This window comes from Salvelinus fontinalis, chromosome 6 (assembly GCF_029448725.1).
Source record: "Salvelinus fontinalis isolate EN_2023a chromosome 6, ASM2944872v1, whole genome shotgun sequence".
Taxonomy (NCBI): Eukaryota; Metazoa; Chordata; class Actinopteri; order Salmoniformes; family Salmonidae; genus Salvelinus; species Salvelinus fontinalis.
This window is the reverse complement of record NC_074670.1, coordinates 59,824,030-59,896,118: the sequence shown is the minus strand read 5'-3', so window position 1 is coordinate 59,896,118 and position 72,089 is coordinate 59,824,030. Positions and strand designations below refer to the sequence as shown.

General features: G+C 43.5%; 1 protein-coding gene across 2 annotated transcripts; it reads left to right on the top strand.

Annotated features, from left to right (window-relative positions):
- Positions 1 to 20,280: 20,280 nt before the first annotated feature.
- LOC129858225 (palmitoyltransferase ZDHHC9-like) lies at positions 20,281 to 71,254 on the top strand. 2 transcript variants are annotated; one of them, XM_055927275.1, is made up of 9 exons: positions 20,281 to 21,154; positions 40,970 to 41,130; positions 55,130 to 55,288; positions 58,166 to 58,303; positions 58,976 to 59,024; positions 60,576 to 60,678; positions 65,340 to 65,443; positions 67,134 to 67,230; positions 67,724 to 71,254. In XM_055927275.1, the coding sequence occupies exons 1-9, from the start codon at positions 20,991 to 20,993 to the stop codon at positions 67,946 to 67,948; spliced, it is 1,200 nt and encodes a 399-aa protein (XP_055783250.1). In that variant the 5' UTR covers positions 20,281 to 20,990; the 3' UTR covers positions 67,949 to 71,254. The 2 variants fall into 2 exon arrangements, with proteins under 2 accessions (XP_055783250.1, XP_055783252.1); XM_055927277.1 differs by lacking the exon at positions 20,281 to 21,154 and adding an exon at positions 37,242 to 37,309.
- Positions 71,255 to 72,089: the final 835 nt, after the last annotated feature.

Below are 72,089 nucleotides of genomic sequence, written 5' to 3'. Positions count from 1 at the left end.
TCGCGGCGGAAGAGTCTGTTGAAGGCTAACTGGTGCTTGCTTCGGGACAGAGCCGTTAGCCAGGAGTAGCCGCTCGGATAGCAGCTAGCTAACTACGATGATCCGGTGTAAAGGTTCAGAGCTTGCCGTAGGAATCCGAAGATGTGGAGATGTGGTAGAGAAGAAAAAAAATCAGTCCGATATGCTCTAGACTGCTAGCAGGCCGCTGCTAGCAGGCTAGCAGATGGGCCTTCAGGGGACATCGCAACGGAGGAACCTGTTGAAACCCCCTCGGGCAGATTACGTAGTAGACCAGTCGTAATGGAACGGCGGGGCTCCGTGTTGGCAGTAAAAGGGGTCCAGGCCAATTGGCAAAATAGGTATTGTAGCCCAAGAAGTGGCTGATGGACCTCTTCAGCTAGCTGGGAGCTGGGCCTGGCACGAGGCTAGCTCCAGGCTAACTGGTGCTTGCTTCGGGACAGAGATGTTAGCCAGGAGTAGCCACTCGGATAGCAGCTAGCTAGCTGCGATGATCCAGGTGAAAAGGTTCAGAGCTCGCGGGAGGAATCCGGAGACGTGGAGATGTGGTAGAGAAAAAGCAGTCCGATATGCTCTGGGTTGAATCGCGCTGTGCAGACTGGCAGGAGCTGTCCGTGCTGAGGTTAGCTGATGACCGCTAGCAGTGGCTAACTGACTACTAGCTAGGGGGGTTCCGGTTCTAAAGTATAGAAAATAGCAGATCCATACCACATTGGGTGAGGTGGGTTGCAGGAGAGTATGTTGAAATTGAAGTTAAAAATATATACAAAATATATACAAAGAAAAAATATATATATATACACGGGACACGGCAAGACAAAGACGTCTGACTGCTACGCCATCTTGGAAGTATAAGGACAGTGAAAGAAAGTGGAGAATCTCTGGTTGTTTTTTGGCCTTCCCTGCTTTATTTTCCCTTGGGGTTTTAGTCCAGTGCTTGTCTTGTTTGATGTCTTTCCTGAGTGTGTCCCATCCATTACGCTGCTGATGGCCTCCCATTTTATTTTCTTCCACAGGCCATGATTTAGTTTTGTCACCATGTCCTCAGAATGTAATGTGTGAGTTGTTGATGAAGACTTGTAGTTTATTGATTAGGGGTTGTGTGGATTTCCATGTTTCGCAGCTACTGTAAAAATAACTGATTTTACATTTGTGTTGAGGATGTGAAAATAGCTAAATATTATGAGGAAATCTTTTATAACATATTTATGTAAGAAGGGAGACAGGATTTGCCTTAAAAAACATAATTTAGAATTAAACAAGATTACCATCATGTAGAAATATGACCTCGTAGAGAATGTCACTGTATGTTTTGACATTACAAACGTAATTTGTTTTCCGTGTCATACCTCATAAGAATTTTCGGTTCAAAGGTCTTATCAAATCCTCAAATTGGTAGTGATAGTTCTAGACAATGATTAATCTCTGTCTGTCTGTCTCTCTCTGTGTGTGTGTGTGTGTGTGTGTGTGTGTGTGTGTGTGTGTGTGTGTGTGTGTGTGTGTGTGTGTGTGTGTGTGTGTGTGTGTGTGTGTGTGTGGGGGGGTGTGTGTGTGTGGGGGGGTGTGTGTGTGTGTGTGTGTATGTGTGTCATCTCTCAGCATGGCACAGGCCAGGGGCTCTGAACACACGTCCCTTCTCTCTTTCCCTCACAGCCTTGTCAGCGACGTCATGGCTGCCAATCCAAACGCCTCTCTCCTGCCTCAGAGCGGTGGGATATCACTCATCAGCATCGACATGTGTTGGCAGACAGACTGCTGGCAAGAGACCCGGGTCACAGCTGTGAAAAGGGAGGAGGAGTGGAGAGGGGCGATGGATTGGTTGAGCAGAAGAGAGCTAAAATGAAGGGATGGAGTGGTGAAGAGGTGGAGGAGAGGGATGGAGGAGTGGAGGGAGGGATGGATGGAGGAGTGGAGAGGTGGAGGGGTGGTGTGGAGTGGAGAGGTGTAGGGGTGGAGGGGTGGAGTGGAGTGGAGAGGTGGAGGGAAGGGATGGAGTGTAGAGGGATGAGGAGTGGAGAGGTGGAGTAGAGGGATGGAGCAGTGGAGGGGTGAAGGAAAGGGAGGCGGGGTAGAGGGATGGAGGAGTGGAGAGGTGGAGTAGAGAGGTGGAGGAAAGGGATGGAGAGGTGGAGGGGTGGAGTGGTAGAGGGATGAGGAGTAGGGAGGTGGAGGAAAGGGATGGAGGGGTGGAGTGGTAGAGGGATGGAGGAGTGGAGAGATGGAGTAGAATGATGGAGGGGTGGAGAGGTGAGATGGTAGAGGGATGGAGGAGTGGAGAGGTGGAGGAAAGTGTTAGAGGAGTGGAGAGATAGAGGACAGGGTGGGAAGGGTAGAGGGGTCGAGGAGTGGAGAGGTGGAGTAGAGAGGTGGAGGAAAGGGATGGAGGGGTGGAGAGATGGAGGAAAGGGATGAGGGGTAGAGGGATGGAGGAAAGGGAGGAGTGGAGAGGAATGGAGGAGTGGAGAGGAGAGGAGTGATGGAGCAGTAGAGAGGGATGGAGGAGTGGAGAGGTGGAGAGGAGTGATGGAGCAGTAGAGAGGGATGGAGGAGTGGAGAGGAGAGGAGTGATGGAGAGGAGTGATGGAGCAGTAGAGAGGGATGGAGGAGTGGAGAGGTGGAGAGGAGTGATGGAGAGGAGTGATGGAGAGGAGTGATGGAGCAGTAGAGAGGGATGGAGGAGTGGAGAGGAGAGGAGTGATGGAGCAGTAGAGAGGGATGGAGGAGTGGAGAGGTGGAGAGGAGTGATGGAGGGGGTAGAGAGGCTAATGGACTCCTGACAGGGCAGGATTATTGGAAAGCGGAGGTGGGTGACGACCTTCCACTAGGTGGGAGATCTATAGCCACGTGACCTCTTTATCTCTAGTCTTTAATTAAGCATGATTTAATCTACATGTATGCGGTCCATCTTAGCTATATGCATGAATATGCCAACTTTAAAAAAGTATGTAAAGCCTATTCAAAATACATACATTAGGCTACACAATTAGAACGAGCTACTCATAAAAGTAAACTGTTTTGACCACCTGTTTAGTAACAATGTAAATTGTATTTCCTAGAATGTCAACCCTTCTAGAGGATTGTTTATGGTTATCGGTTAGTGAAAGCCATGTCCCATACTACTCATTCATTGAGTATAAATATTTGCGAGTGTGTGTGTATATATATACATATATACAACATGTAAAGTGTTGCAACATGTAAAGTGTTGTAAAGTGTTGGTTCCATGTTTCATGAGCTGAAATAAAAATCCCAGAAATGTTCCATATGCACAAAAAGCTTATTTCTCCCTGTTAGTGAGCATTTCTCCTTTGCCAAGATAATCCATCCACTTGACAGGTATGGCATATCAAGAAGATGAGCAAACAGCATGATCATTACACAGGTTCACCTTATGCTGGGGACAACAAAAGGCCACTCTAAAATGTGCAGTTTTGTCACACAATACAATGCCACAGATGTCTCAAGTTTTGAGGGAGCGCGCAATTGACATGCTGACTGCAAGAATGTCCACCAGAGCTGTTGCCAGATAAGTTATCGTTCATTTATCTACCATAAGCCGTCTCCAATGTCGTTTCAGAGAATTTGGCAGTTTGTCCAACTGGCCTCACAACCGCAGACCACGTGTATGGCGTTGTGTGGGCGAGCGATTTGCAGATGTCAACGTTGTGAACAGAGTGCTCCATGGTGGCGGTGGGGTTATGGTATGGGCAGGCATAAGCTACGGACAACGAACACAACTGCATTTAATCGATGGCAATTTGAATGAACAGATACCGTAACGAGATCCTGAGGCTGATTGTCGTGCCATTCATCCGCCGCTGTCAATTCGTGTTTCAGCATTATAATGCACGGCTCTATGTTGCAAGAATCTGTACACAATTCCTGGAAGCTGAAAATATCCCTGTTCTTCCATGGCCTGCATACTCACCACACATGTCACCAATTGAGCATGTTTGGGATGCTCTGGATCGACATGTACAACAGCATGTTCCAGTTCCATCCAATATCTAGCAATTCCGCACACCCCATCTACAGACCACAATCAACCAGCCCGATGCAAAGGAAATGTGTCACGTTGCATGAAGCAAATGGTGGTCACACTAGATACTGACTGGTTTTCTAATCCACGCCACTACCTTTTTTTTGTTAAGGTATCTGTGACCAACAGATTCATATCTGTATTCCCAGTCAAGTGAAATCCATAGATTAGGGCCTAATGAAAGTATTTAAATTTACTGATTTCCTTATGAGAACTGTAACTCAGTAAAATCTTTGAAATTGTTGCATGTTGCATTTATATTTTTGTTCAGTATACATATACAGTGGGGCAAAAAAGTATTTAGTCAGCCATCAATTGTGCAAGTTCTCCCACTTAAAAGTATGAGAGAGGCCGGTAATTTTCATCATAGGTACACTTCAACTATGACAGACAAAATGACAAAAAAAATCCAGAAAATCACATTGTAGGATTTTTAATGAATTGATTTGCAAATTATGATGGAAAATAAGTATTTGGTCACCTACAAACAAGCAAGATTTCTGGCTCTCACAGACCTATAACTTCTTCTTTAAGAGGCTCCTCTGTCCTCCACTCGTTACCTGTATTAATGGCACCTGTTTAAACTTGTTATCAGTATAAAAGACACCTGTCCACAACCTCAAACAGTCACACTCCAAACTCCACTATGGCCAAGATCAAAGAGCTGTCAAAGGACACCAGAAACAAAATTGTAGACCTGCACCAGGCTGGGAAGACTGAATCTGCAATAGGTAAGCAGCTTGGTTTGAAGAAATCAACTGTGGGAGCAATTATTAGGAAATGGAAGACATACAAGACCACTGATAATCTCCCTCGATCTGGGGCTCCACGCAAGATCTCACCGCGTGGGGTCAAAATGATCACAAGAACGGTGAGCAAAAATCCCAGAACCACACGGGGGGACATAGTGAATGACCTGCAGAGAGCTGGGACCAAAGTAACAAAGCCTACCATCAGTAACACACTACGCCGCCAGGGACTCAAATCCTGCAGTGCCAGACGTGTCCCCCTGCTTAAGCCAGTACATGTCCAGGCCCGTCTGAAGTTTGCTAGAGAGCATTTGGATGATCCAGAAGAAGATTGGGAGAATGTCATATGGTCAGATGAAACCAAAATATAACTTTTTGGTAAAAACTCAACTCGTCGTGTTTGGAGGACAAAGAATGCTGAGTTGCATCCAAAGAACACCATACTTACTGTGAAGCATGGGGGTGGAAACATCATGCTTTGGGGCTGTTTTTCTGCAAAGGGACCAGGACGACTGATCCGTGTAAAGGAAAGAATGAATGGGGCCATGTATCGTGAGATTTTGAGTGAAAACCTCCTTCCATCAGCAAGGGCATTGAAGATGAAACGTGGCTGGGTATTTCAGCATGACAATGATCCCAAACACACCGCCCGGGCAACGAAGGAGTGGCTTCGTAGGAAGCATTTCAAGGTCCTGGAGTGGCCTAGCCAGTCTCCAGATCTCAACCCCATAGAAAATCTTTGGAGGGAGTTGAAAGTCTGTGTTGCCCAGCAACAGCCCCAAAACATCACTGCTCTAGAGGAGATCTGCATGGAGGAATGGGCCAAAATACCAGCAACAGTGTGTGAAAACCTTGTGAAGTCTTACAGAAAACGGTTGACCTCTGTCATTGCCAACAAAGGGTATATAACAAAGTATTGAGAAACGTTTGTTATTGACCAAAGACTTATTTTCCACCATAATTTGCAAATAAATTCATAAAAAATCCTACAATGTGATTTTCTGGATTTTTTTTCCTCATTTTGTCTGTCATAGTTGAAGTGTACCTATGATGAAAATTACAGGCCTCTCTCATCTTTTTAAGTGGGAGAACTTCACTGTATGTCACTGCAGTTTGTGTTCAGCTGTTTCACACCATCTGTTTCTTCCTGCCTTTATTGCAGGTCATTGAGGGATACCATTGAATTTGAACTCAATTTTTATCCACCGTGACCTAACTGCGATTTCGGCCCACTGACTCAGTCATAATAAACATTCTAAAACACGGTTGTCAAACATGGCTGTTTGTTGAACGCGGTTGTTAGTGTGGACAGGACTAGGCTATACAACTTTGCTACACTGATCCAACACTTACACAGGCTGCATCGCAAATGGCACCCTATTCCCTATGGCCCATGGTCAACCAAGGTATCATCATGCTGTATGGTTGTGTGCAAGGACACACTGGGTGATTTAAAATGCTTATAGCTGTGATCTAGAAACAGCTAACCATTCATCAGCTACATCAGCATTTCTCATGCTGTTTTTACATTGGGTAATTACACTATCGATCGCTTGATAACATCAAGCAGTACATTATTTCCATAAAATCTCATCAATTATAGATGGTCTTTAAATTAAATTCATTATGAGGTGATGGGAGAGCATATTTAGTGCTGGTAGTCTTTATGATTTTTAACTCGTTGTGCTCTTTTCTTAATGAAAGTTATTTTTCAAAGCTTGTGTCTGAGGTTGTGAGGCACCTTCTTGTGTGTGGAAGCACAGGCTTGCATTCATCAGGTGAGCAGTATCAGGGATGTTTTCATTTGGCACCAAACGGAAGAAAACTGACTGAAAAAAATGGAGGGACTACCTGGACGTTTTCTGTTGCAAAACGTTTTGCTACAATGTTCCCTAATGAACATGACCCAGATGTGCCTCTGCATAACATAAAGAGAGTGCAGAGGCAGTAGACACAAGCCTGTCATCTAAAATTGACAGGATAATCACACAAGTTGACAAGACAATTGGAAAAATATGACTGAAGAACTAAAGCAATGGACAGAGTATGAGGCTATTAACTGCATAAGCCACGGAGATGATGCTTGTCTGTCACTCTCATCTCTTTGCCATAAGGATACAAAAGGAGTGTCTAGAGACATCTAGTGGCCAACGTGAAGTGTGTTTCCAGAATTCATTGCACTAATACCAAAGGTGTATTAGGATGAGGAAAGGCCCTTTGCATTGTCAATACATACAATCAAATATGACTTTTGTTCTCTTACTACTACTTTGTGATCTTGAGCTGATGACTATCAACAGAGATGTTATAAAAAACTGTCTGAAGATAGTGAGTTCTGCAGACAAGAGACAGACGGGAGAGCAGTACGATCGGGTACAAGTTCACTTTTGCATGAATAGACTGTTCTCTCTGCTTCTGCACGGCAAGCGGTAACGGTATATCAAGTCTGACACAAACAGACTCCTGAACAGCTTCTATTCCCAAGCCATAAGACTGCTAAATTGCTAACAGAATGGCTACACAGACTTGACCCTTGCATTTTATTTTTGCGCTGTCTATATGGACACTCACAGGACTCTACACAAACACGCACACTGACACTCCATCACGCACACACATTTATACTGACTCTACACACAAGTATACACTCACACTATCATCATTTACGCTGCTGCTACTGTGTTTATCGTATATCCTGATGCCTAGTCACCTTACCCCTATACATATCTACCTCCGTCACTCCAGTATCCCTGCCCATTGTAAATATGGTACTGGAACTGACCCTGTATATAGTATGCTTACTCCTATACATATCTACCTCCATCCCTCCAGTGTCCCTGCACATTGTAAATATGATACTCACCATGTATATTGCTTCTGACTTATCTGTGTTTTTTTGAAATAAAGTTTTTTGTTGTTCTAACTTGCATTATTTTTAGTACTACATCGATATAATGGCATTGTTGGGTCTGGAACTGGAAATAAAGGCATTTCACTGTACTTGTGCATGTGACATTAAAACTTGAAATTTGAATTAATGATAGATTACTCATTCATGTATTAATCTTTCCATGGATCAATGATCCAAAGAGCCATGTGCCCATTAATCAACACAATCATTTTTGTCCACTGTCAGTAAACATACATGTACAAAAAAAGCATAGCCATGTTTGTTGCAAGATATGTTTCAGAGTGATCTGTTGTTTTCTTTCATTTTGGTCACCAGTAGACTCCAGGGAGGGCTGTAGCAGTAGACTCCAGGGAGGGCTGTAGCAGTAGACTCCATGGAGGGCTGTAGCAGCAGACTCCAGGGAGGGCTGTAGCAGTAGACTACAGGGAGGGCTGTAGCAGTAGACTCCAGGGAGGGCTGTAGCAGTAGACTCCAGGGAGGGCTGTAGCAGTAGACTGCAGGGAGGGCTGTAGCAGTAGACTCCGGGGAGGGCTGTAGCAGTAGACTCCATGGAGGGCTGTAGCAGTAGACTCCAGGGAGGGCTGTAGCAGTAGACTACAGGGAGGGCTGTAGCAGTAGACTCCAGGGAGGGCTGTAGCAGTAAACTCCAGGGAGGGCTGTAGCAGTAGACTCCAGGGAGGGCTGTAGCAGTAGACTCCGGGGAGGGCTGTAGCAGTAGACTCCATGGAGGGCTGTAGCAGTAGACTCCAGGGAGGGCTGTAGCAGTAAACTCCAGGGAGGGCTGTAGCAGTAGACTCCAGGGAGGGCTGTAGCAGTAGACTCCAGGGAGGGCTGTAGCAGTAGACTCCAGGGAGGGCTGTAGCAGTAGACTCCAGGGAGGGCTGTAGCAGTAGACTCCAGGGAGGGCTGTAGCAGTAGACTCCAGGGAGGGCTGTAGCAGTAGACTCCAGGGAGGGCTGTAGCAGTAAACTCCAGGGAGGGCTGTAGCAGTAGACTCCAGGGAGGGCTGTAGCAGTAGACTCCATGGAGGGCTGTAGCAGTAGACTCCAGGGAGGGCTGTAGCAGTAGACTCCAGGGAGGGCTGTAGCAGTAGACTCCAGGGAGGGCTGTAGCAGTAGTCAAAAGTTTGGACACACCTACTCAGTCAAGGGTTTTTCTTTATTTTAACTATTTTCCACATTGTAGAATAATAGTGAAGACATCAAAACTATGAAATAACACATATATAAATCATGCAGTAACCAAAGAATTGTTAAACAAATATATATATTTACATTTACATTTAAGTCATTTAGCAGACGCTCTTATCCAGAGCGACTTACAAATTGGTGCATTCACCTTATGACATCCATATATATATATTTTATATTATATATTCCTCAAAGTAGCCACCCTTTGCCTTGATGAAAGTTTCGCACACTCTTGCATTCTCTGAACCAGCTTCACCTGGAATGCTTTTCCAACAGTCTTAAAGGAGTTCCCACATGTGCTGAGCACTTGTTGGCTGCTTTTCCTTCACTCTGCGGTCAAACTCAGCACTCCATCACTCTCCTTCTTGGTCAAATAGCTCTTACACAGCTTGAAGGTGTGTTGGATCAGTGTCACTGTTGAAAAACAAATGATAGTCCCACTAAGCACAAACCAGATGGGATGGTGTATCACTGCAGAAAGCTGTGGTAGCCATGCTTGTTAAGTGTGCCTTGAATTCTAAATAAATCACAGACAGTATCACCAGCAAAGCACCCCCACAAATGGAGTGGAACGAAACATGCGGAGATCATCCGTTCACCTACTCTCCGTCTCACAAAGACACCTTTGGAACCAAAAATCTCAAATTTGGACTCATCAAAACAAATGACAGATTTCCACCGGTCTAATGTCCATTGCTCGTGTTTCTTGGCCCAAGGAAGTCTCTTCTTCTTATTGGTGTCCTTTAGAGGTGGTTTATTTGCAGCAATTCGACCATGAAGGCCTGATTCACGCAGTCTCCTCTGAACAGTTAATATTGAGATGTGTCTGTTACTTGAACTCTGTGAAGCATTTATTTGGGCTGCAATTTCTGAGGCTGGTAACTCTAATGAACTTATCCTCTGCAGCAGAGGTAACTCTGGGTCTTCCTTTCCTGTGGCGGTCCTCATGAGAGCTAGTTTCATCATAGCGCTTGATGGTTTTTGTGACAGCACTTGAAGAAACCTTCAAAGTTATTCAAATTTTCCAGATTGACTGACCTTCATGTCTTAAAGTAATGATGGACTTGGTCTTTTACTAAATAGGGCTATCTTCTGTATACCCCCTAGATGCCCCCTACCTTGTCACAACACAGCTGATTGATTCAAACGCATTAAGAAGGAAAGAAATTCCACAAATGAACTTTTAACAAGGCACACCTGTTAATTGAAATTCATTCCAGGTGACTACCTCATGAAGCTAGGTAGAGGATGCCTGGTTGCTGTTCAAAAGTGCTTTCCTCTCCATCTTAAATAAGCATGCACCATTCAAAAAATGTAGAACTAAAAACAGATATAGCCCTTGGTTTACCCCAGACTTGACTGCCCTTGACCAGCACAAAAACATCCTGTGGCGTTCTGCATTAGCATCGAATAGCCCCCGCATTATGCAACTCTTCAGGGAAGTCAGGAACCAATACAGTTAGTCAGTTAGGAAAGCTAAGGCTAGCTTTTTCAAACAGAAATTTGCTTCCTGTAGCACTAATTCCAAAAAGTTTTGGGACACTGTAAGTCCATGGAGAATAAGAGCACCTCCTCCCAGCTGCCCACTGCACTGAGGATAGGAAACACTCTCACCACCGATAAATCTACGATAATCGATCATTTCAATAACCATTTTTCCACGGCTGGCCATGCTTTCCACCTCGCTACCCCTACCCCGGTCAACATCTCAGCACCCCCTGCAGCAACTTGCCCCCCCCCCCCCCCCGCTTCTCCTTTACCCAAATCCAAACAGCTGATGTTCTAAAAGAGCTGCAAAATCTGGATCGCTACAAATCAGCTGGGCTAGACAATCTGGACCTTCTTTTTCTAAAATTATCCCCCGAAATTGTTGCAACCCCTATTACTAGCGTATTCAACCTCTCTTTCATATCGTCTGAGATCCCCAAAGATTGGAAAGCTGCCGCGGTCATCCCCCTCTTCAAAGGGGGAGACACTCTTCGAAAGCCAAGTTAACGAACAGATCACCGACCATTTCAAATCCCACCGTACCTTCTCCACTATGCAATCTGGTTTGCAAGCTGGTCATGGGTGCACCTCAGCCACGCTCAAGGTCCTAAACGATATCATAACCGCCATCGATAAAAGACATTACTGTGCAGCCATCTTCATCGACCTGGCCAAGGCTTTTGACTCTGTCAATCACCGCATTCTTATCGGCAGACTCAATAGCCTTGGCTTCTCAAATGACTGCCTCGCCTGGTTCACCAACTACTTCTCAGATAGAGTTCAGTGTGTCAAATCAGAGGGCCTGTTGTCCGGACCTCTGGCAGTCTCTATGGGGGTGCCACAGGGTTCAATTCTCGGGCTGACTCTTTTCTCTGTATATATCAATGATGTCGCTCTTGCTGCTGGTGATTCTCGGATCCACCTCTACGCAGACAACACAATTCTATATACATCTGGCCCTTCTTTGGACACTGTGTTAACAAACCTCCAAACGAGCTTCAACGCCATACAACACTCCTTCCGTGGCCTCCAACTGCTTTTAAATGCTAGTAAACTAAATGCATGCTCTTCAACCAATCGCTGCCCGCACCCTCCTGCCCGACTAGCATCACTACTCTGGACGGTTCTGACTTAGAATATGTGGACAACTATAAATACCTAGCTGTCTGGTTAGACTCTAAACTCTCCTTCCAGACTCACATTAAGCATCTCCAATCCAAAATTAAATCTAGTATCGGCTTCCTATTTCGCAACAAAGCCTCCTTCACTCATGCTGCTAAACATACCCTCGTAAAACTGACTATCCTACCGATCCTTGACTTCGGCGACAGTCATTTACAAAATAGCCCCCAACACTCTACAAACTGGATGTAGTCTATCACAGTGCCATCCGTTTTGTCACCTAGCCCCATATACTACCCACCACTGCGACCTGTATGCTCTCGTTGGCTGGCCCTCACTACATATCTGTCGCCAAACCCACTGGCTCCAGGTCATCTATACGTTTTTGCTAGGTAAAGCCCCACCTTATCTCAGCTCACTGGTCACCATAGCAACACCCACCAGTAGCACGCTCTCCAGCAGGTATATTTCACTGGTCATCCCCAAAGCCAACACTTCCTTTGGCTGCCTTTCCTTCCAGTTCTCTGCTGCCAATGACTGGAACAAATTGCAAAAATCTCTGAACCTGGAGTCTTGTATCTCCCTCTCTAACTTTAAGCATCAGCTCTCAGAGCAGCTCACAGATCACTGTACCTGTACACAGCCAATCTGTAAATAGCACACCCAACTACCTCATCTCCATATTATTACTTACCCTCTTTCTCTTTTGTACCCCAGTATCTCTACTTACACATCATCATCTGCACATCTATCACTCCAGTATTAATGCTAAATTGTAATTATTTTTGCCTCTGTGGCAAGTTTATTGCCTACCTCCCTACCCCCTTCTACATTTGCACACACTGTACATAGATCTTTCAAAAAAAAATTGTGTGTTATTGACTGTATGTTTGTTTATGTGTAACTCTGTGCTGTTTTTGTCGCACTGCTATGCTTTATCTTGGCCAGGATGCAGATGTAAATGAGAACTTGTTCTCAACTGGTCTACCTAGTTAAATAAAGGTGAAATAAAATAAATAAATAAAAGCTGGTTGAGAGAATACCAAGAGTGAGCAAAGCTGTCATCAAGGCAAGGGGTGGCTACTTTGAAGAATCTACAATATATTTTGATTTGTTTAACACTTTTTGGGTTACTTCATGATTCCATATTTCTTATTTCATAGTTTTGCTGTCTTCAATAGTATTCTACAATGCAGAAAATAGTAAAAATAAACTAAAACCCTGGAATGAGTAGGTCTGTCACACCCTGATCTGTTTCACCTGTCCTTGTGATTGTCTCCACCCACTCCAGGTGTCGCTTGTTTCCCCAATGTATTTATCCCTGTTTCCTGTCTCTCTGTGCTAGTTCTACTTGTATGTCCAAGTCAACCAGTGTGGTTTTCCCCGTGCGACTGCCTTTTCTATTCTCTTTTTGCTAGTCCTCCCGGTTTTGACCCGTGCCTGTTTCTGGACCCGCCTGCCTGACCATTCTGCCTGCCTTGACCTCGAGCCTGCCTGCCACTCTGTACCTCCTAGACTCTGAACTGGTTTTGACCTTTTGCCTGTTCACGACCATTCTCTGTCCTACCCCTTTTTGGATCAAAAGACTAAGACCATCTGCCTTGTGTGTCTGCATCTGGGTCTCGCCTTGTGTCCTGATAGGTGACCAAACTTTTGACTGGTACTATATATAAATGTTACATTTATGTAAAAATATATATATATATATATATATATATATAGATTTGCAAAGAAATTTAGAAAAAAAAGTATGTTCTCCGTTCTCTGTCCTCCATGACCCGGAAACTGGTCGAGGAGCGTGTCAATTCGTTAATAGGCAACTGAAAGACAGTCTTCCCGTCTGCCACACCCCCTTTGAATCAGATGTTGTATTGTCAGTTGAGAAAAGCACGCACACATTTAAAAACAATAGGCTACTTATCCTTTTATCTATAAAATGTCTTGCACAACTAACTTAATTAGTTAAAAAAATAATTGTAGACATTTATTTTGGGATCCACCCCTGTAAAGGTTACCTTATGCATCCCGGTCTAAACAGTTTATACATATATTTATGATGAAATTGTGTGACGGTTTGTCTTGTTTTTGGCAACGTTCTGCAGTTTTTTTCCCCGGCTGTTTGCGCACACAACATAATTTTATTGAGGCTTGTCGAAGTTCAGTAGCTGAAGTCCATGCCCCTTCATTGTGATTGGTCAACAGTAGGGATTCTTCAATTAAGTGTTTGTTGTCATTCAACAACAGACAACTAGTTTTCATGCACAGCTAGAGGTAAATTAAGACCTCTGCAAAAACATCAAAAATATTTACACATTTCTTGAGTTGTCTGAGATTAATGTAGACAATTTTGAGGAAGTGTACTTATCATGGCGCTGTAGAAGATGGCTGACGTATTACGTGCTCCTAACCGAATGTGTTTTTTGTTAGTTTTTTTGCGTTGTTTGTAACTTATTTTTTTACTTATTCTGTACTTAAAGTTGCTGCTACCGTCTCTTATGACCGAAAAATTGCTTCTGGACATCAGAACAGTGATTACTCACCACAAACTGGCAGAAGCTTTTTTTTTCCTTTAACAAGTCCGCCGTGAAGGACATACTGCTTTTGCGTGAAGAGAAGACAGAGAAAAAGAGGACAGAGGTCGCGCTGCCTTCTGAGAATTCGTAGGCGATCCCCACCCACTGCCTTCTGTTCCACTATCTAACATGCAATCATTGGACAATAAAATCGACGACCAACGAGGAAGATTAAACTACCAACTGGACATTAAAAACTGCAATATCTTATGCTTCACGGAGTCGTGGCTGAACGATGACATTATCAACATACAGCATCGGCAGGATAGAACAGCGGCGTCTAGTAAGACAAGGGGGGCGGACTATGTATATTTGTAAACAACAGCTGGTTTACGATATCTAAGGAAGTGTCGAGATTTTTCTCCCCTGAGGTAGAGTATCTCATGATAAGCTGTAGACCACATTTTTCGTAGCTGTCTACATACCACCACAGACCAATGCTGGCACTAAGACCGCACTCAATGAGATGTATTCCACCATAAGCAAACAATAAAACGTTCATCCAGAGGCGGCGCTCCTAGTAGCCGGGGACACTAATGCAAGGAAACTTACATCTGTTTTACTAAATTTCTATCAGCATGTTAAATGTGCAACCAGAGGGAAAGAAACTCTAGACCACCTTTACTCCACACACAGAGACGCCTACAAAGCTCTCCCTCGCCCTTCATTTGGCAAATCTGACCATAATTCTATCCTCCTGATTCCTGCTTACAAGAAAAAAAATTAAGCAGGACGCACCAGTGACTCGGTCAATAAAAAAGTGCATCAATGATGTCGTCCCCACAGTGACCATACGTACATACCTCAACCAGAGGCCATGGATTACAGGCAACATCCTGACTGAGCTAAAGGCTAGAGTTGCCACTTTCAAGGAGCGGGACTCTAACCCGGAAGCTTATAAGAAATCCTGATATGCCCTCCGATGAAGCATCAAACAGGCAAAACGTCAATACAGGACTAAGATCGAATCGTACTACACCGGCTCCGACACTCGTTGGATGTGGCAAGGCTTGCAAACCATTACAGACTACAAAGGGAAGCACAGCCGAGAGCTGCCCAGTGACACAAGCCTACCAGATGAGCTAAAGTACCTCTATGCTCGCTTCGAGGCAAATAACACTGAAACATGCATGAGAGCACCATCTGTTCTGGAAGAATGTGTGATCACGCTCTCCGCAGACTTTGTGAGTAAGACCTTTAAACAGGTCAACATTCACAAGATCGCAGGGCCAGACGGATTACTATGACGTGTACTGCAAGCATGCGATGACCAACTGGCTAGTATCTTCACTGACATTTTCAGCCTCTCCCTGTCCGAGTCTGTAACACCAACACTTTTTAAGCAGACCACCATAGTCCCTGTGCCCAAGATCACTAAGGTAACCTGCCTAAATGACTTCCGACCCATAGCACTCATGTCTGTAGTGCTTTGGAAGGCTGGTCATGGTTCACATCAACACCATTATCCCAGAAAACCTAGACCCACTTCAATTTGCATTCAGCCCTAACAGATCCACAGATGATGCAAACTCTATTGCACTCCACACTGCCCTTTCCCACCTGAACAAAAGGAACACCTACGTGAGAATGCTATTCATTGACTACAGCTCAGCGTTCAACACCATAGTGCCTTCAAAGCTCATCACTACGCTAAGGACCCTGGGACTAAACACCTCCCTCTGCAACCGGATCCTGGACTTCCTGATGCCCCACCCCCAGGGGTATGGGTAAGCAACAACACATCCGCCACACTGATCCTCAACACAGGGGCCCCTCAGGGGTGCGTGCTCAGTCCCCTCCTGTTCTCCCTGTTCACTCATGACTGCACGGCCAGGCACAACTCCAAACCTATCATTAAGTTTGCCACAACAGTTGTAGACCTGATCACCGACAACGACGAGACAGGCTATAGGGAGGAGGTCAGAGACCTGGTCGTGTGGTGCCAGGACAACAACCGCTCCTTCAACGTGATCAAGACAAAGGAGATGATTGTGGACTACAGGAAAAGGAGGATCGAGCACGCCCCCATTCTCATCGACAGGGTTATAGTGGAGCAGGTTGAGAGGTTCAAGTTCCTTGGTGTCCACATCACCAACAAACTAACATGGTCCAATACAGCTAGACAGTCGTGGAAAGGGCATGACAAAACCTATTCCCCCTCAAGATACTGAAAAGATTTGACATGGGTCCTCAGATCCTCAAAAGGTTCTACAGCTGCACCATCGAGAGCATCCTGGCTGGTTGCATAACTGCCTGGTATGGCAACTGCTCGGCCTCTGACCGCAAGGCACTACAGGAGGTTGTACGTACGGCCCAGTACATCAATGGGGCCATGCTTCCTGCCATCCAGGACCTCTATACCAGGCGGTATCAGAGGAAGGGCCTAAAAATTGTCAAAGACTCCAGCCACCTTAGTCATAGACTGTTCTCTCTGCTACCGCACGGAAAGCGATACCGGAGCCCCAAGTCTAGGTCCAACAGCTTCTACCCCAAAGCCAATAGACTCCTGAACATCTAATCAAATGGCTACACAGACTATTTGCATTGCCCCCACCCCCCCTTTGACGCCGCTGCTACTCTCTGTTATTATCTATGCATAGTCACTTTAATAACTACCTACATGTGCATATTACCTCAATTACCTCAACTAACCGGTGCCCCCGCACATTGACTCTGTACTGGTACCCGCTGTATATAGTCTCGCTATTGTTATTTTACTGCTGCTCTTTAATTACATGTTCCTTTTATTTCTTATTCTTATTCAGATTTTTTTAACTACATTGTTGGTTAGGGGCTTGTAAGTTAATATTTCACTGTAAGGTCTACACCTTTTGCATTTGGCGCATGTGACTAATACAATTTGATTTGATTTGTTGCTATGCCGTTTCAACAGTTTCAACAGTTATATTGCTGTTTTTTGGAGAAGAAGCTTCTCATTTCATTTGAGCGCAGTTTCGGCCACAATCACTCTTCTCGCTGCCTCTCTTCGATTACCTTTTACCTTTTTCAAAAGAAGGCAAGAGAGGATGGAGGAGAGGATGCAGTTGAGCAATACTAATTGAGAAAAGACCTGAGTTGTTTGTTTTCTGAATTGTCATGATTATATTTAACCACTAGGGGGAGGCACCTGACACGGCCACACAATACTAGACGCTTTTAGACAAATTACTGCCACTCACAGTTCAAAACGGGAAACCCACACACAGAGTTAGAGACAGTACAATGGTACATTCAAGGGTGAAAGGTTCTACCTGGAACTTAAAAGGGCTCTCCTACAGGGACAGTCGAAGAACCCGTTGGTTCTAGGTATTCTAAAGTGTAGCCTTTGATGACATCATTGTTGTTACAAGGGTCTACCCAATTAAGCATTATTACAGCCTGCTGTATCTGGTCTCAGCTATTAACTGATTAGAAACTCAGAAATTATGTAAGTCTATAAATGGTTATCAACCCCTGTCCCTGGGACTCTTTATTGACACAGAGATAACAGATGATCAAACAATGAGACAATTCTTACATTTCCAGTTAAATAAAAGAACATTGGAACATCAAACATTTGCTGAGGATGTCAGGGACATGAATGCTATCAGTTGTTGACAGTCGTTATGAATTCATGAGACTTTGTTCATGGCTACATCCTGCTCTGCATCTCTTCTGTGTGTGGGCAATAACTTACGTAAGAATCGTTGATGTGGAAAAGTGAGCAAACAAGGGAACTAACATGGGCAATTGAATGTCTATCTTTAGAACATCTGATTTTATGATGGAGGTTCATATAATTTGAAGGATATCTTGGCATTCTATGTGATTCTACATGTTCAAATTACAGGTTAAGGGATTTATCGTGAAAATCATGTGCAACGTTATCAATAATCAACATTTATCATTGATATAGTTTTTTTGGTGTGAATTGTCATTCAGTTATCAGAAATACAATTATTTAACATACAAAGAACATACGTGGCATAACCTATAGTATTCCAGAGTATGTTTTCTATAAATCAAATTGTTTTGTGTTCAATTAATATTAATCCCTGATTTTACCTCACTGTTTAGAGGGTAAAACATTCTAAAAGCCTACATCCTGACATCCCAAGGGACATTATGATTCAGAAAACAACTGTGAATGATGATATCGAATTAAACAATAAACTCAAGTTTTATACTAGTCATCGATGGTAGCCTCTGACAAGTCATAAATTGGCTGATTGAAATAGACAGAATCCCTGGTGGTGATGATGTAGACAGAATGGTTCCTGCTCTGCTTGTTTACTACCTCCGGTCCAGCCCTTCCGGAGGATCTGCCCAACCCCCTCCCTTCTCGTCCTCCTCTAGTTCCTTTACGACCCTCTCATCCTCACTGGAGTTCCTGCTGATGCTCTTTAAGCATTTGTCTAAATTGTGAAAATGGGTACTTTAAACCAATACTGATCAATACTAATTTCCCCCTATTTGATGACATGTAATACGATTTTTCCATAGACTAATTTTATTATGAAGGATATAGATTTTCTACCTATGGTTTTCTGTTCAGGAGTAGGCTAACATCTGTGTGCTTTGTTCTCTATGGAGAATGTATATTACAGACACAATTATGTTCTTTGTTGTTTTTTTATTGACAATGATAATAGAGACTCTAGCCTAGAGTAGAACACAATAGAATAGAGCACATTAGAATAGAATACAATAGAACAGAACACAATATAATAGAACACAGTCAACTAGAACACAATAGAATAGATCACAGTAGAACAGAACACAGTAGAATAGAACACAGCAGAATAGAACACAATAGAAAAATATAGAATGTAGAGTAGAGTATTATACTGAACCAAAATATAAACGCAACATGTAAGTGTTGGTCCCATGTTTCATGAGCTAAAATAAAAGATTTTCCATATGCATAAAAAGTTTATTTCTCTAAAATATTGTGCACAAATTTGTTTACATCCCTGTTAGTGAGCATTTCTCATTTGCTAAGATAATCCATCCACCTGACAAGTGTGGCATTTCAAGAAGCTGATTAAACAGCATGATCATTACACAGGTGCACCTTGTACTGAGAACAATAAAAGGCCACTCTAAAATGTGCAGTTTTGTCACACAACACAATGTTACAGATGTCTCAAGTTTTGAAGGAGTGTGCAATTGGCAGGCTGACTGCAGGAATGTCCACCATAGCTGTTGCCAGGGAATGTAATGTTAATTTCTCTATCATAATCTGCCTCCAACATTGTTTTAGAGAATTTGGCAGTATATCCAACCGGCCTCACAACCGCAAACCACGTGTACGGCATAGCGTCAGCGACGGTTTTGCTGATGTCAACGTTGTGAACAGAGTGCCCCATGGTGGCGGTGGGGTTATGGTATGGGCAGGCATAAGCTACGGACAACGAATCTAATTGCATTTTATCATGGCAATTTGAATGCACAGAGATACTGTGACGAGATCCTGAGGCCCATTGTTGTGCCATTCATCCGCCGCCATCACCTCATGTTTCAGCATTATAATGCATGGCCCCATGTCGCAAGGATCGGTACACATTTCCTGGAAGCTAAAAATGTCCAGTTCTTCCATGGCCTGCATACTCACCAGACATGTCACCCATTGAGCATGTTTGGGATGGTCTGGATCGACGCGTATGACGGCATGTTCCAGTTCCCGCCAATATACAGCAACTTCGCACAGCCATTGAGGTGTGGAACAACATTCCACAGGCCACAATCAACATCCTGATCAACTCAATGCGAAGGAGTGTCATGCTGCATGAGACAAATGGTGGTCACACCAGATACTGACCGTTTTTCTGATCCACGCCCCTACCGTTTTTAAGGTATCTGTGACCAACAGATGCATATCTGTATTCCCAGCCATGTGAAATCCATAGATTACGGCCTAATGTATTTATTTAAATTGACTTATTTCCTTATATGAACTGTAACTCAGTAAAATCTTTGAAATTGTTGCTTTTATATTTTTGTTCAGTACAAAATAGAAAATAAAATAATAGGATAGAATGTATTATTTCCGGAAGACAAACATTGCAATTATTTCGTGTCTGGTAATATTTTTTTACCATTACTTGATTGGTAGCGTAATATCCCAATGTTTCAAATAGAGAACACAACCTCCTTTGTTCCTTGCTTACTGTACTGCCCCTTTAAAATCAAACATTTGAATCTAGGCGTGTTTCCTGCACCCATTGATTAGAAACGATTCAAACTCGCATCCCGTCTTGCGGGAAAGCAAAACCAACACACATTATTTAGGCAACGATTATTTATGATATAGGCCTATTGTTTTTTATTTATTATTGTGTCTTACTGAATAGACTAATATCAACATAAACCAAGCGATGACTGTCATGTGCACACATGTATTATCAGTTTTATGGTTGTCACTCGGTCAAGGTCCACGCTCCTGATGCGAGTAGCAAGACTGGATTTATTTCCTTTGGGCAAAGATCTGACTCAAACAAATTCCGTTATTAAAGGGGATAATTTACGATACTGATTACTGTTCTACTCTAGAATGGAAGCCCTCTGGCACTGGAAGGAGGTGGACGCACTGAAACGAAGAGAACTTTGATTGCCGAAAATATGGATAGACGCATGGATTTGTTCAAATGAATGACACGAAAGACAAGTCCTTCACAATCATGTCATTTCAGACCAACTAACGTGGAGTGTTCATAGGAATACGCATATTTGTGAGCTGAATCGCCCGTTTAAAAGGTGAAGGGGGAAAAAACCATCTCACGGATATTTCCTGTCACAGGGAAATGTACTCTACCGTATAATTTTCGTTTTGAAAGTCAAGTAAATGTTGTAATTTACATGCAGTGGCCTATAAACATTATATGTCACTATAGTTTACTGAGTTGAACGAAAACTGTCAGTATGTCGGCGGTAATGATGACACGGAAAGTACGAAAATGGGAAAAGCTCCCAGGGAAAAACACTTTCTGCTGTGATGGACGCGTAATGATGGCCCGGCAGAAAGGCGTCTTCTATCTAACCTTATTTCTCATCGTTGGCACCTGCTCCCTGTTCTTCGCATTCGAGTAAGTATATCTGTTTATCCATTGTTTATTTGGGCGATGATTAAACAAGCAAGCTGTCAAAATAATTCGGCCGTGTTTTCTCAATAAATTCTGAACAAATCAAAGTCCCATGACGTTTCCTTAGTGTAAAATGTTTTCTAGGATGAGGTACTTTTAGGGCCGCAAGTCCGATTAAACTAATAACCTGTAGTAGGCCTAAATATAGCCTTTATTTACCCTGTACCAAGCTATGAATTAACTGATGACAAAAATCGTTGGCTGAGTGGTATCAGACAGGAACCATTATTGATTAATATCTAGTCTTGCATATTTAAATATTTACTTCCCTTACTGTCCAGTGAAAGGGGCCCTTGCTCAACAGTAAGCATTGCCTTTCAGAACATAATAATAAAACATCAACCTAGCTTTACAGCCTGGTCTCATAGACGACGTAACATAGTAAGTGTAAATCCGTAACACTCAAATTAGTATTATATGTTTAGTAGGGCTACATATGACATAAGTTGATTGTGGTGGATGAAAATCTAGGTAACAAAGGTTGCATGTTTGAATCTCATCATGGACAACTTTAGCATTTTAGCTAATTACCAATTTTCCAACTACTTGCTACTTTGCAACTACTTAGCATGTTAGCTAACCCTTCCCCTAACTGTAACCCTTTAACCTGCACTTGCACCTGTATTGGACTTGGCAGGTGGAGCTAGCTAGCCAGGTGTTTTACAACTGAGGTTTCCGAGTGAAACCGTAGCCCCCCAGAAACAGACTGGCCAAAGAGCAGTTCGGGCAATGCCTTGTCAGTGTGCCTGTCTAAATATTATTTAGTTTGTTGCAGAATTATCATGAATTAATAAACAAATGGGGACCTCAAGGAAAAGTGGTCCAGTGTGTCCAAAATGTTTCTCTCCCTGAAATGTATTGCATTATATTCTAACAGCTGGAATCAAGTTTTACCAAGTAATTCTACTGGACAGGGACCGTCACTGCTAGGCTTCTTGGCCTAATGTAATCGTCCAGTGGACTGCTGAGGAGCTACAGCAGTGGCTGCAGACTGTAGCTCCCTGGGGCCTCTGGCCCTACAGTAAATGTGCAGCCCTTTCCATCTCTGTGTGCGCTCAATGGGAGTCTGGGTCGTGTTCATTAGGCACCAAATGTAAGAAAACGGACCGAAAGAGGGAGGGGCTATATCTGGACTCGTCCAATCAATAACGCTCAATTTTATTTTACGTTATTGAAACGTTTTTGCCTAATGAACAGAACATGTTCTCTGAATCTCCACAGAGGGAACTGTTGTCCACCCCGGGGCCGGAGTGGAGACTGATATTGCTGATCCCACTAGTTTAGCGCCTGAGGTTGGACCAGGCCCAAAAGTAACTAATGGCCAGATCGCCGTTAGCACACTACCTTCGTATTACAGTTGCCCCATAATTATCCCTCATGGGGAGGCCTGAATATTAACATAGAGATTGAGCTGGGGAACAGGGGCTGTAATTCAAAACTCTCCATTACAGAGCAATTTGAGCCGTATCAGATCTAGCCCCTTGACAGGCTAATGACAATTTGCTGAAGGAAGAGGCACAGTGGTTTTCATGCTTTTCATGAGTCATGTTTGAGAGAGTAGCTCACTACCACTAACCAACATCTAGTCACTCCTCTATCGGAAACTGAAGTGATATCTGGGATCTTTCACTTCCACTATACTATATCTCAAAAAAGATTAAATGTCCTAACACAGTGGTTCCCAAACTTTTTATAGTCCCGTACCCCTTCAAACATTTAACCTCCAGCTGCGTAGCCCCTCTAGCACCAGGGTCAGCACACTCTCAAATGTTGTTTTTTGCCATCATTTGCCACACACACACACTATACGATACATTTATTAAACTTAAGAATGAGTCTAAGTTTGTAACAACCCGGGCTCGTGGGAAGTGAGAAGGAGCTCTTATACGTAGGAACAGGGCGCAAATAATAATAATCAATAATTTTGCTCTTTATTTAACCATCTTACATATAAAACGGTATTTGCTCATCGAAAATGGTGAATAACTCACCACAGGTTAATGAGAAGGGTGTGCTTGAAAGGATGCACATAACTCTGCAATGTTGGGTTGTATTGGAGAGAGTCTCAGTCTTAAATCATTTCCCACACACAGCCTGTGCCTCTATTTAGTTTTCATGCTAGTGAGGGCCGAGAGTCCACTCTCACATAGGTACGTGGTTGCAAAGGTCATCAGTGTCTTAACATTGTGATTTACCAAGGCAGGATACTCTGAGCGCAGCCCAATCCAGAAATCTGGCAGTGGCTTCTGATTTAAATTCAATTTTCACAGAACCGCTTGTTGCAATTTCGATGAGGCTCTCTTGTTCAGATATCGGTAAGTGGACTGGCATGAAAGGGATAATGAATCCAGTTGTTTGTGTCATCTGTTATATCACATTTGACATTGTCTGTAAGCTTGAGTTCATTTGCACACAAAAAATCATACAATGATGGAAAGACCTGTGTGTTGTCCTTGTTAATGCAGACAGAGAAGAGCTCCAACTTCTTAATCATAGCCTCAATTTTGTCCCGCACATTGAATATAGTTGCGAAGAGTCCCTGTAATCCTAGATTCAGATCATTCAGGTGAGAAAAAACATCACCCAGATAGGCCAGTTGTGTGAGAAACATCATGCAAGCGGTCAGACAAGTAAAAATTATGGTCAGTAAAGAACTTTAAGCTCGTCTCTCAATTTTAAAAAACGTGTCAATACTTTGCCCCTTGATAACTAGCGCAATTCTGTATGTTGTAAAAGCATTACATGGTCGCTGTCCATATCATTGCATAATGAAGAAAATACACGAGTTCAGGGGCCTTGCTTTAACAAAGAACTATTTTCACTGTCATGTCCAAAACGTCTTTCAAGCTGTCAGGCATTCCCTTGGCAGCAAGAGACTCTTGGTGGATGCTGCAGTGTACCCAAGTGGCGTCGGGAGCAACTGTTTGCACTCGCGTTACCACTCCACTATGTCTCCCTGTCATGGCTTTTGCACCATCAATACAGATACCAACACATCTTGACCACCAAAGTCCATTTGATGTCACAAAATTGTCCTGTACTTTAAAAAATATCCTCTCATGTTGTCCTGGTTTGCAGAAGAGGATGTCTTCCTTAATTGACCCACCATAAAAGTAACAGACATATACCAGGAGCTGTGCCAGGCCCGCCACGTCTGTTGACTCATCTAGCTGTAACGCAAATAATTCACTGGCTTGTATGCGAAGCAGTAATTGTTTCAAAACATCTTCTGCCATGTCACTGATGTGTCATGAAACAGTGTTGTTTGGTGAAGACATTGTCTGTATAGTTTTTTGGGCCTTTTCCCCCAGCATTGTCCCAGCCATATCAGCAGCAGTAGGAAGAATTAAGTCCTCCACAATAGTATGGGGCTTGCCTGGCCTAGCCACTTGGTAGCTCACCATATAAGACGCTTCTAGCCCCTTATTAATGGTATCTGTTGCTTTTATACATGTCTTACTACTCGAAAGTCGTCTTAAGTCTCGCTCAAAAAAACTCCCTTGGCTTATTTTTCAAAATGGCATTTTTGGTTTCTAAATTTCTGCGTAAGAGTGAATGTTTCATCGAGTTGTGAATGTTTCATCGAGTTGTGAATGTTTCATCGAGTTGTGAATGTTTCATCGAGTTGTGAATGTTTCATCGAGTTGTGAATGTTTCATCGAGTTGTGAATGTTTCATCGAGTTGTGAATGTTTCATCGAGTTGTGAATGTTTCATCGAGTTGTGAATGTTTCATCGAGTTGTGAATGTTTCATCGAGTTGTGAATGTTTCATCGAGTTGTGAATGTTTCATCGAGTTGTGAATGTTTCATCGAGTTGTGAATGTTTCATCGAGTTGTGAATGTTTCATCGAGTTGTGAATGTTTCATCGAGTTGTGAATGTTTCATCGAGTTGTGAGCTAGTACTTTTGCACAAACTCAGCAAAAAAAGAAACGTCCCTTTTTCAGGACCCTGTCTTTCAAAGATAATTCGTAAAAATCCAAAAAACTTTACAGATCTTCATTGTAAAGGGTTTAAACACTGTTTCCCATGCTTGTTCAATGAACCATAAACAATCAATGAACATGCACCTGTGGAACGGTTAAGACACTAACCGCGTACAGACGGTAGGCAATTAAGGTCACAGTTATGAAAATTTAGGACACTAAAGAGGCCTTTCTACTGACTCTTAAAAACACCAAAAGAAAGATGGCCAGGGTCCCTGCTCATCTGCGTAAATGTGCCTTAGGCATGCTGCAAGGAGGCATGAGGACTGAAGATGTGGCCAGGGAAATAAATTGCAACGTCTGTACTGTGAGACGCCTAAGACAGCGCTACAGGGAGACAGGATGGACAGCTGATGGTCCTCGCAGTGGCAGACCACGTGTAACAACACCAGCACAGGATCAGTACATCCGAACATCACACCTGCGGGACAGGTACAGGATGGCTTGTAGGCCTGTTGTCTGGTGAGGACCTGCCTTACGTCGCCTATGGGCACAAACCCACCGTCGCTGGACCAGACAGGACTGGCAAAAAGTGCACTTCACTGATGAGTCACGGTTTTGTCTCACCAGGGGTGATGGTCGGATTCGTGTTTATCGTCGAAGGAATGAGCGTTACACCGAGGCCTGTACTCTGGAGCAGGATGGATTTGGAGGTGGAGGGTATGTCATGGTCTGGGGTGGTGTCACAGCATCATCGGACTGAGCTTGTTATCATTGCAGGCAATCTCAACGCTGTGCGTTACAAGGAAGACATCCTCCTCCGTCATGTGGTACCCTTCCTGCAGGCTCATCCTGACATAACCCTCCAGCATGACAATGCCACCAGCCATACTGCTCGTTCTGTGAGTGATTCCCTGCAAGACAGGAATGTCAGTGGTCTGCCATGGCCAGCGAAGAGCCCGGCTCTCAGTCCCATTGTGCTTGTCTGGGACCTGTTGGATCGGAGGGTGAGGGCTAGGGCCATTCCCACCAGAAATGTCCGGGAACTTGCAGGTGCCTTGGTGGAAGAGTGGGGTAACACCCACAGCAAGAACTGGCTAATCTGGTGCAGTCCATGAGGAGGAGATGCACTGCAGTACTTAATGCAGCTGGTGGCCACACCAGATACTGACTGTTACTTTTGTTTTTGCCCCCCCCCCCCCCCCCCCCCTTTTGTTCAGGGACACATTATTCCATTTCTGTTAGTCACATGTCTGTGGAACTTGTTCAGTTTGTATGTTGTAGAATATTGTAATGTTCATACAAATATTTACACATGTAAATTTGCACAGTTGACAGTGAGAGGATGTTTCTTTTTGCTGAGTTTTTAACACACTGTGGCTGAGGAAAGGCTCTACTCCCAATATAAGTGAACCCCAAATCAATGTATTTCTCATCATATTTGCACATCTTCGATGGTCCATGTCCCTGTCTGTTGTTCGGTGCTTTCCCGGGTAAGGGGACAGTAGCTCTTTGGCTGCATCAGATTCACAACTGTCAGTGTCCATGCTAGCTGGGCTAAAAACAAATGTAGAATTACTGATGCTACCATTGGATGTGATCGTTGACGCAGAACAACTTGTTTTGTGAACAGGTGCAGGTGTACTGTTGGTAGTAGCAGTACTACCAGTAGAGATCGTTTGTGTCTCTGTGGACGCAGGCCTTACTTTTTATTTAACCATTTATCATTTTTCGAGCAAACGGAATGAGCAGCAGCTACGGTTTGGCTACATACGGACCGTTAGTGGAATTCCCACTAGAAGGTAACGGTTGATGTAATTGGATGTTAATTATTTGACTAGGCTACTTGTATTTGACATTATTTCGCTGAACACTAGATGGTTTAATTGAATTTTTGTCAGTGAAACGTGGCTACTCAGGCGAGGGGGTATAGCCCTATTGGAAAATAAAAATGGATTGATTGAAAATGTGAAGGTGAGTCACATTTTTACCTGGTGTACCTGCTGAGGGGTACGCGCAATGGGAATACCTGTCCTAACACATTGATGTCTAAATCTTAAAATGCCCATGAATCATGGGCCAAACAAGTCAAAATCTGCACCTAAAAAGAGAGACATCTATATAGACAGGACTTCTCCAATTCCCATGGATCTGGCCTTGTCCCATGAGCTCTTTGGACTCTATGTACAGTACCAGTCAAAAGTTTGGACACCTACTCATTCAAGGGGTTTTCTCTATTTAAAAATATACATTTCTGACATTGTAGAATAGTGAAGACATCAACTATGAAATAACACCTACGGAATCATGTAGTAACCAAAAAAGTGTTCAATTATATTTGAGATTCTTCAAAGTAGCCACCCTTTGCCTTGATTATAGCTTTGCACACTCTTGACATTCTCTCAACCAGCTTCATGAGGTAGTCACCTGGAATGCATTTAAATGAACAGGTGTGCCTTGTTAAAAGTAAATTTGTTGAATTTCTTTCCTTAATGCGTTTGAGCCAATCAGTTGTGCTGTGACAAGGTAGGGTTGGTATAAACAAGATAGCCCTATTGGTAAATGACCAAGTCCATATTATGACAAGAACAGCTCAAATATGCAAACTGAAACGATAGTCCATTACTTTAAGACATGAATGTCAGTCAATCTGGAACATTTCAAGAACTTCAAGAACTTTCTTCAAGTGCAGTCGCAAAAACCATCAAGCACTATGACGAAACTAGCTCTCATGAGGACCGCCACAGGAAAGAAAGACCCTCTGCTGCAGAGGACATGTTCATTAGAGTTAACTGCACCTCAGATTGCAGCCCAAATAAATGCGTCATAGAGTTGAAGTAGCAGATGCATCTCAACCTCAACTGTTCAGAGGAGACTGCATGAATCAGGCCTTCATGGTCGAATTGCTGTAAATAAACCACTACTAAAGGACAGCAACGAGAAGAAGAGACTTGCTTGGGCCAAGAAACACGAGTAATGGACATTAGACCGGTGGAAATCTGTCCTTTTGATCTGATGAGTCCAAATTTGAGATTTTTGGTTCCAACCGCCATGTCTTTGTGAGACCCAGAGTAGGTGAACGGATGATCACCGCATATGTGGTTCCTACCGTGAAGCGTGGAGGAGGTGGTGTGATGGTGTGGGGGTGCTTTGCTGGTGACACTGTTGGTGATTTATTTAGAATTCAAGGCACACTTAACCAGCATGGCTACCACAGCATTCTGCAGCAATACACCATCCCATCTGGTTTGTGCTTAGTGGGACTATCATTTGTTTTTCAACAGGACAATGACCCAACACGAATCCAGACTGTAAAGTCTATTTAACCAAGGAGGAGAGTGGAGTGCTGCATCAGATCACCTGGCCTCCACAATCATCCGACCTCAACCCAATTGAGATGGTTAGGGATGAGTTGGACCGTAGTGTGAAGAAAAAGCAGTTAACACGTGCTCCGCATATGTGGGAACTACTTCAAGACAGTTGGAAAAGCATTCCAGGTGAAGCTGGTTGAGATATTGCTAAGTGTGCAAAGCTGCCATCAAGGCAAAGGGTGGCTACTTTGAAGAATCTCAAATATAAAATACATTTTGATTTGTGTAACACTTTTTAATGCTTACTACACGATTCCATAAATAAAGTGTTATTTTATAGTTTTGATGTCTTCTTTACTATTATTCTACTATGTAGAAAATAGTAAAAATAAAGAAAAACCCTTGAATGAGTAGGTGTCAACTTTTGACTGGTACTGTATGTCCTTTATGGACTGTATGGAATGACAATAGGAGTTGGCTACAGCACATGGAGTTATGGAATGAGGTTGCCATGGATCATCTATGGGACAGATTCTGCAGCTGGGCATGGAGGGTCTGTGATTATCTGGTGACAGTTTGACATTCCTCATTTAGCAAGAATGTTACTAATATTACTGTAGACTAAACTACTAGTCTTATGTAAGGAAACAATGATGGAAACCACTTTTGATGGCTGTGCTTTCATGGTTTACACCAATAGGATATTGGTCGGTCAGGCTAATCATCACTGGTGTAGCATCCTCATTACACTGAATATATGTAGTCGTTTTCAGAGGGGAGACAGATCTAACCATGGGTTCGTTCTTTAGGCACCAAACTAAAGAAAACGGGCTGAATCTGAGTGCAACTGAGCGGTCCTATCTGAGCTTGGCCAAGAACAAAGGCTTGTGTTCATTTTCTATTTTCGTTTGCACACTGTTTTGCTTTATGTACCCTAACAAACACAACCCAGTTCTGACAGCTCAAGGTCAACGACTTTAGAGGAATCCTACGATTACATTACTCTAGGAGATCCAGCTTAGTTATCCTCCCACTAATTATATTGATGTTTGTCTGTGAATATCCAACACACACATTTCTTCCTTCGGAATCAATTCACTGCATTAGGGCCAGGTTCCTTTCATTTTTCTTTTTGGAGTAAAAAGTAGCAACAGGGCATAGATTGGAGGACAGAGAGGCAGTGTCCTCCTGAGCAGGCTGGACCCAGTCCAAGAACAACCAACCAACTGGGTAAACCTCTACTTATCACCAACCATCAGCAGTCTAGTGAGGGAGGCTCCCCCTGAAGAGTAGCTGCCCTACAAATGAACAAAACCTACACACAACAGATGAGCCAAATTGGTAGAAACAAATTGTAGGATTTTCCTTTTTCCAGCATTGATTCGTACAGTAGGATTGTGTGGTCTTTGTATGTTTTGCAACAAACAGAAATTATCATTTCTTATTGGTCCAGGTCCCTAATTTTCTGTATTTTTTTCTTCTGTTTGATGCTAAATGAACAAGCTCAGGCTTTGATAGTCATTTGGCTCTGTGAACTGAAGGCCTGGCTGCTGCTGTACAAGTCCTCATGGAGGTGGCTAGTCTAGCATAGCGGCCCTTGTCTTCTCCCGGTCAGATCCCTCAAATATTGTGTGTGTGTGTAGCTCGGGAGGGGGAGAGATTGCACTGCCAAGTGCTGACCTTAGTGTGACTCTGGCCAGAGGATATCTAGTAACAGACCTGAGGTCCCCCTGGGTATCCATCGTCCCCTCTCTCTGTGTGTGTGTGTGTGTGTGTGTCTAAATCAGCAAATTAAATGAGTGTTTTATGATTGAACAGGTAAAGGTAGTCACTCCCTGGTTGTCTGTTTTTCTTCATTTTGGTGTCTAATGAACACAACCACGTCAGTGCCCTGATTTCATATTCAGAACCACTATCTATTTCCAATTATCATAAGGTAGTCTTTGTTCCATAAAAAAATTCTTGTTTAATGTTTTGTTGTTTATAGGGAGAGTGAATTTCAGTGAAATTACCCTGTTCATATCTGTACTTCAAGTCAAGGAGGCGAGCTAGGGAGAGACACTTTACACGTTTTTCACCTCCATCCAAGTGCTTTGAAATGGAAGACACATGCCACCATTCTCCCAAGAGATGTGTGATATCATCTCTTTAAAGGACTCAGGTGTGCGGTACTGCCTCATAGCCACTCTGGCAGCATTTTGGGTCTTAAGGTTTCGGACCCTTCTCAATTTTCAGATCAATATGGAGTACGTCCCAAATGGCACTCCACTGGGCCCTGGTCAGAAGTAGTGCACTATAGGGGAAAGGGTGCCATTTGGAACACAGCCGTTGTTTGCAGTGTCTTGTTGGGTCCTTATTGATTCTCCACACTACTATGTTCCTTTTTCCTTTCTCTGTCAGAGGTCACTGGTGTGGTATTTCATGGAATCACATCGTTGTGATCTGATTTATTAATGAATCACTTTGTTCTGCTCCACTGTTACAACTTTTTGTTGCTGATGCAACTTGTTTCTGAATATTAATATCAGACAGTTTTCAATTCCAACTGGTTTTAAAATGACCGAAGATTTAGTTGATTGTCCTTAAGTTGAGTAACCAATTGTAGTGTTTTTTTTTTTTTTGAGTTCATTATTATATATTGATGTCACTAAACTGCACCCTTACTGTCGGTTGGGGTTTCTTTCTTATTGTTCAAAGGGAAATGTCCAGACAGCACTTTGAGGTCTTAGTCTTGTGGCCATTCTTGGTTTCAAGCCAATATGTCATGAAGACAACTGGGCACAAACCTTGGTAAGTTCAGATTGGAGATTTATGTCTAGAACAAACATGACATGTAGAATAAGGAATCACATAGCAACAACTGGGGCATGTTCTGCAGGTAGTGAGATGACTGTGGCTTAGAGATCACTAGGGACTCTGGTCAGAATATACAGCGGCGAATATTATGGGACTATTTCCTGGGTCAGGGAACTGTTTAGTGTGTGTGAGAAAGAGAGACCTTACAAAAGAGAGAAGTTACACAGCAGGCTTACTGCAGATCTGTAGCGCAGCAGTATAGTACATAATTCATTGTTATTGTGATTCACTTCTTCTCTCCAACAGACAGCTAACGCCTGTGTTATGTATTCATAAAGGCTGGGTATGAGATACTCAGTGAAGGCAAATGTCAGGAGTGGCAAAGCTAAGGCATGACATATTCCTCGGTTCTACTTTTTTAAGGCTGCGAAGTCTCTACCTTAGAGGCCTCTCCTCATCTCCATTCTTGAAATACATGATCAGCCGGTTTCCCAGACACAGATTAATTCTAGTCCTGGGCTGAAAAGCAGGAAATAGGGCAGATAAATCTCAAACTGAGAATTACACCCGTTTCATAGACACCTCAACTAAAGTTGAAGGGAACCAGAAAAATATTATTTTTTAGTTCTTGTTACTTAACAAGTCCTGTACCTATCCCCTTATCAGTGTGTTAAATGTGAAGTTAAATGGTTTAGTCTAGATTAGAGAGCCCTCAATAAAATGACCCTTCCCCCTCCAGTGGTTAAAAGTTAACAGTAAAGTGTTTACTCTGCATCTGTTACCTATTATAATTGATACCAGGTAGAGCCAGTGGTTGAGATGTTAGCTCTGCTTTCAATGTATTCAAAGAACTGGCTGTTATAAGCCTCATGTGTTAGGAAAGTGTGTGACAAATTGTACAGGTTCTATGGCATGCAGGTTGGGCTCAAGACACAATTTTAAAGGGATAGTTAAGAGAAATTACATATTTAGATATCTTAAAGGAATTTTGTTGCTCAATGACTTGGTTTGATGTTATTTTGAGATGACTTGAGGGCATAAATATAGCCTACTTTGAACACTAATTTGGGAAGCCTTTCTCACCGACGATAGCGGTGGAGAGAAAGAACAAACAAGGTAATATATGAGAACATATTAAAGGCCCAGTGCAGTCAAAAATGAGATTAACTGTGTTTTATATATATTTCCACACTGAGGTTGGAATAATATTGTTCAATTGTGAAAATTCGGATAGTGCTGATTTTTAAGTGTAAGATCTGTTTGAAAAGACTGCCTGAAATTGTTTGCCTGTTTTGGAGCGATGGAGTTGTGGCCTGCCTCGTGATATCAACAGGTGGTAAATTAGGTTGTGTCTACAGTTACATGTGACTTCGGCTATCAGAACACAAAGCTTGCATTGAAAAGACGGGTCTAGACACACAAGTCGTGTTGTGGTCTGATTGTGTTCAGATCTATCTGACCACTTCAGGAGGTGGACAGGGATGCATTGTGTGGGGATTTCTCCTCAATCTGGATTCTACCAGAATTCCATTATCAGAATACTAAAGCTGCATGAACTGTCAGGTCCAGAGACATCCTTAGTTAATAGACCAATAAGAGTTCCAACCCTCTCGGCCAATAACAGCTAGTTTTCAATTTTCTCCTCACTCAGACCACTCCCAGACAGTCCTAGCAAAATTGTTGCTTGAGAAATTGCTATTTATTTATTTTTCACCATGTTTTCAATAAAAAATCACAGTAAGGTGCTTAATTATAACCCAGCAAGGATTTGGAGCGAGCGGTCGCATTTGCGGTCGCATTTGCATTCGCTCTGCAGGTAGTATAAATTTTCATTTCATTTTCATTACATTTCATTATAGTACAACGGTTAATTTGTCTAACCTTAGCAATTTCTTCTTAGCTAGCTACTGAGCCGTCTGTGTATAAAAGATAATTGCGTAATTATCGTATTCCGTCGTCTATCGTAGTCCACACTGCTATCTGCCCAGCAGCTAGCAAACGTCCACCGTCTACCGAATAGTAGTATAAACTTTTCATTACATTTCATTATAGTACAACGGTCTGATTTTCATTTTCACTACAGTACAACGGTTTGATTTGTTTGATCTTAGCTAGCTACATAGCCGTCTTTGCATCAAACATAATTGTGTAGTTATTGAGGTTCGCCAGCCAGCTATTTTCGCCCTAACGTAACGCAACGTAGCCAAACACTGCTAGCTAGCCAGCTTCCCACCGAATAGCAGCATTGTAGAAACGAGTGCATTACAACGGAACGACTTGATCAGTGTAGTGTTGGCTGACTACACAGTTGTCTTTGCTATCTTTGATTTGTATTTGTTCGATCTTAGCTAGCTACTTAGCTGGCTACATAGCCGTCTTTGTATCGGTGATAATTGTGTAGTTATCAAGGTTCGCTGAGGTTCGCTAGCCAGGTATTCTCGCCCTAACGTAACGTAGTCAACCCTGCTAGCTAGCCAGCTAGCCACCGATTAGCAGCACTGTAGAAACGATTACATTACAACGGAACGACTTGACTTGTGTAGTGTTAGCTAGCTACATAGTTTTCTTTGCTATCTTTTTATCTAAGATAATTGTGTAGCTTTGAGTAATTATCGGTTAGCTAGCCAGCTATTTTTCGCCTGCCGCGCTGCCGTCCTCCTACCTAGCCAACACTGCTAGCTAGCCAACTTCTACCGAATAGCAGCACTGTAGAAACTTACATTACAACGGAACGACTTGATTAGCGTAGTGTTAGCTAGTTGTCTTTCCTGTCCTTGTATCCATGATAATTGTGTAGTTTAGAGAAATTTAGTGAAATTGTCGAGGTTACCTAGCCAGCTTCACTTTCAACAACGTAGCCACTGCTAGCCAGGCTACTTCACCAGCCAGCAGCACTATATCATTTTAGTCAATAAGATCTTGTATTTTATTCTTATTTTTTGCAACGTAAGCTTAACTTTCTGAACATTCGAGACGTGTAGCCCACTTGTCATTCTAATCTCCTTTGCATTAGCGTAGCCTCTTCTGTAGCCTGTCAACCATGTGTCTGTCTATCCCTGTTCTCTCCTCTCTGCACAGACCATACAAACGCTTCACACCGCGTGGCCGCGCCCACCCTAACCTGGTGGTCCCAGCCCGCACGACCCACGTGGAGTTCCAGGTCTCCGGTAGCCTCTGGAACTGCCGATCTGCGGCCAACAAGGCAGAGCTCATCTCAGCCTATGCGTCCCTCCAGTCCCTCGACTTCCTGGCACTGACGGAAACATGGCTCACCACAGATAACACTGCTACTCCTACTGCTCTCTCTTCGTCTGCCCACGTGTTCTCGCACACCCCGAGACCTTCTGGTCAGCGGGGTGGTGGCACCGGGATCCTCATCTCTCCCAAGTGGTCATTCTCTCTTTCTCCCCTTACCCATCTGTCTATCGCCTCCTTTGAATTCCATGCTGTCACAGTTACCAGCCCTTTCAAGCTTAACATCCTTATCATTTATCGCCCTCCAGGTTCCCTTGGAGAGTTCATCAATGAGCTTGATGCCTTGATAAGCTCCTTTCCTGAGGACGGCTCACCTCTCACAGTTCTGGGTGACTTTAACCTCCCCATGTCTACCTTTGACTCATTCCTCTCTGCCTCCTTCTTTCCACTCCTCTCCTCTTTTGACCTCACCCTCTCACCTTCCCCCCCTACTCACAAGGCAGGCAATACGCTTGACCTCATCTTTACTAGATGCTGTTCTTCCACTAACCTCATTGCAACTCCCCTCCAAGTCTCCGACCACTACCTTGTATCCTTCTCCCTCTCGCTCTCATCCAACACTTCCCACACTGCCCCTACTCGGATGGTATCGCGCCGTCCCAACCTCCGCTCTCTCTCCCCCGCTACTCTCTCCTCTTCCATCCTATCATCTCTTCCCTCTGCCCAAACCTTCTCCAACCTATCTCCTGATTCTGCCTCCTCAAACCTCCTCTCCTCCCTTTCTGCATCCTTTGACTCTCTATGTCCCCTATCCTCCAGGCCGGCTCGGTCCTCCCCTCCCGCTCCGTGGCTCGACGACTCATTGCGAGCTCACAGAACAGGGCTCCGGGCAGCCGAGCGGAAATGGAGGAAAACTCGCCTCCCTGCGGACCTGGCATCCTTTCACTCCCTCCTCTCTACATTTTCCTCTTCTGTCTCTGCTGCTAAAGCCACTTTCTACCACTCTAAATTCCAAGCATCTGCCTCTAACCCTAGGAAGCTCTTTGCCACCTTCTCCTCCCTCCTGAATCCTCCTCCCCCTCCCCCCCCCCTCCTCCCTCTCTGCAGACGACTTCGTCAACCATTTTGAAAAGAAGGTCGACGACATCCGATCCTCGTTCGCTAAGTCAAACGACACCGCTGGTTCTGCTCACACTGCCCAACCCTGTGCTTTGACCTCTTTCTCCCCTCTCTCTCCAGATGAAATCTCGCGTCTTGTGACGGCCGGCCGCCCAACAACCTGCCCGCTTGACCCTATCCCCTCCTCTCTTCTCCAGACCATTTCCGGAGACCTTCTACCTTACCTCACCTCGCTCATCAACTCATCCTTGACCGCTGGCTACGTCCCTTCCGTCTTCAAGAGAGCGAGAGTTGCACCCCTTCTGAAAAAACCTACACTCGATCCCTCCGATGTCAACAACTACAGACCAGTATCCCTTCTTTCTTTTCTCTCCAAAACTCTTGAACGTGCCGTCCTTGGCCAGCTCTCCTGCTATCTCTCTCAGAATGACCTTCTTGATCCAAATCAGTCAGGTTTCAAGACTAGTCACTCAACTGAGACTGCTCTTCTCTGTATCACGGAGGCGCTCCGCACTGCTAAAGCTAACTCTCTCTCCTCTGCTCTCATCCTTCTAGACCTATCGGCTGCCTTCGATACTGTGAACCATCAGATCCTCCTCTCCACCCTCTCCGAGTTGGGCATCTCCGGCGCGGCCCACGCTTGGATTGCGTCCTACCTGACAGGTCGCTCCTACCAGGTGGCGTGGCGAGAATCTGTCTCCTCACCACGCGCTCTCACCACTGGTGTCCCCCAGGGCTCTGTTCTAGGCCCTCTCCTATTCTCGCTATACACCAAGTCACTTGGCTCTGTCATAACCTCACATGGTCTCTCCTATCATTGCTATGCAGACGACACACAATTAATCTTCTCCTTTCCCCCTTCTGATGACCAGGTGGCGAATCGCATCTCTGCATGTCTGGCAGACATATCAGTGTGGATGACGGATCACCACCTCAAGCTGAACCTCGGCAAGACGGAGCTGCTCTTCCTCCCGGGGAAGGACTGTCCGTTCCATGATCTCGCCATCACGGTTGACAACTCCATTGTGTCCTCCTCCCAGAGCGCTAAGAACCTTGGCGTGATCCTGGACAACACCCTGTCGTTCTCCACCAACATCAAGGCGGTGGCCCGTTCCTGTAGGTTCATGCTCTACAACATCCGCAGAGTACGACCCTGCCTCACACAGGAAGCGGCGCAGGTCCTAATCCAGGCACTCGTCATCTCCCGTCTGGATTACTGCAACTCGCTGCTGGCTGGGCTCCCTGCCTGTGCCATTAAACCCCTACAACTCATCCAGAACGCCGCAGCCCGTCTGGTGTTCAACCTTCCCAAGTTCTCTCACGTCACCCCGCTCCTCCGCTCTCTCCACTGGCTTCCAGTTGAAGCTCGCATCCGCTACAAGACCATGGTGCTTGCCTACGGAGCTGTGAGGGGAACGGCACCTCAGTACCTTCAGGCTCTGATCAGGCCCTACACCCAAACAAGGGCACTGCGTTCATCCACCTCTGGCCTGCTCGCCTCCCTACCACTGAGGAAGTACAGTTCCCGCTCAGCCCAGTCAAAACTGTTCGCTGCTCTGGCCCCCCAATGGTGGAACAAACTCCCTCACGACGCCAGGACAGCGGAGTCAATCACCACCTTCCGGAGACACCTGAAACCCCACCTCTTCAAGGAATACCTAGGATAAAGCAATCCTTCTGCCCCCCCCCCCCCCCCCCTTAAAAGATCTGATGCACTATTGTAAAGTGGCTGTTCCACCGGATGCCATAAGGTGAATGCACCAATTTGTAAGTCGCTCTGGATAAGAGCGTCTGCTAAATGACTTAAATGTAAATGTAAATGTTTGATGTTGAGACAAAAATGGCTGCATTGGACCTTTTTTTAAGAAAATGAAATTCAATCATATTGAGAGATTTTCAGAAGGCAAATAATACTGAACACAGAGTCTGATAATGAGTCAGTCTGAACGTGATTAATTACGCTGTCGATGAAAACTGAAATAGCAAAATGAAAAGGGCCATGCTTAAATTTGACTGGTTTATCGCATTGTTTAAAAAAATTAAGTAAAGCTCAGTCCATCTGCCTCAGGGCTTAAACTAGTGGAAATGTATATTGATTGGATGGATCTCTGCTCCTTTTCATTTTTCCATTAGTGTTGAAAAGGTAGCCTGGTCCCAGATCTGTTTGTGCCATCTTTCCAACTCCTATGGTCATTGTCAATTGTCAAGCAAAGGAGTTGGACACAGCGGCAACAGATATGGAACCAGACTATTAAATAGGTACTGGGGGGAAACGTATGGCACCAGTATGCAGACTTACCTGTCTAATCTACATAGTGCCTTTTGCCCCACTCAGAGTTGGAATAAATCCTGAAGTCAAGTCAATCTCCATAATGTGAAAGGAACCGGTAGACTTTGTCACCTTGTGTTTTGTTGACTCACTCTTTTACACTGTAGCTCCCTCTTACCGAACATTTTTACTATGGTGTTTGAGCATTAAATGGCACCCAAACAAAAAGAGGAAATTAAACATTTAAATGGGAACTGAATATGACCTAACAGGTCAGTGTCTGGGGCTTCCATCATAAACGTGCCTTGTGCATGTGTACCAGACTGATTTGGGAGATAGTTTGTTTTTCAACTAGAACACATTTTCTTGGATTGATTATGTTTGGGATTTTGTAGGAAGATCCACCATCTTTATACGTCAAGAACCACAAAAAAATCTGGTGTTTTTAAAATAATTTCCGTTTGCATGATCAAACCCATATCCTGTTACACTGTGAAATACACTCAAAACTCATCAACCTGTCCAACATGGACATTGGCCTGTACTGTATGACCAGATGTGGTAATACTTTCCCATTCTGTCTTCATAAGGAATTATATGCGTCATGTATAGCTCATAAGGCGTAATACATTATGAAGAGGGTGTTCATAGGACGTGTTATCATAATACATCTCTCCACATGGGGAGCAGTGCATTATAATGCATCATGCACAGCTTATATGACATTACAAATGTGATTATTATGAAGAGGGAAGTGTTATATATTAGTACCAGTCAAGTTTGAACACACCTGCTCATTCAAGTGTTTTTCTTTATTTTCACTATTTTCTACATTGTAGAGTAATAGTGAAGACATCAAAACTATGAAATAACACATGGAATCATGTAGTAATGAAAAAATTGTTAAACAAATCAAAATATATTTGAGATTCTTCAAAGTAGCCACCCTTTGCCTTGATGACAGCTTTGCACACTCTTGGCATTCTCTCAACCAGCTTCACCTGGAATGCTTTTCCAACAGTCTTGAAAGAGTTCCCACATGCTGAGCACTTGTTGGCTGCTTTTCCTTCAGTCTCCGGTCCAACTCATCCTAAACCATCTCAATTTGGTTGAGTTCAGGGGACTATGGAGGCCAGGTCATCTGATGCAGCACTCCATCACTCTCCTTCTTTGTCAAATAGCCCTTACACAGCCTGGAGGGGTGTTGGGTCATTGTCTTGTTGAAAAACAAATGATGGGATGGTGTATCACTGCAGAATGCTGTGGTAGCCATGCTGGTTAAGTGTGCCTTGAGTTCTACATAAATAACTGACAGTGTCACCAAGAAAGCACCATCACAACACCACCTCCATGCTTTACTGTGGAAACCACACATACGGAGATCATCTGTTCACCTACTCTGCGTCTCACAAAGACATGGCGGTTGGAACCAAAAATCTCATTTGGACTCATCAGTCCAAGAGCACAGATTCCCACCGGTCTAATGTCCATTGCTCGTGTTTCTTGGCCCAAGCAAGTCTCTCTTATTCTTATTGGTGTCCTCTAGTGATGGTTTCTTCGCAGCAATTCGACCATGAAGGCATGATTCATGCAGTCTCCTCTGAACTGTTGATGTGTCTGTTACTTGAACTCTGAAGCATTTATTTAGTCTGCAATTTCTGAGTCAGGTAGCAGAGGTAACTCTGGGTCTTCCTTTCCTGTGGTGGTCCTCGTGAGAGCCAGTTTCATCATGGCTCATGATGGTTTTTGCGACTGCGCTTGAAGAAACTTGAAAAGTTCTTGAAACGTTCAGAATTGACTGGCCTTCATGTCTTGAAGTAATGATGCTGCTGTTTCTCTTTGCTTATTTGAGCTGTTCTTGCCATAATATGGACTTGGTCTTTGACCAAATAGGGGTGGTATACAGAAGATAGGGCTATCTTGTCACAACACAACTGATTGGCTCAAACACATTAAGAAGGAAAGAAATTACGCAAATTACAGGGACACCTGTTAATTTAAATGCATTCCAGGTGACTACCTCATGAAGCTGGTTGAGAGAGTGCCAATTGTGTGCAAAGCTGTCATCGGGGCAAAGGGTGGCTACTTTGAAAAATCTCAAATATATTTTGATTTGTTTAACACTTGTTTTTGCTGACTACATGAGTCCGTGTTATTTCATAGTTTTGATATCTTCACTTATTCTACAATGTAAAATATAGTAAAAATAAAGACAAACCCAAACAAATGAGTAGTTGTCAACTTTTGACTGGTAATATATATATATTTATCCTTACATTGTGGATGTGTGAGCTCTCCACACAGGGAAGAAGGAGAGCAGTTTCTCTATTAATAGCTCAATGCAGTGGCCTGTGGTGCTTGCCAATCTGCCGCAGCACTTTACAGAATGCCTTTGCCACCATGACAGGAAAAGGGGCTTTTTTGTGTGGGGCGTCCTGGCTGCAGAGTGCAGAGTGGCGTCTTGAGTCTATTGGCAGTTTTACAGTTTAGGCGTGCCAATTGGACTCGTGTTAATACTGCTCCTCCCCCCTCCGGAGGGTGAGAGCGTTTAGAAGTGTAAACATGGTCTCCGGCTGTTGTTGATTCTTGGGCCATGGCTGCAGTGTGTGTGAAGCCCTAGGGAAGGGTTGCAGACCAAACTGTTTTAACTGCATGCTGCGTCAGTAAACAACTTCTGAACACAGTTCTACAAGGACGTGTAGAGGCTTGTTTCTCAGTGCCGACTGTTTGTGCAGCGCTTTTGTTGACAATTAGGGGATTCTAATCGTCTCATGTGTAAGACGAGGGCTTCTTCAACCTCAGGTTTAGTTATCTTCACAGCCATATTATTGTGCTGCCATAAAGGGGAAACACTGATTTGCTCCTGGGCCATGTAAATACATATTTTTTTATCAGATATTGAGTGTGTTTGAGAGTGAAATTGAAGACAAGAAATTAAAATGTTCCACTCACAATTCATGAGGATTTGCATCATCATAACTAAACAGAATAATCACATGGTACTGTAACTACCCTGCTTTAGCTTAATGTTTCTCGAGTCAATCACATTATAATCACTCACTATGGAGTATTCAGAGTCAACAATGAGAGTTGTGTGGTGCTGGAATATTATTAACCTATGGTTCTCTTGTCACATCTGCAGGTGCCCATACCTGGCAATCCACCTGTCCCCTGCCATCCCGGTCTTCGCTATCCTCCTCTTCTTTTTTGTCATGGCCATGCTGCTGAGGACCAGCTTCAGTGACCCGGGCGTGTTGCCGCGCGCACTCCCCGAGGAGGCCACCTTCATCGAGATGGAGATCGGTGAGAAAGTTTACCATACCTGTGTTATCATCCTTCCCTTTGCCCTGTATAGAAACAACCCCTAGGCCATATCCCATATATACACTGAACAAAAATATAAACGTGACATGTGAAATGTTGATGTTTCATGAGCTGAAATAAACGATCCCAGAAGTGTTCCATACACACACACACACACACAGCTTAATTCTCAACAACAACAAAAAGTTTGTGGCATATCTAGAATCAAATCAAATCACGTTTATTTTATATAGCCCTTTGTACATCAGCTAATATCTCGAAGTGCTGTACAGAAACCCAGCCTAGAACCCCAAACAGCAAGCAATGCAGGTGTAGAAGCACGGCGGCTAGGAAAAACTCCCTAGAAAGGCCAAAACCTAGGAAGAAACCTAGAGAGGAACCAGGCTATGAGGGGTGGCCAGTCCTCTTCTGGCTGTGCCGGGTGGAGATTATAACAGAACATGGCCAAGATGTTCAAATGTTCATAAATGACCAGCATGGTCAAATAATAATCAGGAGTAAATGTCAGTTGGCTTTTCATAGCCGATCATTAAGAGTATCTCTACCGCTCCTGCGGTCTCTAGAGAGTTGAAAACAGCAGGTCTGGGACAGGTAGCACGTCCGGTGGACAGGTCAGGGTTCCCTAGCCGTAGGCAGAACAGTTGAAACTGGAACAGCAGCAAGGCCAGGTGGACTGGGGACAGCAAGGAGTCATCATGCCTGGTAGTCCTGGCGCATGGTCCTAGGGCTCAGGTCCTCCGAGAGAGAGAAAGAAAGAGAGAAGGAGAGAATTAGAGAGAGCATACTTAAATTCACACAGGACACCGGATAAGACAGGAGAAGTACTCCAGATATAACCAACTGACCCTAGCCCCCCGACGCATAAATACTGGAGGCTGAGACAGGAGGGGTCAGGAGACACTGTGGCCCCATCCGATGATACCCCCGGACAGGGCCAAACGGGAAGGATATAACCCCACCCACTTTGCCAAAGCACAGCCCCCACACCACTAGAGGGATAGCTTACCACTAGAGGGATATCTTCAACCACCAACTTACCATCCTGAGACAAGGCCGAGTATAGCCCACAAAGATCTCCACCACGGCACAAACCAAGGGGGGGCGCCAACCCAGACAGGAAGATCAAGTCAGTAACTCAACCCACTCAAGTGACGCACCCCTCCTAGGGACGGCATGAAAGGGCACCAGTAAGCCAGTGACTCAGCCCCTGTAATAGGGTTAGAGGCAGAGAATCCCAGTGGAGAGAGGAGAAGCTAATTAAACAGCATGATCATTGAACAGGTGCACCTTGTGCTGGGGGTAATAAAAGGCTATTCTAAAATGTGCAGTTTCGTCACACAACACAATGCTGCAGATGTCTCAAGTTTTGAGAAAGCATGAAATTGGCATGCTGACTGCAGGAATGTCCACCAGAGCTGTTGCCAGAAAATGGAATGCTCATTTCTCTACCATAAGCTGCCTCCAATGTAATTTTAAAGAATTTAGCAGTACGTCCAACTGGCCTCACAACCGCAGACCATGTGTAACCACGCCAGCCCAGGAACACCACATCCGGCTTGTTCACCTGCAGAATGGTCTGAGACAAGCCAACGGAAAGCTGATGAAACTGTGGGTTTGCGTAACCGAAGAATTTCTGCACAAACTGCAAGAAACCGTCTCAGTGAAGCTTATCTATGTGCTTTTTATCCTCACCAGGGTCTTGACCTGACCACAGCAAATGCTCACCTTTGATGCCCACTGGCACGCTGCTGTGAGTCCCGGTTTCAACTGTACCGTGCAGATGGCATGTCGTCGTGTGGGCGAGCAGTGTCAATGTTGTGAACCGAGTGCACCATTGTGGGGTTATGGTATGGGTAGGCATAAACTACAGACAATGGACACAATTGCATTTTATCAATGGCAATTTGAAAGTGCCATTCATCTGCCACCACCACCTCATGTTTCAGCATGATAATGCACATCCCCATCTCGCAAGGATCTGTACAGATTTCCTGGAATCTAACTGGTTTTCTGATCCATGTCCCTACCTTTAAAATAAAACATATATATATATATATATATATATATATATATATATATATATATATATATATATATTTACAGTACCAGTCAAAGTTTGGACACTACAGATTCAATCCTGTATACATCTGGCCCTTTAGATACTGTGTTAACAAACCACCAAATGAGCATCAACGCCATACAACACTCCCTCCGTGGCCTCCAACTGCTCTTAAATGCTAGTAAAATGAAATGCATGCTCTTCAACCGATCGCTGCACCCGCCCGCCCGACTAGCATCACTACTCTGGACAGTTCTGACTTAGAATATGTGGACAACTATAAATATCTAGCTGTCTGTTTAGACTGTAAACTCTCCTTCCAGACTCACATTAAGCATCTCCAATCCAAATATATATCTATAATTGGCTTCCTATTTCGCAACAAAGCCTCCTTCACTTATGCTGCCAAACATACCCTCGTAAAACTGACTATCCTACCGATCCTTGACTTCTGCGATGTCATTTACAAAATAGCCTCCAACACTCTACTCAGCAAACTGGATGCAGTCTATCACAGTGCCATCCGTTTTTATCACCAATGCCCCATATACTACCCAACGCTGCGACCTGTATGCTCTCGTTGGCTGATCCTCGCTACATATTCGTCGCCAAACCCACTGGCTCCAGGTCATCTATAAGTCTTTGCTAGGTAAAGCTCCACCTTATCTCAGCTTACTAGTCACCATAGCAACACCCACCCGTAGGACGTGCTCCAGCAGGTATATTTAACTGGTCATCCCCAAACCCTACCTTGGCCGCCTTTCCTTCCAGTTCTCTGCTGTTAATGACTGGAACGAATTGCAAAAACCACTGAAGTTGGAGACTTATATCTCCCTCACTAACTTTAAGCGTCAGCTGTCAGAGCAGCTTACCGATCGCTGCAGCTGTACACAGCCCATCTGTAAATAGCCCATCCAACTACCTACCTCATCCCCATATTTGTTTTTGTTTTTCTGCTCTTTTGCACACAAGTATTTCTACTTGCACATCCTCATCTGCACATGTATCACTCCAGTGTAAATTGCTAAATTGTAATTACTTCGCCACTATTGGCCTATTTATTGGCTTACCTCACTTAATTTGCTCACACTGAATACAGAGTTTTCTATTGTGTTATGACTACATTTGTTTATCCCATGTGTAACTGTTGTTTTTGTCGCACTACTTTGCTTTATCTTGTTGCAGTTTACTGGCCTACCTGGTTAAATAAAGGTGAAAAAAAGGGGTTTCTTTATTGTACTATTTTCTACATTGTATAATAATAGTGAAGACATCAAAACTATGAAATAACACATGCAATCAAGTGTTACATTTTTTTTATATTTGAGATTCTTCAAAGTAGCCAGCCTTTGCCTTGATGACAGCTTTGCACACGCTTGGCATTCTCTCAACCAGCTTCATGAGGTAGTCACCTGGAATGCATTTCAATTAGTACCTTTTTAATTTGTTGAATTTCTTTCCTTAATGCATTTGAGCCAATCACTTGTGTTGTGACAAGGTAGGGCTAACTCCATATTATGGCAGGAACAGCTCAAATAAGCAAAGAGAAACAACAGTCCATTACTTTAAGACAATATCAGTCAATCTGGAAAATTTCAAGAACTTTGAAAGTTTCTTCAAGTGCTGTCGCAAAAACCATCAAGCTCTATGATGAAACTGGCTCTGAGGATCGCCCCAGGAAAGGAAGACCCAGAGTTACCACTGCTGCAGAGGGTAAGTTAATTAGTTACTAGACTCAGAAATTGCAGACCAAATAAATGCTCAGTTCAAGTAACTGACACATCTGACACATCTCAACATCAACTGTAACGGCCTTCATGGTTGAATTGCTGTGAAGAAACCACTTCTAAAGGACACCAATAATAAGAAGAGACTTGCTTGGGCCAATAAACACGAGCAATGGACATTATACCAGTGGAAATCTGTCCTTGGTCTTATGAGTCCTAATTAACAGAATTTATTTGGGGTTCCAACCACTGACTTTGTGACGCAGAGTAGGTGAACGGATGATCTCCGCATGTGTGGTTCCCACCATGAAGCATGGATGAGGTGTGATGGTGTAGGGGTGCTTTGCTGGTGACACTTGGTGATTTATTTAGAATTCAAGGCACACTTAAGCAGCATGGCTACCATAGCATTCTGCAGCGATACACCATCTCATCTGGTTTGCGCTTAGTGGGATCATTTTGTTTTTCAACAGGACAATGACCCAAAACACACCTCCAGACTGTGTAAAGATTTTTTTACAAAGAAGGAGAGTGATTGTGCTGCATCAGATGACCTGGCCTCCACAATCACCCGACCTCAACCCCCATTGGCATAGTTTGGAATGAGTTGGACCGCAGAGTGAAGGAAAAGCAGCCAACAAGTGCTCACTTCTTCAATCTTGTTGGAAAAGCATTCCTCATGATGCTGGTTGAGAGAATGCCAAGCCAAGGGTGTGCAAAGCTGTCACCAAGGCAAAGGGTGGTTACTTTGAAGAATCTCAAATATAAAATACCTTTTGGTTACTACATGATTCCATATGTGTTATTTAATAGTTTCGATGTCTTCACTATTCTACAATGTTGAAAATATAAAGAAAAACCTTGAATGACTTGGTGTCCCAACTTTTGACTAGTACTGTATATCTATGATCAACAGATGCATATCTGTATTCCCAGTCATGTGAAATGCATAGAATAGGGCCTAATGAATTGTTTTGAATTGACTGATTTCCTTATATGAACTGTAACTCAGTAAAATTTTAGAAATTGGTTGCATTTTTTTGTTCGGTGTTTCAGTAGATTTGAAACCCAAACTGAATCAATGTAATATGACATTTTCTGTAGCACTGAAAGAATTTAAGAGTTTAAGGTAAGCAATATTGCGAGCTTTCCATCTAGCCTATCAGAGGACAAGGTGGATCTACTGTCATGCTGCTCAGGACTATCTAATCCTCTCCGATGTACATGAAGTGCCTAAGGGGTAGGGGCAAGCGAAGTCTGTGGGGCCTAGGAGGACTGTGGCCCACCACCCGAGGCGATTTAAGAAGCAAGCGAAGTGTAAAGCATTTTAGGGTTATGAATACTGCAGCAGACGTGTGTGTGTGTGTGTGTGTGTGTGTCAAGCAGCAGTGTGGAGACCAGAGCCCCTGCCTGTTGGTTAATTCATGTTTGTTATGCTTTATGCCACTAAATGTTAGCTAATCATCCATGTTGTTCTGAGCTTATCCCCTAGTCAGACCCCTGCATTGTTACCAACTTTTTCTGCAATTTGAGGTGTACTGTTTCGAGCCTTGATGAAGTCTGAATTCTTCAGTTTGGCCCTCCATGCCGTTCTCATTACCTAGACAACAGTAGTATACATTAATTATTATGATGGCACAACCAAATAGGAGGGTTTTGCGGACGTGTCCTTTCTATGTTCCCACGTATAAGCTAGCCAGATGTTTACTCTTAATGAACATGCTGTACATTGCTGCACTTGTAATGGCCTTTGTTTTGATAACCTGACCACTCCCTAGTGGACTATTCACTCTTTTAGCCAGCCTCTCTTTTTGCTGTCCATCTCTTGAGGGAAAAGCCTGTCTGCTCTGCAGTAGCCCTGCCACAGCCCAACCCTCTCCCCCTCTCTCTTTCTCTAGCTGTTCAATGTGCAGGGAAGATTCACAGTGTCCTTCATGCATCCCCCATCCTATCTCATTATGGGCGAGAGGCTTGGGTGGGGGACTGGTCAGAGTTCCTCTACATATGAGCGGTCTGGAAATTATTTGCCCCTGCTGCAGGTGGTTCACTGAGAGTGCCTTTGCTGGCAGTGCTCCTTTTTGTCACGGCTCTGACTCAAGCCTTCCAGTCAGAATACATAGAGATGCATACTATTGGGCTAACATGCTAATGGATATTGCTTGTTGGACTGATTTTCTTCCTTTTTGATGGCTCTGACTCAGGCCTTCCAGTGAGACAACATTGAACCATGCTAAAGGCTATTGCCTATTAGGACAACGTGAATTGTTATTGCCTGTTCGGCTAATGGCTATTTAGCTAACATGCTATTGGGCTAACATTTTAATGGATTTGGCGGTAATGGCGGTAATGGCACTACTTAGAACATCAAGGCCGTTCAGTTTGTGTGACATGACCTTGTTTAGTATTTTGAGACACAGATTGCGTTTGGTGTTCTGCAGCAGGATCCTGCCCTCAACCTATTTAGCTCTCAAACTGGTCTTCCTCATCGTACACTAGTCTCAATAAATCTGACCCTAGGCAAAAGTGACTTGGGTCTGGGTTCAATTATATACTTTTTTGGCATAGAGGAAGTATGTCACTGCCTACAGTACGTCACTAGTTTATCCACTTGAATAAAATACAAAATAATATCTAGCAAGATGGAGATCAGAGGTTATTTTTAATGAGTGCATTTCGCAAGTGACTCATTTGCATCAACTACCTTAACTAAAACCACTGCAAAGGTTTTGCCTACAAACTTTGATTTTGATTCATGACGTTCTAGCATGCCTGCCTCGTTTTATTGATACGGTCGCCAGAATAGTTTTCATCTTGCCTTTACATTCCCAAAATGTCTTTAATGTGCCATCATTGGCCAGCGTGGCAGTCGGTGGGGTCTGTGATGGAACGTGGGGTGTGTTAAAGGGAGACAGGCAGGTGCAGATGTGTAGGCTCTAGAACCCAGGCTGCCCAGCATATTGATGAAGGCTCAGCTGTGGTGCTCTGTCACTTAGACCCGTTAGTAGCTGGCTCCTGGAGGACTACTAATCGGATGAGAGCCTATCCTCCTGGAATATATAATGGGACGACCAGGACCGGATCTTCACAAAGGACTACATGTATGGTCTCATTCACCACTGGAGTGCTACCTTAATTAATTAACAAAGCAATGGTTTTAAGTGGAAAGTGGTTTGATTTAACTTACTGTGATTCGACATTGTGATTTGTTAAAAAGCCTGGTGTTTCTTTAAACATTTTTTGCAGCATTTGATGAAGCCATTTGACCACCGTCTTGTGTCCTGTACAGTACACTATGTTGATTTGTCCTGTACACTGTGTTGATTTGTACATTTTTCATCAATGGTGGTAGCAAGATCCTTAAAAAAAAAAATGTATTCTGCTTTCTTTCATATCCTCTTGTTCAATCATGCAAAGACTTTGGGGGTGGTATGGCCTCTGCTTTTAGAGCAAACTGTGTAAATGTTTGATTTGGTTCAAGTTGTGCTGTCTCTCCACCTATCCTAGCATTCATTCCCCCTGGCAGTATTCAGTAATGTTATTTGAATAATTAAAATATAAGCGATTTACACTACATGCAGTTGAAGTCGGAAGTTTACAAACACTTTAGCCAAATGCATTTAAACTCAGTGTTTCACAATTCCTGACATTTAATTCTAGTAAAAATGTCCTGTCTTAGGTCAGTTAGGATCACCACTTTATTTTAAGAATGTAACATCAGAATAACAGTAGAGAATGGTTTTTCAGCTTTTATTTCTTTCATCACATTCCCAGTGGGTCAGAAGTTTACATACACTCAATTAGTATTTGGTAGCATTGCCTTTTAAATTGTTTAACTTGGGTCAAATGTTTCAGGTAGCCTTCCACAAGCTTCCCACAATAAGTTGGGTGAATTTTGGCCCATTCCTCCTGACAGCTGGTGTAACTGAGTCAGGTTTGAAGGCCTCCTTGCTCGCACACGCTTTTTCAGTTCTGCCCATGGATTTTCTATGGGATTGAGGTCAGGGCTTTGTGATGGCCACTCCAATACCTTGACTTTGTTGTCCTTAAGCCATTTTGCCACAACTTTGGAAGTATGCTTGGGGTCATTGCAAACCGTAGTTTGTTTTTTCTATGGCGGTTTTGGAGCAGTGGCTTCTTCCTTGCTGAGCGGCCTTTCAGGGTATGTCGATAAAGGACTGGTTTTACTGTGGATATAGATACTTTTGTACTTGTTTCCTCCAGCATCTTCACAAGGTCGTTTGCTGTTGTTCTGCGATTGATTTGCACTTTTCGCACCAAAGTACGTTCGTCTCTAGGAGACAGAACCCGTCTCCTTCCTGAGCGGAATGACAGCTGCGTGGTCCCATGGTGTTTATACTTGCGTACTATTGTTCGTACAGATGAACATGGTACCTTCAGGCGTTTGGAAATTGCTCCCAAAAATGAACCAGACTTGTGGAGGTCTACAATTATTTGCTGATTTTCTTTTGAATTTCCCATGATGTCAAGCAAAGAGGCACTGAGTTTGAAGGTAGGCCTTGAAATACAACCACATATGCACCTCCAATTGACTCAAATGATGTCAATTAGCCTATCTATTTGTCAATTTCTTCTGATACTCGTCAGTCTATTCTTGTTCTGAGAAATGAAGGCTATTCCATGCGAGAAATTGGCAAGAAACCTGAAGAACTCGTACAACGCTGTGTATTACTCCCTTCGCAGAACAGTGCAAACTGGCACTAACCAGAAAAGAGTGGGAGGCCCCGGTGCACAACCGAGCAAGAGGACAAGTAAATGAGTGTCTCATTTGAGAAACAGAGGCCTCACAAGTCCTTAACTGGCAGCTTTTTAGCCTTTTTTTTTGTGCCTCTGTTTAATGCCCTCCTTGCCTGGTCTGTGAGTTTTGGTGGGCGGCCTACTCTTGGCAGCTTTGTTGTGGTGCCATTCTTTTTATTTTTTATTTTTTTATTTTACCGTTATTTTACCAGGTAAGTTGACTGAGAACACGTTCTCATTTGCAGCAACGACCTGGGGAATAGTTACAGGGGAGAGGAGGGGGATGAATGAGCCAATTGTAAACTGGGGATTATTAGGTGACCATGATGGTTTGAGGGCCAGATTGGGAATTTAGCCAGGACACCGGGGTTAACACCCCTACTCTTACGATAAGTGCCATGGGATCTTTAATGACCTCAGAGTCAGGACACCCGTTTAACGTCCCATCCGAAAGACGGCACCCTATACAGGACAGTGTCCCCAATCACTGCCCTGGGGCATTGGGATATTTTTTAGACCAGAGGAAAGAGTGCCTCCTACTGGCCCTCCAACACCACTTCCACTTTAAAAAAAATTATAATGGATTTAACGGTGCTCTGTGGGATGTTCAAAGTTTTTGACATTTTTTTATAACCCAACCCTGATCTGTACTTCCCAACAACTTTAACTTTGTCCCTGACCGGTTTGAAGAGTGCCTTGGTCTTCATGGTGCAGCTTGCTTAGTGATGCCCCTTGCTTAGTGGTAATGCAGACTCTGGGGCCTTTCAGAACAGGTGTACAGTCGTGGCCAACAGTTTTGAGAATGAACATTAATATTTGTGCCAGTCTGCCTCAGTTTGTATGAAGGCAATTTGCATATACTCCAGAATGTTTTAAAGTGATCAGATGAATTGATAGGTCCCTCTTTGCCATGCAAATTAACTGAATCCCCCCCCCAAAAAACATTTCCACTGCATTTCAGCCCTGCCACGAAAGGACCAGCTAACATCATGTCAGTGATTCTCTCGTTAACACAGGTGTGAGTGTTGACTAGGATAAGGCTGGAGATCACTCTGTCATGCTGATTGAGTTCGAATAACAGACTGGAAGTTTCAGAAGGAGGGTGGTGCTTGGAATCATTGTTCTTCCTCTGTCAACCATGGTTACCTGCAAGGAAACATGTGCTGTCATCATTGCTTTCCACAAAAAGGGCTTCACAGGCAAGGATATTTTTTTTATTTATTTCAGGCAAGGATATTGCTGCCAGTAAGATTGCACCTAAATCAACCATTTATCGGATCATCAAGAACTTTAAGGAGAACGGTTCAATTGTTGTGAAGAAGGCTTCAGGGCGCCCAAGAAAGTCCAGCAAGCGTCAGGACCATCTCCTAAAGTTGATTCCGCTTGTCCGGAGAAGACGAGTTGAGCGCTACCATCAGTCCTGTGTCATGCCAACAGTAAAGCATCCTTAGACCATTCATGTGTGGGGGGTTGCTTCTCAGCCAAGGGAGTGGGCTCACTCACAATTTTGCCTCAGAACACAGCCATGAATAAAGAATGGTACCAACACATCCTCCGAGAGCAACTTCTCCCAACCATCCAGGAACAGTTTGGTGACGAACAAGCCTTTTCCAGCGTAATGGAGCACCTTGCCATAAGGCAAAAGTGATAACTAAGTGGCTCGGGGAACAAAACATCGATATTTTGGGTCCATGGCCAGGAAACTCCCTAGACCTTAATCCCATTGAGAACTTGTGGTCAATCCTCAAGAGGTGGGTGGACAAACAAAAACCCACAAATTCTGACATACTCCAAGCATTGATTATGCAAGAATTGGCTGCTATCAGTCAGGATGTGGCCCAGAAGTTAATTGACAGCATGCCAGTGCGGATTGCAGAGGTCTTGAAAAAGAAGGGTCAAACTGCAAATATTGACTCTTTGCATCAACTTCATGTAATTGTCAATTAAAGCCTTTGACACTTATGAAATGCTTGTAATTATACTTCAGTGTTTCATAGTAACATCTGACAAAAATATCTAAAGACACTGAAGCAGCAAACTTTGTGGAAATTAATATTTGTGTCATTCTCAACTTTTGGCCACGTGTGTGTATATACTGAGATCATGTGACACTTAGATTGCACACAAGTGGACATTATTTAACTAATGATGTGACTTCTGAAGGTAATTGGTTGCACCAGATCTTATTTAGGGGCTTCATAGCAAAGGGGGTGAATACATATGCACGCACCACTTTTCCGTTTTTTTTTTTTTTTTTTTCACTTCACCAATGTGGACTGTTTTGTGTACGTCCATTACGTCAAATCCAAATGAAAATCCATTTAAATTATAAGTTGTAATGCAACAAAATATGAAAAACGTCAAGGGGGACTGAACACTTTTGCAAGGCACTGTAGCATGTAAAAATCATCTATCATCGGTTGCAACACTCACTACCAAGTTCCAAACTGCCTCTGGCAGCAACGTCAGCACAAGAACAATTTGCCGGGAGCTTCATGAAATGGTTTTTCCGTGGCCGAGTAGCCGCACACAAACTTAAGATCACCATGTGCAATTGGTTGGTGTGGTGTAACGCTCGCCGCCATTGGACTCTGGAGCAGTGGAAACGTGTTCTCTGGAAACCTGCATATTTAGTTAATATTGCCTGCTAACATGAATTTCTTTTAATGAGGGAAATTGTGTCACTTCTCTTGCGTTCTGTGGAAGCAGAGTCGGGGTATATGCAGCAGTTTGAGCTGCCTGGCTCGTAGCGAACTGTGTGAAGACCATTTCTTCCTAACAAAGACCGTAATTCATTTGTCAGAATTGTACATAATTATGACATAATGTTGAAGGTTGTACAATGTAACCACAATATTTAGACTTAGGGATGCCACCCGTTCGATTAAATATGGAACGGTTCTGTATTTCACTGAAATAATAAACGTTTTGTTTTCAAAATGATAGTTTCCGTATTTGACCATATTAATGACCTAAGGCTCGTATTTCTGTGTGTTATATTATAATTAAGTCTGATTTGATAGAGTAGTCTGACTGAGCGGTGGTAGGCAGCAGCAGGCTCGTAAGCATTCATTCAAACAGCACTTTCCTTCATTCTCCAGCAGCTCTTAGCTGTGTTTCAAGCATTATGCTGTTTATGCCTATCAACTCCCGAGATTGGTATAGAGAGGATATAGAGATACAATTGGTATAGAGAAATAGTCCTATAATTCCTATAATAACTACAACCTAAAACTTATTTTCATATGTTCTCATGTTCTGAGCAAGGAACTTAAACGTTAGGTTTTTTTACATGGCAAATATTGCACTTTTACTTTCTTCTCCAACACTTTGTTTTTGCATTATTTAAACCAAATTGAACATGTTTCATTATTTATTTGAGACTAAATAGATTTTATTGATGTATTATATTAAGTTAAAATAAGTGTCCATTCAGTAGTTGTAATTGTCATTATTACAAATATATATAAAAATCGGCTGATATTTAAAAAAATCGCTATCAGCTTTTTTTGGTCATCCAATAATCGGTATCAGCGTTGAAAAAAATCATAATCGGTCGACTATATACCCTGACAAAGCAAGACACATCGTCCCAGGTCCAGGCTAATAAATAACAATAACAGATCATGAAAAAATTTATACAAATGAATGTCATTCACTGACATTCTTAAGGTTCAACTATTCTGGTGTGTGTACTTCCAAAGCCCTTCATCTTTATCAGCCGGTGTGGCTCAACTCACAGCTTTACTGTGTAGATATTCAACACAATAGGAACCTTGATTTCCACCGGCTTTGAATACAATTCTTTGAAGTGGAGCTGGCAACAGGCAGTGGAGCTGGCAACAGGCAGTGGAGCTGGCAACAGGCAGTGGAGCTGGCAACAGGCAGTGGAGCTGGCAACAGGCATTGCAAGATTCTCAGAACATACTCTACTATATATTTGTCTAGTAGAGGCACTGTGGGTAAATGTAAAAAGAAAATGTATCCTTTGGTTTAGTCTTGTATATTTAGTCGACTGAAAATGTGTACTGTACAAATATATAAACACAACATGTAAAGTGTTGGTCCCATGTTTTATGAACTGAAATAAAATATCCCAGAAATGTTCCATACGCACAAAAGCTAATTTCTCTCTAATTTTGTGCACAAATCTGTTCGTGAGCATTTCTCCTTTGCCAAGATAATTAATCCACCTGTCAGGTGGATTAATTATCAAGAAGCTGATTAAACTGCATGATCATTACACAACTTGCAACTTGTGCGGGGGGTGCAACTTGTGCGGGGGGTGCAACTTGTGCTGGGGACAATAAAAGGCCACTCTAAAATGTGCAGTTTTGTCACAAGACAATGCCACAGATGTCTGTGTCCAATTGACATGCTGACTGCAGGAATGTCCACCAGAGCTATTGCCAGAGAATTGAATGTTCCTTTCTCTACCATAAACCGCCTCAAGGTGTTTGGCAGTATGCCTAACAGGCCTCACTACCACAGACCAAGTGTAACCATGCCAGCACAGGACCTCCACATCTGGCTTCTTCACCTGCGGGATAGTCTGAGACCAGCCGACGAAACTGTGGGTTTGCACGACTTAAGAATTTCTGCACAAACCGTCTACGTGAAGCTCATCTGCGTGCTCGTCGTCCTCACCAGGATCTTGACCTGATTGCAGTTCGGCGTCGTAACCGACTTCTTCAGTGGGCAAATATTCCCCATCGATGGCCACTGGCATGCTGGAGAAGTGTGCTCTTCACGGATGAATCCTGGTTTCAACTCTACCTAACCTCATGTTTCAGCATGATAATAATGCACGGCCCCATCTCTCAAGGATCTGTACACAATTCCTGGAAGCTGAAAATTTTCTAGTTCTTCTATGGCCTGCATACTCAACAGACCTTACCCATTGCGACAGCGTGTTCCAATTCCCACCAATATCCAGCAACTTTGCATAGCCATTGAAGAGGAGTGGGACAACATTCCACAGGCCACAATCAACACTGATCAACTTGATGCGAAGGAGATGTTGCGCTGCATGAGGCAAATGTTGGTCACACCAGATACTGACTGGTTTTCAAATCCATGGTGACCAAAATATGCTTGTCTGTATTCCCAAATCCATATGGTCTAATGAATTTATTTAAATTGACTGATGTCCTTATGAAATGTAACTCAGTAAAATATTTTGAAATTGTTGCATTTATGTTTTTGTTCAGTGTAATTTCCATGTGGTCTGTGACTCCTAAATGTGACCAACCTTGATTAAAACATGACTGAATAAAAATGATCATTCTTGGTTAAAAGACTATTTATTCATAGAGCAGGCTAAACCTGTATTTGTGAAACTTGCACTACACAGTATGATAATGACTAGATTGTTAACTGCATATAAACCAAAATGGGCACCTTTTGTTGATGTCTCCTTTCCCTCCGTTTTTCACAGAGGCGACCAATGGGAACGTCCCGGCCGGGCAGCGGCCTCCACCTCGGATCCGCAACGTCCAAATCAATGGGCAGATTGTCAAACTGAAGTACTGCTACACCTGCAAGATCTTCCGACCACCTCGTGCCTCACACTGCAGTATATGTGACAACTGTGTGGGTAAGGGAGAGCTCTCTTTTCCCTCCTGCTCCCTTCAGTTTTTAATTCATTTTGTTATCATAGAAGAATTCACTCTGAGACTGGGTATTGTGTTGGGGACTAGCTTTTCTTTTATCAGCGTGTGAAGGACACATTCTACAGACGTTTTTAAATGTTTGCTCAAGACTTGACCTTGCCTACATTGATTTGTCAGTGTTGTTAATACCACACACGGGGCAGTTCCATGGAAACCGCCTTCATTCCAGCTAATAATCACGCCCACTGGTTTTATTCAAAATATGTGATTAGATATTATTTTTTTTATTCTGTGAAATACAACACAGACTTGATTGCATTGAGGAAGAAGTAGTGTATTTTTTTTGTGTCTTGCTCCTGGGCAAAGCTGTATGTACATCAAACCTTCTCCCTTCATTGATTTGTATTGAGCCCTTAGTGCAGAGTATCCTGTAAGGAGACAGGCTGCTGTGTCATGATGGGTGTGTGTGACCCAGACAGACTGCAGCAGGTGCACTGGCCCCACACAGACAGCCCTGTGTTCTAACCATGACTGTGCATAGAGGCACACACGGATCCTCCACCGTCTTCTCTATCCTCACTCTCTACTTGTGGGCGCTGCCGCGTGTGCCATATATGATTTAGTAGTCTATCTACACGAGACTCATATACCGTACATCAACAGAGCATGCGTATATCTGATGGTTCTTCCTCATTGTTATTATGCTCCAATGCAGAAGTCTTCCACCTGCATGCTGTTATAATTTTCATTTAAATAATGTTGTGAAACTATCCGGGGTGTGCGTGTTCAGGGTGTGAGTGTTATCTGCCACAGAAAAACACAGCCATTTAACAGTTTAAAGCAAGATGTTTTGCCTCTAAAGCTATCTGACCCTGCATTCACTCTGGTAATAATGAGACGGGGGTCACTATATTCAGACCAGAGGGAATTATAGGGAAACGGCTCCTATTGCTTGTAATAACCATGCGCTCGTCTTTGAGGGTTCGTGACCTTTTGTAGCAGAGAACATTTGGATAATGGTTACTTTACCTTTGTTGAACAGGTTGTTGTCAGAATTAGTTGTCAATGTGATGCCAATATGTTGGTCTGCCAAATTCATTACTGGTGTGTGTGTGTGTGTGTGTGTGTGTGTGTGTGTGTGTCACTCTCTTTGTTATAGCCTGCAGTTTACTCTTTGTTAGTGAAATGTATTTTACAATCTTTGGTACATTAAACCAGCCGAACTTTGGGGAAGGGTCTATCCTATGCACTCATTGGCATCTCCAAGTTAAATTGAAGTAAGTTTTTTTTTTGAGTGTGTGATGGAGTGGCGTTTGATCCCATGGCCCCAGAACCTCTTCCCATCGGTCTTTAACCTCATTGGCCTTTAACCTCTCTGGGATATGTGGGACGCTAGCCAACATCCAGTGAAAATGCAGAGCGCCAAAATCAAATAAATTACTATAAAAATGTATCTTTCATGAAATCACACATGCAATACACCAAATTAAAGCTACACTTGTTGTGAATCCAGCCAACGTGTCAGATTTCAAAAAGGCTTTACAACGAAAGCACACCAAACGATTATGTTAGGTCAGTACATAGCCACAGAAAAACACAGCCATTTTTCCAGCCAGAGAGGAGTCACAAAAAGCATCAATAGAGATAAAATGACTCACTAACCTTTGATGATCTTCATCAGATGACACTCATAGGACTTCATGTTACACAATACATGTATGTTTTGTTCGATAAAGTTCATATTTATATCCAAAAATCTCAGTTTACATTGGTGCGTTACGTTCAGTAATGTTTTGCTTCCAAAACATCCGGTGATTTTGCAGAGAGCCACATCGATTTACAGAAATACTCATCATAAATGTTGATGAAAATACATGTGTTATGCATGGAACTTTAGATAAACTTCTCCTTAATGCAACCGCTGTGTCAGATTTCAAAAAAGCTTTACCGAAAAAGCACACCATGCAATAATCTGAGTACAGCGCTCGGAGCCCAAACAAGCCAAAGAGATATCTGCCATGTTGTGGAGTCAAAGTCAGAAATATCATTATGAATATTCACTTACCTTTGATGATATTCATCAGAATGCACTCCCAGGAATCCCAGTTCCACAATAAATGTTTGATTTGTTCGATAAAGTCCATTTATGTCCAAACACCTCCTTTTGTTCACGCGTTTAGTACACAATCCAAACTGACGACACGCTGGCAGGTCCAGGCGAATGTTCAGACGAAAAGTCATATTACACTTCGTAGAAACATGTCAAACGAAGTATAGAATCAATCTTTAGGATGTTTTTATCATAAATCTTCAATAATGTTCCAACCGGAGAATTCCTTTGTCTTCAGAAATGCAATGGAACGCAAGCTACCTCATGTGAATGCGCATGACCAGCTCGTGGCACTCTGCCAGACCTCTGACTCAATCCCCTCTCATTCCCCCCTCCTTTATAGTAGAAGCATCAAACAAGATTCTAAAGACTGTTGACATCTAGTGGAAGCCTTAGGAAGTGCAATATGACCCCATGTCCACTGTATCTTGGATAGGCAAAGACTTAAACCTACAAACCTCAGATTTCACACTTCCTGGTTGAATTTTTTCTCAGGTTTTTGCCTGCCATATAAGTTATGTTATACTCACAGACATCATTCAAACAGTTTTAGAAACGTCAGTGTTTTCTATCCAAATCTACTAATTATATGCATATAGTAGCTTTTAGGACAGAGTAGCAGGCAGTTTACTCTGGGCACCTTTTTATCCAAGCTACTCAATACTGCCGCCCTGTCCCAAAGATGTTAACCTCATCAGTCTTTAACCTTATCCCCCTCCGTCTTTAACCTCATCCTCCTCCTCTTTTACAGATCGTTTTGACCATCACTGCCCATGGGTGGGCAACTGTGTGGGCAAGAGGAACTACCGTTACTTCTACCTGTTCACCCTCTCCCTGTCTCTGCTCACCATCTACATATTCACCTTCAATATCGTACACGTGGTGATGCGTGAGTATTCTCCTGGAGCTACAGGGAGGGGGTGGGGGTGTATGTGTGGGGCTTGGCACGCCGGAATGTTATTGTTGTGTCACAGCCAAGACCAGAGCAGCTTTTGGTATTATATTCTAAGGTAGGTCCAGGTCAGTTTCAGACCATGACAGACTTCCAGACATGGTGTTTACAGATTGGAGGATAGGAAATACACAGGTTTGCGGTAAGCTGTCACTATTGACAGTTGAGGGAATGTAACCAAACTGGATGGGGCTCGCCAAGTGAGTGATGTGGGCTAAATATGGTGATAAGTGATGAAACCGAGACCTAGTTCAGCTGAGGCTTGACTAGAGCATGAAGTGACATGCAACGCTAACTGCCTGGATGACACACACACTCTTGTGTTCCTATATGGGCCTTTACAGACAGCAGGAGGGCAGGGAAAAGCATAGAGCATTTAAAGTCAGGATAATTAGCTCCAGGCTTCTGAGCTTAATTCAAGCCTCAGCCAGCGTACTGTCAATGTCATCCCTAATTTGTATTAATCGTGTATTTTTTTTAATGGCGTTGTGGAGTGAGTGAGAGGGGAATATTTAGGTGCATGTCTTGGAGCTTATTAGATGTGTGTGGTGTGCTTGAGAGCTTGCGTGTATCACAGAAACCCTCTTAACTATCTACACGTCTCTACAGGCTCGGTGAACTCTGGATTTGTGAAGACACTACAGGACACACCTGGGACATATCCTTTCAGTTCCACAAAGTTTGGGGTCACTTAGAAATGTCTTTGTTTTTGAAAGAAAAGCAAATTTTTTGGTCCATTAAAATAACATCAAATTGATCAGAAATACAGTGTAGACATTGTTAATGTTGTAAATGACTAATGTAACTGGAAACGGCAGATAAAAAAAATGAAATATCTACATAGGCGTACAGAGGCCCATTATCAGCAACCATCACTCCTGTGTTAGCTAATCCAAGTGTGTCTTTTTAAAAGGCTAATTGATCATTAGAAAACCCTTTTGCAATTATGTTAGCACAGATAAACTGTTGTGCTGATTTAAAGAAGCAATAAAACTGGCCTTCTCTAGACTAGTTGAGTGTCTTTAGCATCAGCATTTGTGGGTTCGATTACAGGCCTAGAAGGCCAGCATCCCAGAGTCGCCTCTTCACTGTTGATTTTGAGACTGGTGTTTTGAGGGTACTATTTAATGAGGCTGCCAGTTGAGGACTTGTGAGGTGTCTTTTTCTCAAACTAGACACTCTAATGTACTTGTCCACTTGCTCAGTTGTGCACCGGGGCCTCAAATTCCTCTTTCTATTCTGGTTAGAGCCAGTTTGTGCTTTTCTGTGAAGAGAGTAGGACACAGCGTTGTACGAGATCTTCAGTTTCTTGGCAATTTCTCACATGGAATAGCCTTCATTTCTCAGAACAAGAATAGACTGACGAGTTTCAGAAGAAAGTTCTATGTTTCTGGCCATTTTGAGCCTGTAATCGAACCCACAAATGCTCATGCTCCAGATACTCAATTAGTCTAAAGGACAGTTTTATTGCTTCTTTAATCAGACCAACAGTTTTCTGCTGTGCTAACATAATTGCAAAAGGGTTTTCTAATGATCAATTAGCCTTTTAAAGTGAAACTTGTGTTAGCTAACACAACGTGCCATTGGAACACAGGAGTGATGATTGCTGATAATGGGCCTCTGTACGCCTATGTTGATATTAATATAATATGTAGATTTATATAATATGTAGATTTATATAAATCTGCCATTTCCAGCCACAATAGTAATTTACAACATTAACAGTGTCTACACTGTATTTCTGATCAATTTTATGTTATTTTAATGGACAAAAAACGTGCTTTCTTTCAAAAACAAGGACATTTCTAAGTGACCCCAAACTTTTGAACAGTAGTGTACATCTACAGTTCACAATACCATCTGTTTATTGACCTTTAGGGCCACCGTAGCTTCCGCCTTAGGGCCACCGTAGCTTCCGCCTTAGGTCCACTGTAGCTTCCCCCTTAGGGCCACCGTAGCTTCCCCCTTAGGGCCACCGTAGCTTCCCCCTTAGGGCCACTAAAAGAAACAAAGACACTATTAATAATAAAGAATTTAGTTTGAGTCAAATTGAGTTATAAGCTGAATCGTCACTGGGACATGTAATGTCAAAAGACATAATAAATCATTACTTATTGCAGTAATGTCATTTAAGACCTATCCTTGACCTGTGGACTTTGACACCTTGTAGTGCAGTATCTGTGCTGTTGTTTCCTTAACCTGATCCCACTGTGCTGGAAGTGCTGGTGTGTTTCTTCACCTTGTGGTCAGTGGTGGGACTGACAGGCTTCCATACTTACCTGATCTCCCTCAACCAGACCACCAATGAGGATGTGAGTATCTGTATTCTCTACCATTCTCTATAGTATGTCTCAATAGTTTAAACTAGCGTCTTCTATCCCTAACTGGTGATTTAAAGAACGGAGATATGGAAAGGGAGGACATTTTAGATTGACACAGCCGGTCGTCTTGAAAATATTAGACCTAGGGCAGCAGCCCTAGGTCAGGGAATCATGATGGATTATTTTGGTAATTTAGATGTTTTTTTATTCCGTGGAGTGTCCTTTTCAGACAGACAACTCTTACAACAAATCACAAGTTTGGGTAGACAGGGCTTAAAATTGTGCTCATTAAAAACTCTTACCATAGCCAGTAGGCAGACCTGCCAGAATGTTGCGATATAAAACCAAAGTTTGCAGGCAAAACCTTTGCAGTGGTTTTAGTGAAGGTAGTTGATACAAACTAGCCACTTGTGAAATTCACTCTCTTGCTATTATTTTTTTGTGTCCGGGGGATGTTTACGCTAGGGCAACAAGTGGATAAGGCAATGTTGTAAGGAAGCCGGATGTCTCCACTCTGCCCTTTCCTCTCTGCCAAACCACGTTTAAGTACAGGCGGGTATGCTGGAACATTGGTGCATTGCGGGAGGCAAGCCGTCTCTCTAGAGACACTGCACATCTGGACACTTGAGTAAAACGTTTTTACATGACCACAGATCTGGGTTCAGATTAACTCTTCCCCTAGTACTTAACCATAAGGAGCTGCAATAAGATCGAACCCTGTGTCAGTTGTTAGGATCTTCTTCACTCCAGGGTACTGTTAATGCTAAAAGGGGAGTGCTAACATGGCGGGGCTTCATGTGGCTGGAAAGATACACACTTAGGGTGGGTGGTGTAAACATTACAGTTATACCACCTGTCAGCTGTCACCTTGGCAACCACACCCTTTTTGTTCTTTGCAGTCTTAGTTGGCACTAAAAGGCTGGAATCAATCAAATACGTCATAGCAATGTTTACTTTATATGGCCATTGCGCACTCTTAGATACTCAAATCTGTGGGTATTACATAAACAAAACCATTAAAAAATAATAATAATTTAAAAGCCTTTTGAATATTGATGCATTTGACAAGTTTGTCAGTGTCGCTACCGCCTCCCCTTGCCCTCACTCCCAGCTGACCTTGTGTTGGTGTGGCGGGAGGATTCTGCTCTGCAGTAGTGTTCTGTGTATGCAGCCGTACAGTGTCTTCGGAAAGTATTCAGACCCCTTGACTTTTTCCACATTTTTGTTACGTAACGAAGTAGTTTTTCCCCTCATCAATCTATAATGACAAAGCAAAAACAGGTTATTAGACATTTTTGCTAATTTATAAAAATACACTGATCACATTTACATGAGTATTCAGACCCTCTCATCAACTGTTCTTGGGTATGACACTACAAGCTTGGCACACCTGTATTTGGGGAGTTTCTTCAGGTTGGTTGGGGAATGTTTTTGCAAAACTATTTTCAGGTCTTTCCAGAGATGTTCGATTGGGTTCAAGTCCGGGCTCTGGCTGGGCCATTCAAGGACATTCAGAGACTTTTCCCGAAGCACTCCTGCATTGTCTTGGCTGTGTGCTTAGGGTTGTTGTCCTGTTGGAAGGTGAACCTTCGCCCCAGTCTGACGTCCTGAGCAGGTTTTCATCAAGGATCTCTCTGTACTTCGCTTCATTAATCGTTGCCTCGATCCTGACTGTCTCCCAGTCCCTGTCGCTGAACAACATCCCCACAGCATGATGCTGCCACCACCGTACTTCACCTTAGGGATGGTGCCAGGTTTCCTCCAGACGTGACGCTTGGCTTTCAAGCCAAAGCGTGCAATCTTGGTTTCATCAGACCAGAGAATCTTGTTTCTCATGGTCTGAGAGTCTTTAGGTGCCTTTTGGCAAACTCCAAGCGGGCTGTCATGTGCCTTTTACTGAGGAGTGGCTTCCGTCTGGCCACTCTACCATAAAGGCCTGACGGGTGGAGTGTTGCAGAGATTGTTGTCCTTCTAGAAGTTTCTCCCATCTCCACAGAGGAACTCTAAAGCTCTGTCAGAGTGACCATCGGGTTCTTGCTCACCTCCCTGACCAAGGCCCTTCTCCCCCGATTGCTCAGTTTGGCCATGCGGTCAGCTCTTGGAATAGTCTTGGTGGTTCCAAACTTCTTACATTTTAAGAATGATGGAGGCCACTGTGTTGTTGGGGACCTTCAATGTTGCAGACATTTTTTGGTACCCTTCCCCAGATCTGTGCCTCGATACAATCCTGTCTTGGAGCTCTACGGACAATTCTTTTCAACGTCATGGCTTGTTTTTTGTCTTGACATGCACTGTCAACTGTGGGACCTTTATATAGACACGTGTGTGCCTTTCCAAATCATGTCCAGTCAATTGAATTTACAACAGGTGGACTCCAAGTTAGAAACATCTCACGGGTGATCAATGGAAACGGGGCATACTTGAGCTCAATTTGAGTCTCATAGCAAAGGGTCTGAATACTTATGTAAATAAGATATTTCTGTTTATATTTTTAATACATTTAAAAACATTTGTCTAAAAACCTGTTTTTGCTTTGACATTATGGGTTATTGTGTGTTAATTGCTGAGGATTGTTATTTAATCCATTTTAGAATATGGCTGTAACAACAAAATGTGGAAAAGTCAAACGGTCTGAATATTTTCCGAAGGCACTGTATATCTGTATCCAAGTTTCTCCCAGATGTGAGTGCAGAGGTGCTGGCAAGAGGCAGAGATGGCAGCAGTAGTAGCTGTTGAAAGCTGCAGAGCTCTTTCTCTACTTTAATGTTTAATGTATTATTCATCTTCTTTCTCCCCTTGCACGCTGCCAGCCATCTTTTTACTGGTATTGAGCAGTGTGTGCAAAATGAGCCACTGTCACTTTGGTAGCAACACAGCACCGTGGCTGTCAGCCTGCCTTGTCTGTCATCAGGCTAATAATAGACATATCAATACCTGCAGGGCCTCGGCCCGCAGCCAAACGTGTGTCGTGAAGTGATTATCATTAATGCGATGACATGCTATTTATCGAATATTTAACTAATTATTACGTGATTAATTTAATCATGTAACAATCAACTCATTAGTAACCTGGGGTACCATGGGAAAAGTTTGTTTAATGAGTTACCGTTTACCGAATTAACTCAAGAATAGATCAGAATATCTCTATCATAGCAGTCAATAATTTGCTCATATCAATCTCATTCTGAACGTCGCATAATCCGTTAAATCTGCACGAACCCTAGTCTACATGACTCAGCGATAGACTAATTGGCTTAGTTAGTAAATAAATAATTACCTAAATAATCACACACAAGTACATTAACACACACAGGATACATTGATTACTAACAATGCAATAAAACGTCCCTAGTGGACTAACCCGGTATGACGGCTGGTTACACAATGAAAGGGGTGGGGAGAGGAGAGACAAAATAATTCAACGATTGAACATACAGTTGAATAATACGCTCATCGTACATATAGATATTTAGCACCCTAACAACCGCTCATTTGTATTTAGAAATGCAATGTACATATTTTTCACTTGTATGTCTTTGTCGTCTCTCTCAAATCACCCGATCCGTCTGTGACGAATAGTTCGACAGTGTCTGTTTGTGTAGGTCTCTGGTTGTCCACCAGAGGTCACCATGTCCTTAGTAGTTGTAGTAGTAGCTTTCTTTGTTCTGGAAGTGTTCGTTAAACTGGATACATCAGACATTCCAATGGTCCTTTGATAGGGAAATGTTCTTCTTTTCTCATCTTCGGTCGAGTTTCCTTGTCTACGCTACATGCAGAGCTGCAGGTGATGCATGTCTTCTCTGAGTTTGAGGGTCTTACCATTTTCTGGTCTTGTTGTTTTTTAAAAACATTTTGTAAAGTGTGGACCAAACCCTCACGTTCTATGGTCTCAATGGTTGATTATTCAGGGTACAGCTAGAACCACTCTACACCTCGGCAGCAACCCGGCATGTTTTGGTCTAATGTAAAGTTATAAGCACTCTGGGAAAAGGGGTGTATCATCCTTATGGCATAATGCCTGTGCTCATGTGGGTGTGGTTACTGACTGGGTAAAACTTTATATAACAACAATTATCTAATTTAGAAGGCTAAAATCACATTTCATCTTCACAAAAGTTTAGTAATTCTGACATATACATTGTGAAAGCTCTTAAAGTTACGATGTTTCCGTTAAACCGTCTTATAATGACATCACAAATGATACGACATAATCATTGTTTGCATCCCCGCCGACAATTTCACACATTCTTTATGTTAGGAATAATGTTTCATTATCCACTTTTGGATGTTGAAGTGTATTTGGCAAGAGTCTCTATACAACTCAGACATTCCATTCTTGGATACTGAGAGGCAGAGGGAGAAAGTTAGAAACCATTTACGACTGGTCGTTAAGTCATAAAACCGACCCAACTTCAGGTCTCTCTTGGTAAGAGTGTTTGCATCTGGCTGAAGCAGGGTTGGGCTAGATTCCATTCCAATTCAGTAGATTCCAGAACTGAAATTCCAATTTCCTCATTTGAAAACAAAGTATTTTGACTTGGATTGAAATGGAATTGACCCTAGGTGGAATAGATGACACGATAAATGTGTACCTTGCTATATGTGTTTCTACTGTATTTTTTTAACTGGGGACTGTATTTTCTGTTAAACAGATCAAAGGCTCGTGGTCTGGAAAGAACCGGGTGCAGAACCCCTACAGCCACAAGAACATCATCAATAACTGCTGTGAAGTGCTGTGTGGGCCTGCATACCCCAGGTACAGTACTGTGCTGTAGGACCACTAGTGCAGCGTGGGCCTGCTTACCCCAGGTACTGTACTGTAGGACCACTAGTGCAGCGTGGGCCTGCTTACCCCAGGTACTGTACTGTAGGACCACTAGTGCAGCGTGGGCATGCATACCCCAGGTACTGTGCTGTCAGACCACTAGTGCTGTGTGGGCATGCGTACCCCAGGTACTCTGCGGTAAGACCGTTAGTGCTGTGTGGGCCTGCATACCCCAGGTACTGTGCGGTAAGACCGCTAGTGCTGTGTGGGCCTGCGTACCCCAGGTACTGTGCTGTCGGACCACTAGTGCTGTGTGGGCCTGCGTACCCCAGGTACTCTGCGGTAAGACCGTTAGTGCTGTGTGGGCCTGCATACCTCAGGTACTGTGCGGTAAGACCGCTAGTGCTGTGTGGGCCTGCGTACCCCAGGTACTGTACTGTAGGACAACTAGTGCTGTGTGGGTCTGCATACCCCAGGTACTGTACTGTAGGACCGCTAGTGCTGTGTGGGCATGCATACCCCAGGTACTGTGCTGTAGGACCACTAGTGCTGTGTGGGCCTGCATACCCCAGGTACTGTACTGTAGAACCACTAGTGCTGTGTGGGCCTGCATACCCCAGGTACTGTGCTGTCGGACCACTAGTGCTGTGTGGGCCTGCATACCCCAGGTACTGTACTGTAGGACCACTAGTGCTGTGTGGGCCTGCATACCCCAGGTACTGTACTGTAGGACCACTAGTGCTGTGTGGGCCTGCATACCCCAGGTACTGTACTGTAGGACCACTAGTGCTGTGTGGGCCTGCATACTCCAGGCACTGTACTGTAGGACCACTAGTGCTGTGTGGGCCTGCATACCCCAGGTACTGTGCTGTCGGACCACTAGTGCTGTGTGGGCCTGCATACCCCAGGTACTGTGCTGTCGGACCACTAGTGCTGTGTGGGCCTGCATACCCCAGGTACTGTAGGACCACTAGTGCTGTGTGGGCATGCGTACCCCAGGTACTGTGCTGTCGGACCACTAGTGCTGTGTGGGCCTGCGTACCCCAGGTACTGTGCTGTGTGGGCCTGCGTACCCCAGGTACTGTGCTGTGTGGGCTTGCATACCCCAGGTACTGTACTGTAGAACCACTAGTGCTGTGTGGGCATGCATACCCCAGGTATTGTACTGTAGAACCACTAGTGCTGTGTGGGCTTGCATACCCCAGGTATTGTGCTGTAGGACCACTAGTGCTGTGTGGACCTGCATACCCCAGGTACTGTAGGGCCACTAGTGCTGTGTGGGCTTGCATATGTCATTTACTGTGCTGTAGGACCACTAGTGCTGTGTGGGCCTGCGTACCCCAGGTACTGTGCTGTAGAACATCTAGCTGCCTTGTCTCTGCTCAGAGGATGAACTAGTGTGGAAAATACTCTGCTTCTGTGTTCTTCTCATGGTCTCTCTTTTTTTTTTCTCTCTCTCTTTCTAACTTGTCTCTGTAATATTCTTCTTTTCTGTAGCCACCCTGCTCTGTCGTCCTCTTCCGACCCTCACCCATCCCTCCCTAGTCTCTCACTCTTTTTATCCCCCTCATACCGTAGCCTCCCTCCCTCTGTCTCTATCTCATTCTCTCTCTCCCTCCTCTCTGTTTCGGTAGTGAATAGGGTGGTGTTGATGACTGATTTGTCTGTCTTCCCTTGGCAGTGTCTTGGACAGAAGAGGGCTGATGCGGGATGATTTGCCTGTTCCCACATCCGCTGCCGAGCCTGCCACCAACAGCAATCCAGTGCCACAGACCACAGTAAGCACACACACACACTAATTTACTGTGTCTGGCACTAAAATCCTTCCAGCTTGCCAGACACAGAGCATAGTACAGTGAGCGTGCATAAAATATAGCCTAAATCAATAGAGCGAGAGGAAGGAGAGAAGGAAAGCAAAGGTGTACAGGGAGAACAATGTACTGTAGAGCAGAAACTGTTTTCCTTTTTTATAGAGATAGTATTAAAGTACTCAGCGGCTCACTGTTCTGTAGCCATTTTCTGCCTCTGTACAGATGCCATTTTGCACCTTGCATTGTCTGCAGTTGCCATTCCGTGCCTATGTATAGCTTATCTACTGTTGCACCTCACAATGTCTAGCTATTTTGTGCCTCGCTTTGTGTCTGTATATTTCTACTGGTACAATGTTTTCCCTTTTCACTTGCCCTGAATTGTAATACAGGCCAGCTATCAATAGTTCCTGGTCTTTGGTTACTATTAGAGTCTTCTTATTGTGCCATGTTCCCTCTGCAGAAAACTACAGCTCCACTCATCCCCAACGAGCACACCCCTGACGACGCCAAGCTCAGCATCGCAGACTCTGCCAACGCTCATGCAGAGAAAATAAGCCCCTCCCCCAGAGAGGAGAAGCTGCCCAGTCTACCCAAATCCTCGCCGACTCCCACCAAAGTCCCGCCCTTGGCCTCACCTGAAACTGACGCGGAGGCCTCATTTATTGCCAAGGATAAGGCACTCTAGCTTCATGGTTGGGGTTTTTCCTTGCCCTTCCCACAGTCCGTCACAACCTTTCCCTAAAGCGCTCTGTCTGGACCTGTGAGGGAGACACTTTAATCAGCTTCTTATGAGCTATATGAGTGAAGCATCTGCTTGTAATGAGTGGAGAAAAACTGCAAGGCTCTGACTCCCTGCTCATTCCACCAGATATGCAGAGTTGGTGCCCCCACCAAAACTGCACCCCCCCTAAGTTAGTGACTGCAGGACTGCTTGATTGACATTCACACTCCAGGAGGATGGTAGCTCGGCACCTTTCTCCCCCTGAACATTGCATGGAAAAACACAGATAATGGGGAAACTGGGAACTGTGAACCCACTGGATGCAGATGACTGTATATCCTGGGTAGTGTGAGGCTGAAGGGGTCCTAAAATACCCAGGCGCCTCTGGATCGTGGCTACCTGTGGACTCTGATTGATTGTTAATGCTACTGTTTCTCTGTCTTTTGTTTTATAGCTGTGATGATTTTTTTAATGTTAAGAAGTCAGTTGTAAAATACTTAGCATTGCAAAATATCTGACAAATACACTTATTGTAAAGCCTCTAACACATCCACACTATTAGTCTGTTCTCAGAACCACACCGATCAGGCCCCAATGCAATCCATGGGAAGCTGGGCAGTTGGCACAACAGCTATTAGGATGATGAGGAAATAAGGACTGACAGCTAGTTTAGGGTGTGTTGAACAGGTAAACATGGCAGAGAAGGGAAACACTAACCATCGTTTATGGTTGCGGTAAAGAGGCAACCTTTTTGTCTCTTCAGTAAGGGATTCTAATGAACATCTCTAGAAATGTTGAGATTAAGGTGCCTTGGCTACTATCCTTCCATTTTTAGACTGTCAGACACACACACACACACACACACACACACACACACACACACACACACACACACCAGGGTTGGGGCCGTCATTATACATTCAGTCAATTCAGAGGGTAAACTGAAAGGAAAAAAAGGTTGAACGATCTTCTGAAATGGCAGGCCGTTTCCAGGGGTACCCTCAGAGTTCCTGTATCTAGCATTAGAAGCAGCCACTTTGGTGCGTCCCAGAGGGTGTGTCCCAGAGGGGGGGTGTGTCATTGTTGGGGGCATTTTCATTTCAATTCAGTCCATTCAGAAAGTAAACTGAAATTCCTTTTCCAAGTTTTAAAAAAAATCTGAGGAATTTCCATTGACCCTCTGAATTGACTTAATTTATAATTACAGCCCCAACCTGTATGTGAGAGAGAGACAGAAGGTCTGATTGCTGTTGACAGTAGACACTAGTTACAGTGCCTTATCAAAAAGCTGCGCTGTCACATGCAACTATAACTAAGGTTGTCTAGCTACAGAGACCCTTAGACTCCAGTTCATGACTCAGCACTCCAAATCGTACATGCCAACTGTAAATAACATCCTTTTTTATACAGTTACCAATGAGACTTAGAGACAGCAGAAAATGAAGTAAAGCCATTGTTTAAATGTAAATAATATATGTAGGTGTTGAGAAAACTATTGGGTCTATTGCTGATGAAAAGGGAAGATTGAGAGAAGAGAACCAGGTTGTCTCTGTTTTTGAGTGTATGTGGCCAGTGTTAGATATTTGCCTGTGAATGAACATCCACCCTGCTTCGTGCAAGTCATTCAACTTTTTAATTTTTCCTCTTTAGCTTCCACTGTCAACTTGGTGCCCTTTCTCCTTATCATCCACCTATTGCTGAGGACAGCTTTCATTATCTCCATTCCTCTTCCTCTCTGTGTTTCCCAAGGAAGATATTCAGTACACCAGCCATCTGTGGCGGGCTCATTATCAAACTGGAAAAGTGAGACGGCAGCTGCTTTCTCTCTTCTCTTTCTCATCTGTTCATTTCACACCAAACGGAGCGGAGGATTGAGGGTTTGTGAGAGGCGGGCAAGGTGTGAGGATTTCAGCTGCTTTTCAACTAGGCTAGGATTCACAAAAGATGGTCAGTGAGAATTGGGTGATATGTTAAACTGCTACTGGTTGACAATAGAGAGTTTGTATTACTCATTGTGTTGTATGTAAGGCAGAGTAATTGTGCTGTATACTTATATAGAAACTCGAGTATAACAATGTTGAGTCTTTCTGCCAACTGATAGGCCCAAGATGATAATTTATACATGAATAGAATAATACTTTAGAAATCTGATTTAATTCATATAAAGGATTGCAGCGCTACTGTATATGGCCAAGCAGTATGTTTAAACTTCTGTTCATTTCACAAATATTCTCCGTTCCAGTGTATTTGAATTAGGAATGTGAGTAGGGGAGTTACTAGTTGTTACAATTTACACTCAATAACATTACAACAGTAACCCAGACTTTATCCTGATTTGAACTATGAGTAAACACAACCATCTAGGCCCTTGCAGTGTTTTTATCACTATTTAATTGTGCTCAGAAGGTGTAGGGTAAGGTTTCCCTACACGCAGATCTTGAATCAGAATTTTACTCACTAATGGTTAGGATTGGGGGACGGGAAGCTGATCCTAAATCTGTACCGAGGGGAGATTTCACCCCAGAGCTGCCGATAATGTAAACTGCCTTTTGAAACAGACAACAAAGGGATGTTTTAATCAAATAGTGGTATACATTATTTTCTGAATTTCTATGTATGCAATTGTGAGAAGGCCTTTCAGGAAATGTCTTCTATTTTAATCATTTTTTCCCCAAAAACTTTTTTTCATCTTTCCGAGCAGTTCTTAGGCTTACCCTCAAACCAATCTTCCTATCAATTGAAGTTGAAAGTTTTTGTCCCTGAATAGTTTTTTGGTTCTGGACAGTTGTAAAGATTCTCTCTCAATAGATAATTCCCTGCTGTACTGCTTCAATGGAGAGTGAGACTGTACTTGTGATTGTGATTAACAAATGAAAAGGGGAATGTTCATGTTAAAGTTTAAGCTGGTTGAAAGCTAATTGAATGGATCGGAGCCTTTTACTATATGCTATCTCTATGGGCATATAGTAATATTACATACAATGACCTGAGGTGTTTGGAATTGTTTATCTCAATGTTGAGTAAACGTTTGGATGTATGATTTGGATTTATGTTACCTGTGTACTACGAGGGTCTCCGATCTGAAGGCTCTGATCTAGACATGACAGTACATAATGCATACAGTACAGATACAATACCACTGATGGAATTATATTTATGTTCACTTTGTTTAGTAATAGCACTGTGATTATTTATATTTCATGATATTTCCCTCACTTTTTACACGATTGATTGGTGTATCTGGTAATTAAATTATTGTCTTATTAATAATGTTGTCTCTGAATTATTGCATGGAAAGGATTTTGTCTGCTTGAAACAATCTGTCAAATAATTTGCATACAGGGAGGGGCCAGGAAATCTGGTCACAATACAGACTCGGTGGAAGGATAAGGGACACATTTAAATACCATGTTTAGAAGCAGAACACTTAACAGCTAGTAATTGTGTCATCCTGATCAGATGACACAATTACCATGTAATGGAAAGTGTAAATGGGGCAATAAATAGACATTTATTTAGACATAGACAGCAAGGAGTCATCATGCCAGGTAGTCCTGAGGCATGGTCCTAGGGCTCAGGTCCTCCGAAAGAAAGAGTGAATTATGGAGAGCATACTTAAATTCACAAAGGATACCGGATAAGACAGTAGAAGTGCTCCAAATATTACAAACTGACCCTAGCCCCCCGACACAAATTACTGCAGCATAAATACTGGAGGCTGAGACAGGAGGGGTCAGGAGACACTGTGGCCCCATCCGATGATACCCTCGGACAGGAACAAACAGGAAGGATATAACCCCACCCACTTTGCCAAAGCACAGCCCCCACACCACTAGAGGGATATCTTCAACCACCAACTTACCATCCTGAGACAAGGCCGAGTATAGCCCACAAAGATCTCCGCCACGGCACAACTCAAGGGGGGGGCGCCAACCCAGACAGGAAGATCACGTCAGTGACTCAACCCACTCAAGTGACGCATCCCTCCTAGGGACGGCATGAAAGAGCACCAGTAAGCCAGTGACTCAGCCCCTGTAATAGGGTTAGAGGCAGAGAATCCCAGTGGAGAGAGGGGAACCGGCCAGGCAGAGACAGCAAGGGTGGT

What these genes read in the sequence shown, in the direction of transcription:
- LOC129858225 (XM_055927275.1), top strand. Translation starts at nt 20,991, where the DNA reads ATGTCGGCGGTAATGATGACACGGAAAGTACGAAAATGGGAAAAGCTC. An exon ending in CTTCATCGAGATGGAGATCG is followed by an intron (nt 41,131 to 55,129) that starts GTGAGAAAGTTT and finishes CGTTTTTCACAG; the next exon opens with AGGCGACCAATGGGAACGTC. An exon ending in ACCAGACCACCAATGAGGAT is followed by an intron (nt 60,679 to 65,339) that starts GTGAGTATCTGT and finishes TCTGTTAAACAG; the next exon opens with ATCAAAGGCTCGTGGTCTGG.